This window comes from Pongo abelii, chromosome X (genome assembly GCF_028885655.2).
Source record: "Pongo abelii isolate AG06213 chromosome X, NHGRI_mPonAbe1-v2.0_pri, whole genome shotgun sequence".
Classification (NCBI taxonomy): domain Eukaryota; kingdom Metazoa; phylum Chordata; class Mammalia; order Primates; family Hominidae; genus Pongo; species Pongo abelii.
This window is the reverse complement of record NC_072008.2, coordinates 30,488,274-30,560,362: the sequence shown is the minus strand read 5'-3', so window position 1 is coordinate 30,560,362 and position 72,089 is coordinate 30,488,274. Positions and strand designations below refer to the sequence as shown.

The 72,089-nt window shown below is 39.0% G+C and overlaps 1 protein-coding gene across 1 annotated transcript; it reads left to right on the top strand.

Moving 5' to 3' along the window:
- The first annotated feature begins 47,540 nt into the window (after nt 1-47,540).
- On the top strand, nt 47,541-52,742 carry NR0B1 (nuclear receptor subfamily 0 group B member 1). Its single transcript, XM_002831498.4, has 2 exons — nt 47,541-48,735; nt 52,125-52,742. Exons 1-2 carry the CDS (start codon nt 47,568-47,570, stop codon nt 52,367-52,369), a joined length of 1,413 nt encoding a protein of 470 aa, XP_002831544.1. The 5' UTR covers nt 47,541-47,567; the 3' UTR covers nt 52,370-52,742.
- Nucleotides 52,743-72,089: the final 19,347 nt, after the last annotated feature.

Below are 72,089 nucleotides of genomic sequence, written 5' to 3'. Positions count from 1 at the left end.
AGCTCCGGTCTACAGCTCCCAGCGCGAGCCACGCAGAGGCAGAGACGGGTGATTTCTGCATTTCCATCTGAGGTACCGTGTTCATCTCACTAGGGAGTGCCAGAGAGTGGGCGCAGGTCAGTGGGTGAGTGCACCGTGCGCCAGCCGAAGCAGGGGCGAGGCATTGCCTCACTCGGGAAGCGCAAGGGGTCAGGGAGTTCCCCTTCCAGGGGTGACAGACGGCACCTGGAAAATCGGGCCACTCCCACCCGAATACTGTGCTTTTCCGACGGGCTTAGGAAACGGTGCCCCAAGAGAGTATAGCCCGCACCTGGCTCAGAGGGTCCTACGCCCACGGAGTCTCGCTGATTGCTAGCACAGCAGTCTGAGATCAAACAGCAAGTCGGCAGCGAGGCTGGGGGAGGGGCGCCCGCCATTGCCCAGGCTCGCTGAGGTAAACAAAGCAGCCTGGAAGCTTGAACTGGGTGGAGCCCACCACAGCTCAAGGAGGCCTGCCTGCCTCTGTAGGCTCCACCTCTGGGGGCAGGGCACAGACAAACAAAAAGACAGCAGTAACCTCTGCAGACTTAAATGTCCCTGTCTGACAGCTGTGAGGAGAGCAGTGGTTCTCCCAGCACGCAGCTGGAGATCTGAGAACGGGCTGACTGCCTCCTCAAGTGGGTCCCTGACCCCTGACCCCCGAGCAGCCTAACTGGGAGGCACCCCCCAGCAGGGGCAGACTGACACCTCACACGGCCGGCCAGGTACTCCAACAGACCTGCAGCTGAGGGTTCTGTCTGTTAGAAGGAAAACTAACAGAAAGGACATCCACACCAAAAACCCATCTGTACATCACCATCATCAAAGACCAAAAGTAGATAAAACCACAAAGATGGGGAAAAAACAGAGCAGAAAAACTGGAAACTCTAAAAACCAGAGTACCTCTCCTCCTCCAAAGGAACGCAGTTCCTCACCAGCAACGGAACAAAGCTGGACGGAGAATGACTTTGACGAGCTGAGAGAAGAAGGCTTCAGACGATCAAATTACTCCGAGCTACGGGAGGATATTCAAACCAAAGGCAAAGAAGTTGAAAACTTTGAAAAAAATTTAGAAGAATGTATAACTAGAATAACCAATACAGAGAAGTGCTTAAAGGAGCTGATGGAGCTGAAAACCAAGGCTCGAGAACTACGTGAAGAATGCAGAAGCCTCAGGAGCCGATGCGATCAAATGGAAGAAAGGGTATCAGCCCTGGAAGATGAAATGAATGAAATGAAGCGAGAAGGGAAGTTTAGAGAAAAAAGAATAAAAGAAACGAGCAAAGCCTCCAAGAAATGTGGGACTATGTGAAAAGACCAAATCTACGTCTGACTGGTGTAGCTGAAAGTGATGGAGAGAATGGAAACAAGTTGGAAAACACTCTGCAGGATATTATCCAGGAGAACTTCCCCAATCTAGCAAGGCAGGCCAACATTCAGATTCAGGAAATACAGAGAACGCCACAAAGATACTCTTTGAGAAGAGCAACTCCAAGACACATAATTGTCAGATTCACCAAAGTTGAAATGAAGGAAAAAATGTTAAGGGCAGCCAGAGAGAAAGGACGGGTTACCATCAAAGGGAAGCCCATCAGACTAACAGCGGATCTCTTGGCAGAAACCCTACAAGCCAGAAGAGAGTGGGGGCCAATATTTAACATTCTTAAAGAAAAGAATTTTCAACCCAGAATTTCATATCCTGCCAAACTAAGCTTCATAAGTGAAGGAGAAATAAAATACTTTACAGACAAGCAAATGCTGAGAGATTTTGTCACCACCAGGCCTGCCCTAAAAGAGCTCTTGAAGGAAGCGCTAAACATGGAAAGGCACAACCGGTACCAGCCACTGCAAAATCATACCGAAATGTAAAGACCATTGAGACTAGGAAGAGACCGCATCAACTAACGAGCAAAATATCCAGCTAACATCATAATGACAGGATCAAATTCACACATAACAATATTAACTTTAAATGTAAATGGACTAAATGCTCCAATTAAAAGACACAGACTGGCAAATTGGATAAAGACTCAAGACCCATCAGTGTGCTGTATTCAGGAAACCCATCTCACGTGCAGAGACACACATAGGCTCAAAATAAAAGGATGGAGGAAGATCTACCAAGCAAATGGAAAACAAAAAAAGGCAGGGGTTGCAATCCTAGTCTCTGATCAAACAGACTTTAAACCAACAAAGATCAAAAGAGACAAAGAAGGCCATTACATAATGGTAAAGGGATTAATTCAACAAGAAGAGCTAACTATCCTAAATATATATGCACCCAACACAGGAGCACCCAGATTCATAAAGCAAGTCCTGAGTGACCTACAAAGAGACTTAGACTCCCACACATTAATAATGGGAGACTTTAACACCCCACTGTCAACATTAGACAGATCAACGAGACAGAAAGTCAATAAGGATACCCAGGAATTGAACTCAGCTCTGCACCAAGCGGACCTAATAGACATCTACAGAACTCTCCACCCCAAATCAACAGAATATACATTTTTTTCAGCACCACACCACACCTATTCCAAAATTGACCATATCCTTGGAAGTAAAGCTCTCCTCAATAAATGTAAAAGAACAGAAATTGTAACAAACTGTCTCTCAGATCACAGTGCAATCAAGCTAGAACTCAGGACTAAGAATCTCACTCAAAACCGCTCAACTACGTGGAAACTGAACAACCTGCTCCTGAATGACTACTGGGTACATAACGAAATGAAGGCAGAAATAAAGATGTTCTTTGAAACCAACGAGAACCAAGACACAACATACCAGAATCTCTGGGATGCATTCAAAGCAGTGTGTAGAGGGAAATTTATAGCACTAAATGCCCACAAGAGAAAGCAGGAAAGATCCAAAATTGACACCCTAACATCACAATTAAAAGAACTAGAAAAGCAAGAGCAAACACATTCAAAAGCTAGCAGAAGGCAAGAAATAACTAAAATCAGAGCAGAACTGAAGGAAATAGAGACACAAAAAACCCTTCAAAAAATAAATGAATCCAGGAGCTGGTTTTTTGAAAGGATCAACAAAATTGATAGACCGCTAGCAAGATTAATAAAGAAAAAAAGAGAGAAGAATCAAATAGATGCAATAAAAAATGATAAAGGGGATATCACCACCGATCCCACAGAAATACAAACTACCATCAGAGAATATTACAAACACCTCTATGCAAATAAACTAGAAAATCTAGAAGAAATGGATAAATTCCTCAACACATACACCCTCCCAAGACTAAACCAGGAAGAAGTTGAATCTCTGAATAGACCAATAACAGGAGCTGAAATTGTGGCAATAATCAATAGCTTACCAACCAAAAAAAGTCCAGGACCAGATGGGTTCACAGCCGAATTCTACCAGAGGTACAAGGAGGAGCTGGTACCATTCCTTCTGAAACTATTCCAATCAATAGAAAAAGAGGGAATCCTCCCTAACTCATTTTATGAGGCCAGCATCATCCTGATACCAAAGCCTGGCAGAGACACAACCAAAAAAGAGAATTTTAGACCAATATCCTTGATGAACATTGATGCAAAAATCCTCAATAAAATACTGGCAAACAGAATCCAGCAGCACATCAAAAAGCTTATCCACCATGATCAAGTGGGCTTCATCCCTGGGATGCAAGGCTGGTTCAATATACGCAAATCAATAAATGTAATCCAGCATATAAACAGAACCAAAGACAAAAACCACATGATTATCTCGATAGCTGCAGAAAAGGCCTTTGACAAAATTCAACAACCCTTCATGCTAAAAACTCTCAATAAATTAGGAATTGATGGGACGTATCTCAAAATAATAAGAGCTATTTATGACAAACCCACAGCCAATATCATACTGAATGGGCAAAAACTGGAAGCATTCCCTTTGAAAACTGGCACAAGACAGGGATGCCCTCTCTCGCCACTTCTATTCAACATAGTGTTGGAAGTTCTGGCCAGGGCAATTAGGCAGGAGAAGGAAATCAAGGGTATTCAATTAGGAAAAGAGGAAGTCAAATTGTCCCTGTTTGCAGATGACATGATAGTATATCTAGAAAACCCCATTGTCTCAGCCCAAAATCTCCTTAAGCTGATAAGCAACTTCAGCAAAGTCTCAGGATACAAAATCAATGTGCAAAAATCACAAGCATTCTTATACATCAATAACAGACAAACAGAGAGCCAAATCATGAGTGAACTCCCATTCACAATTGCTTCAAAGAGAATAAAATACCTAGGAATCCAACTTACAAGGGATGTGAAAGACCTCTTCAAGGAGAACTACAAACCACTGCTCAAGGAAATAAAAGAGGATACAAACAAATGGAAGAACATTCCATGCTCATGGGTAGGAAGAATCAATATCATGAAAATGGCCATCCTTCCCAAGGTAATTTACAGATTCAATGCCATCCCCATCAAGCTACCAATGACTTTCTTCACAGAATTGGAAAAAACTACTTTAAAGTTCATATGGAACCAAAAAAGAGCCCGCATCGCCAAGTCAATCCTAAGCCAAAAGAACAAAGCTGGAGGCATCACGCTACCTGACTTCAAACTATACTACAAGGCTACAGTAACCAAAACAGCATGGTACTGGTACCAAAACAGAGATATAGATCAATGGAACAGAACAGAGCCGTCAGAAATAATGCCACATATCTACAACCATCTGATCTTTGACAAACCTGAGAAAAACAAGAAATGGGGAAAGGATTCCCTATTTAATAAATGGTGCTGGGAAAACTGGCTAGCCATAGGTAGAAAGCTGAAACTGGATCCCTTCCTTACACCTTATACAAAAATCAATTCAAGATGGATTAAAGACTTAAATGTTAGACCTAAAACCATAAAAACCCTAGAAGAAAACCTAGGCAATACCATTCAGGACATAGGCATGGGCAAGGACTTCATGTCTAAAACACCAAAAGCAATGGCAACAAAAGCCAAAATTGACAAATGGGATCTAATTAAACTAAAGAGCTTCTGCACAGCAAAGGAAACTACCATCAGAGTGAACAGGCAACCTACAAAATGGGAGAAAATTTTCGCAACCTACTCATCTGACAAAGGGCTAATATCCAGAATCTACAATGAACTCCAACAAATTTACAAGAAAAAAACAAACAACCCCATCAAAAAGTGGGCGAAGGACATGAACAGACGCTTCTCAAAGCAAGACATTTATGCAGCCAAAAAACACATGAAAAAATGCTCACCATCACTGGCCATCAGAGAAATGCAAATCAAAACCACAATGAGATACCATCTCACACCAGTTAGAATGGCGATCATTAAAAAGTCAGGAAACAACAGGTGCTGGAGAGGTTGTGGAGAAATAGGAACACTTTTACACTGTTGGTGGGACTGTAAACTAGTTCAACCCTTGTGGAAGTCAGTGTGGCGATTCCTCAGGGATCTAGAACTAGAAATTCCATTCGACCCAGCCATCCCATTACTGGGTATATACCCAAAGGACTATAAATCATGCTGCTATAAAGACACATGCACACGTATGTTTATTGCGGCATTATTCACAATAGCAAAGACTTGGAACCAACCCAAATGTCCAACAATGATAGCCTGGATTAAGAAAATGTGGCACATATACACCATGGAATACTATGCAGCCATAAAAAATGATGAGTTCATGTCCTTTGTAGGGACATGGATGAAATTGGAAATCATCATTCTCAGTAAACTATCGCAAGAACAAAAAACCAAACACCGCATATTCTCACTCATAGGTGGGAATTGAACAATGAGAACACATGGACACAGGAAGGGGAACATCACACTTCGGGGACTGTTGTGGGTTGGGGGGAGGGGGGAGGGATAGCATTGGGAGATATACCTAAAGTATAATAATAATAATAATAATAATAATAATAACAATAATAATAAAAGAAAAAAATTAAAAAAATAAATAAATAAAAAATAAAGTCCTCACAAAGCCTTGAAAAAAAAAAAAAAAAAAAAGAAAAGAAAAGAAATTCCAACCCAGAATTTCATATCTGGCCAAACTAAGCTTCATAAGCAAAGGAGAAATAAGATCCTTTTCTAACAAGCAAATGCTGAGAATTTGTTACCACCAGACATGCCTTAGAAGAGCTCCTAAAGGAAGCACTAAATATGGAAAAGAAAGACCATTTCTAGCCACTACAAAAACACACTGAAATACACAAATCGGTGACAGTGTAAAGCAATCACATATGTAAGCTGGCATAATACTTAGCTAACATCATGATGCCAGGATCAAATCCACACATATCAATACTAACCTTAAATGTTAATGGGCTAAATGCCCTAACTTAAAGACACAGAGTGGCAAGCTGGATAAAGAACCAAGACCCATTGGTATACTATCTTCAGAAGACCCATCTCACATGCAATGACACACATTAGCTCAAAATAAAGAGCTAGAGGAAAATACACCAAGCAAATGGAAAACAAAATGCAGGGGCTGCAATCCTAGTTTCTGACAAAACAGATTTTAAACCAACAAAGAAGGGAATTACATAATGATAAAGGGTTCAATTCAACAAGAAGAGCTAACTACCCTAAGTATATATGCACCCAACACAGGAGCACCCAGATTCGTAAAGCAAGTTTTTAGAGACCATCAAAGAGACTTAGACTCCCACACAATAATAATGGGAGATTTTAACACCCCACTGACAATATTAGACAGACCCTCGAGATAGAAAATTAACAAAGATAATCAGGACCTGAACTCAGCTCTGGATCAAATGGACCTGACAGATATCCACAGAACTTTCCACCCAAAAACTACAGAATATACATTCTTCTCATCGTTATTAATGTTAATAAAATTCTCTATTCATAAAATAGACCAACAGCTAGATTAATAATGAAGAAAAGAGAGAAGACTCAAATAAACACAATAAGAGATGACAAGGGAGATATTACCATTTACCCCACAGAAATACAAACTACCATCAGAGAATATTATAAACACCTCTATGCACATAAACTAGAAAATCTAGAAGAAATGGCTAAATTCCTGGAGACATACACCCTCCCAAGACTGGACCAGGAAGAAATTGAATTCCTGAACAGACCAATAATGAGTTCTGAAATTGAGGCAGTAATAAATAGCCTACAAGCCAAAAAAATGCCCAGGAATAGATTAGATTCAAAGCTGAATTCTGCCAGGTGTACAAAGAAGAGCTGGTAACATTTGTACTGAAACTATTCCAAGAAATTGAAAAGGAGGAACTCCTCCCCAACTCATTCTATGAGGCCAGCATCATCCTGATACCAAAACCTGTCAGTGATACAACAGAAAAAGAAAACTTCAGGCCAATATTCTTGATGAAACCGATACAAAAATCTTCAACAAAATACTGGCAAAGTGAATCCCGCAGGACATCAAAAAGCTCATCCACCACGATCAAGTAGGCTTCATCCCTGGGATGGAAGGTTGGTTCAACATACACAAATCAATAAATGTGACTCATCACATAAACAGAGCTAAAAATAAAAACCACATAATTATCTCAATAGATGAAGAAAAGCCTCTCAAAAAAATTCAACATCCATTCATGTTAAAAACTCTCAATAAACTAGGTATTGAAGGAACATACTTCAAAATTATTAATGAGTCGTATATGACAAACCCACAGCCAACATCATACTGAACGGACAAAAGCTGGATGCACTCCCCTTGAAAACCAGCACAAGACAAGGATGCCTTCTCTTACTACTCCTATTCAACATAGCATTGGAAGTTCTGGCCAGGGCAATTAGGCAAGAGAAAGAAACAAAGGGCATCCAAATAGGAAGAGAGGAAGTCAAACTATCTCTGTTGGCAGATGACATGATCCTATATCTAGAAAACCCCATAGTCTCAGCCCAAAAGCTTCTTAAGCTGATAAACAACTTCAAGCAAAGTCTCAGGATACAAAATCATTGTGCAACAATCACTAGCTTTCCTATATACCAACAACAGTCAAGTCAAGAGCCAAATCAGAAACAAACTTCCATTCAAAACTGCCACAAAAAGAATAAAATACCTAGGAATACAGCTAACTAAGGAGGTCAACTACAAGAAACTGCAAGGAGAGCTACAAGTGATCTAAGAAATCAGAGATGACACAAACAAATGGAAAAACATTCCATGCTCATGGATAGCAAAAATCAATATTCTTAAAATGGCCATACTGCCAAAGTAATTTATAGATTCAATGTCATTCCCATTAAACTACCATTGACATTCTTCACAGAACCAGATAAAACTATTTTAAATTTATATGGAACCAAAAAAGAGCCTGAATAGCCAAAGCAATCCCAAGCAAAAAGAACAAAGCTGGAAGTATCACGCTACCTGACTTCAAACTATACTACAGGACTACAGTAAACAAAATAGCATGGCACTGGTACAAAAACAGGCACATAGACCAATGAAACAGAATAGAGAACCCAGAAATAAGACCACACACCTACAACTATCTAATCTTCAACAAACCTGACAAAAACAAGCAATGGGGAAAGGATTCCCTATTCAATAAATGGTGCTGGGATAGCTGGCTAGCCATATGCAGAACATTGAAACTGGACCTGTTCCTTACACCATATACAACAATTTACTCAAGATAGATTAAAGACTTAAATATAAAACCCAAACCTATAAAAACTCTGGAAGACGACATAGGCAATACCATTCATGATATAGGCATGGGCAAAGACTTCATGACAAAGATGCCAAAAGCAATAGCAACAAAAGCAAAAATTGGCAAATGAGATCTAATTAAACTAAAGGGCTTCTTCACAGCAAAAGAAACTATCAACAGTAATCAGACAACCTACACAATGGGAGAACATTTTTGCAAACTATGCATCTGACAAAGGTCTAATATCCAGCATCTATAAGGAACTTAAAAAGATTTAGAAGAAAAAAACCGAACAACCCCTTAAAAAAGTGGGCAAAGGACACAAACAGACACTTTTCAAAAGAAGATACACATGTGGACAACAATCATATGAAGTAAAGCTCAACATCACTTATCATTAGAAAAATGCAGATCAAAACCACAGTGAGATACCATCTCACATCAGTCAGAATGGCTGTTACTAAAAAGTCAAAAATAACAGACGCTGGTGAGGTGGTGGAGAAAAAAAAGCTTATACACTGTCGGTGGGAGTGTAAATTAGTTCAGCCATTGTGGAAGACAATGTGGCAATTCCTCAAAGACCTAAAGACAGAAATACCATTAGACCCAGCACTCCCAGTACTGGGTATACAACCAAAGGAATATAAATCATTCTATTACAAAGACATATGTTTGTGTTATGCTCATTGCAGCACTATTCACAATAGCAAAGACATGGAATCAACCCAAATGCCCATCCATTATAGACTGAATAAAGAAAATGTGGTACATATACATTGTGGAATACTATGTACCCATAAAAAAGAATGAGATCATGTCATTTGCAGAGACATGGACGGATCCGGAGGCCATTATCCTTAGCAAACTCACGCAGGAACAGAAAACCCAAACCGCATGTTCTCACTTATAAGTGGGAGCTAAATGATGGGAACATATGGACATACAGAGGGGAACAACACACACTGGGGTCTTTTGGAGGGTGGAGGATGGGAGGAGGGAGAGGATCAGGAAAAATAACTAATGGGTACTAGGCTTAATACCTGAGTGATGAAATAATCTGTACAACAAACCCCCACAACACAAGTATACCTAGGTAACAAACCTACACTTGTACTGCTAAACTTAAATATAAGTTAAAAAAAATAAAAAAAAATAAACTGGGACACTTTAATAGGAAAATGGAATACTTAAAACAATTTCTCTATGTTTTATTTTGTAAATTATTTTATGAGTTCATGTCCTTTGTAGGGACATGGATGAAATTGGAAATCATCATTCTCAGTAAACTATCGCAAGGACAAAAAACCAAACACCACATGTTCTCACTCATAGATGGGAATTGAACAATGAGAACACATGGACACAGGAAGGGGAACATCACACTCTGGGGACTGTTGTGGGGTGAGGGGAGGGGGGAGGGATAGCATTAGGAGATATACCTAATGCTAAATGACGAGTTAATGGGTGCAGCACACCAGCATGGCACATGTATACGTATGTAACTAACCTGCACATTGTGCACATGTACCCTAAAACTTAAAGTATAATAAAAAAAAGAGAAACACACACACACAAAAAAATTTAAAACAGAAAAAAAATTATTTTAAAGTTAAATTAACTTTTGGTTTGGTGTACAAGTCTGTGAAATTTAACATATGCATAAATTTATGTTACCGGCATCACAAACAGTATACAGAACACCGCAGTAAACTCCCTAATGCTACGCCTTTATAGTCACATTATTGTATTTACTACAGATATCCCTCACAACCACTGATCTGTTCATCACTGTGGTTTTTGTTTTGTGGCAATGCCATATAAATGGAATCATGCAGTATGTTACCTTGATATTGCCTTTTATGCTTAGCATAATTCCCTTGTGATTCATCCAAATCATTGTGCATATCACCAGTTAGCTCTTTTATTAAGTTGAGTAGTATTCCATTGAATGAATATACCACTGTTTGTTTTTTCAGTCACCCGCTGAAGGACGTTTAGGTAGTTTCTAGTGTTCGGCAATCATGAGTAAAGCTGTAATGAAGTCATGTACAGGTTTTTGTGTGAATGTAGGTTTTTATTTCTTTAGGGCAGGGATCAGCAAACTACATGCAGCACTCAGGCCAAATCTGGCTTACGGCCTGTTTTCATAAATAATATTTTATTGAAATACAGCCACAACCATTCATTTGTGTATGTCTATGGCTGCTTTGACACTGTAACAACAGAACAGTACTTGTGACAGAGACCGTATAGCCTACAAAGCTTAAAATATTGACTATCCACCTCTTTACAGAAAAAAGATTGCCAGTCACTGCTCTGGGGTAAATACCTAGGATAGGAATTGCTGGGTGATATGGTAAATGTATGTTGATTTTTTAAAATAAATTATTAAAACATTTTCCAGAGTGGCTCTACAAGTTTGCATTCTCACCAGAAATGTGTGAGAATACTTGTTGCTTTGTGTCCTCACCAGCACTTGATATTGACAGTATTTTTTATTTTAGTCATTCTAATAGTTGTGTAGTAGTAACTCATTATGGTTGTAATTTGCATTTCCCTAAGGACTATGACATTTAACATTGTTTCATGTGCATATTTGCCATTCTTACATCCTCTTTGGTGAAGTGTCTGCTGAAGTCCTTTGCCCATTTTTAAGTTGGGTTATTTATTTTCCTATTGTTGAATTTTGAGAGTTCTTTATATCTTCTGGTAAATGTCACTTGTCAAACATGAGATTTGTGAATATTTTCTCCCAGTCTGCTAATTGTCTTTTTTCTTTTAATAATGTCTTTAACAGAACAAAAGTTATTAATTTTTGTAAACTTATATTTCCTTTTATGAATTGTGTGTTTTATGTCCTAAGAATTCTTCATCTAAATTCAGGTTACAAAGATGATTTCTTATGTTTTCTTCTAAAAGTTTTATAATTTTATGTTTATATTTAAATCTACTATCCACTTTGAGATAAGCCTTGTATAAAGTGAGAAGTAGGTTGGAATTAAGTTTTTTGCATATGAATGATCAATTGTTCCATACCATTGATCTTTTGTTGAAAAGTCTAACCTTCTCCATGGATTTCTTTTGCACTTTTGTCAAAAATTAAATGCCCAATTTGTTTGTTTGGGGGAACTCTATTCTGTCTATTGATCTATGTGTTTATACCTCCTCCAGTACCACACTTTGTTGATTACTGAAACTATAGAGTAAGTCTTAATATTGATTAAAGTGATTCTTCCCATTTTATTCTTTCTTTTCAAAATTGTTTTAGCTATTCTACTTTGTTTTCCCTATCATATAAGTTTTATAATTAGGTTGTCTATATGTACCAAAAATATTGCTGGAATTTCAACTGGTATTGTTTTAAAACTATTGAACAATGTGGGGAGAATGAACACCCTTAATATGTTGATTCTTCAAGTCCATAAACACAGTATGCATCTCCATTTCTTTAGATCTTCTCTGATTTCTTTCTCAGCATTTTGTAGTTTGCAAGATACAGATCATGTAAGTGTTTTGTTAGGTTTATATAATGGTTATAAGGACATTCAGATTATCTAGTTCACACTGGGTGGGTTTTGGTGGTTTGTAGTGTTTAGGGAATTTATCCATTTCATCAAAGTTATTGAATGTATATGTATAGAGTTGTTTATAATATTCTCTAATTTTTCATGTCTATGGGGTCTTTAGTGATAGACCCTCTTCATTTCTAATACTGGTAATTTGTGTTTTCTGTCTTTTTTTTCTTCATCAGACTTGCTAGGAATTTATGTTATTGATTTTTTTCAAAAGCAAGGTTTTGGTTTTATTGATTTTCTCTCTTGTTTTGTATTAAATTTTATTGATTGCTGCTCTTATATTTGTATTACTTTCATTCTGTATGCTTTGGTTTAATTTTATTTTCCTTTTCTAATTTCTTTTCCTTCTTTTTTTTTTTTTTTGAGACAGAGTCTTGCCCTGTTGAGCAGGCTTGATTTCAGTGGCATAATCATAGCTCACTCCAGCCTCAAACTCCTGGTCTCCAGCCATTCTCCCACTTCAGCCTCCTGAGTAGCTTGGACTACAGGTGCGCACTACCATGACATGCTAATTTTTTTTCTTTTTCTTTTAGTAGAAACGAGGTCTTGCTATGTTGCCCAGGCTGGTCTCAAACTCCTGAGCTCAAGCGGTCTTCCCACCTTGACCTCCCAAAGTGCTAGGATTATAGGCGTGAACCACTGTGCCTGGCCTCTACTTTCTTAAGATGGAAATTTAGATTATTCCTTTCAGAACTTTTTTCTAATGTAAACATTTAATGCTATAAATTTCCCTTTAATATTATTTTAGCTGCATTCTACATTTTGATATGTTATATTTTCATTTTTGTTCAGCTCAAAATATTTCTAATTTTCCTTGACACTTACTTTTGGACCCATGGTGAAGTGTGTTGTTTCATTTCCAAACATTTAGAAATTTTCTTGTTATTTGTTATTGATTTCTAGTTTAATTCCATTATGATCACAGAACATGCTTTGGATAATTTTCATTCTTTTAATTTTTTAATGCTTGATTTTTTAACTGGTTTAAAAATGTTTATCGATACATAATAGTTGTACATATTTATGAGGTACATGTGAATTTTGATACAAGCATACAATGTGTAATGATTAAATCAGGATAATTCAGATATCCCTCACTTCCAGTGTTTATCATTTCTTTTTTTTTTATTTTGTCATATTTTCTTCCAGCTTTATTGAGGTGTAATTGACAAAGTTATATATATTTAAAGTACACAACGCGATGGTTTGATACACGTATACATTCTGAAATGAATACCACATTTGGGGAATGAACCTGTCCATCACCTCACGTAGTTACCCTTGGGGGCAAGTTGACAGTGATGCGGACAGTTAAGATCTGCTCTCTGTAAATTTCAAGTATATAGTATGATACTATTAACTATAGTCACCGTGCTGTATATTAGATTCTTAGAACTTTGTCTTACGTTTTGTCATTATTTTATAGTTTAGTATTTTAAAAACTTACTCTGATAATAAAATGTAACACATGTTTATTATTCTTAAAACATCAAATATAAGATAAAAAGGTTTGACCACTTAAAAATATTAAGCTTCTGTCCATTCCCAAATACCAAAATATTTCTAACAAGATCAATACCCCAACCAAACAGATAATTCATAAGACCAAAACTAGAAATGGCCAGTAAACAAGAAAAAAATACTAAGCCTCACTGATAAGTGAAGATTTACAAAACAGGAGGAGAGTACATATTAGCCTTATTAGCTGAAGATTTATTTTTATTTTCTCCTTTCTTTTTAACCCAGTGTTTCTGAGAGTATTATAGAACAAGTCCACTCAAATACTGTTGATCCTAGTATAAATTGATACTGTCTTTCTGAAGTATCATCTGGCAGTAATCTCATGACCCTCAAAAATACTTAATACCTTTGTAATAAGTATAAAGCAGTTTATGAAACTGTATATGTAGTATAGTCTCAATTCTGTTTTTAAGTAACTTTTTTCAAGATTGTCTGTGATAAGTTTTACAAAGGTTCTTGTCAAACAAATTATAGTTTCCCATAAAAGTATTTTATAAGCAGTTGTGGCAAACATACTTCAAAAAGTATATGCCTGGCATTCTTGCAAGTACTTTATGTGAATTCACTTGCTTTTTGAGACGGAGTCTCGCTCTGTCGCCAGGCTGGAGTGCAATGGCGTGATCTCGGCTCACTGCAACCTCCGCCTCCTGGGTTCAAGCGATTCCCCTCCCTCAGCCTCCCAAGTAGCTGGGACTACAGGCGCGTGCCACCACGCCCGGCTAATTTTTTGTATTTTAGTAGAGACAGGGTTTCACCATGTTGGCCAGGATGGTCTCGATCTCCTGACCTCGTGATCTGCCCGCCGCCTCGGCCTCCCAAAGTGCTGGGATTACAGGCGTGAGCCACTGCGCCTGGCCTATCATTTCTTTATGTTAGGAACATTTCAATTCCACTCTTCTAGCTATTTAAAAATATATAATGAATTATAGTTAACTATAGTTGCCCTATTGTGCCACCAAACACTAGATCTTATTCCTTCTATCCAACTGTATTTTTCTACCCGTTAACCAACCCCTTTACGTCGTCCCTGCTTTCCCACTATCCTTGCCAGCCTCTGGTAACCATTGTTCCGGTCTCTGTTTCCATGAGATCAGTTTTCTTAGCTCGCACATGTGAATGAGAACATTCAATATTTGTCTTTCTATGACTGATTTATTTCACCTAACGTAGTGTCCTCCAGTTCCAACCATGTTGCTGCAAATGACAAGATTTCATTCTTTTGTGTGGCTAAATAAGATTCTATTGTGTATATGTACCACATTTTCTTTATCCATTCATCCTCTGACGGGCACTTAGGTTGATTCCATGTTTTGGCTATCATGAATAGTGCTGCAATAAACATGGAAGTGCAGATATCTCTTTGGTATACTAATTTCTTTTCTTTTGATATATAGCAGCAGCAGAATTGCTTTGAGGAACCTCCATACTGTTCTCCATAGTAGCTGTACTAATTTACATTCTTATCAACAGTGCATGAGGGTTCCCCTTTCTCTACATCCTTGCCAGCATCCATTACTGCTTGTCTTTTGGATAATAGCCATTTTAACTGGGGTGAGATGATGTCTCCTTGTAGTTTGTATTTGCATTTCTCTGATGATCAGTGATATTGAGCAACTTTTCATGTACCTGTTTGCCATTTGTATGTCTTTTTTTGAAATATGTTTATTCAGATCTCTTGCTCAATTTTTAGTTGGATTATTATTATTTTTTACTATTCAGTTGTTTAAACTTCTTATATATTCTGGTTATCAATCCCTTGTCAGATTGGTAGCTCGCAAATATTTTCTCCCATTTCGTGGGTTACTGTTCATTTTGTTATTTTCTTTTGCTGTGCAGAAGCCTTTTTACTTGATGTGACCCCATTTGTCTATTTCTGCTGTTGCCTGTGCTTTTGAGGTCTCACACATTTAGAATTGTTAGGTTTCCTTGGCAAATTAACTATTTTATCAATATGTAGTGCCTATCTTTATCCCTGGGAAGTTTCTTAGGTCCAAAGTCTACTTTTTCTAATATTAATATAGTCTCTCCTACCTTATTTTAATTAATGTTTACATGGTATAGAACTTTCTATCCTTTTTATTTTAAGCCACCTATGCCAGTATATTTGAAATGAATTTCTTATAGAGAGCATGGAGCTGGATCAGGTCTTTTATGGTACATTCTGACAATTTCTGCCTTTTAGTTGGTATTTTTAGAACATGTAAATATAATGTAATTATTGATATATATCTACCATTTTATTGTTTTTAATTTGCTTGCATGTTCCCTCTTTTTTTGTCCCTCCATTTCTTCTTTCCTCATTTCCTTTAGGTTATTTAAACTTTTTTGGTATTCTATTTTAACTATTTATAATTTCAACTATATATCTATGTATTTTATTATTGCTGTTTGTTGTAGAGATTTCAAAATACACAGTTTTCACGATCTATTTAGAGTAAATATTTATCACTTCAACTGGCACATATGTGCCTTACCACCACATAGATGTCCTCATCTTCATTTTTAATTGTGTTATATATTACTTCTATGTACATTGAAACCCCCTTCAGACACTGTTAATTTTTTTGCTTCTAACCAACAAACATATTTTAAAGAATCCAAGAGGAGAGGAAAAATATATTATATTTCCCAGGTACTTACCATTTCTGATTTTCTTCCTTCATTCCTGATGTTCCAGGTTTCCTTCTGGTATCATATAACTTTCATCTGAAGAACTTCCTTTAGAAAGTCTTTCAGATCAGGTCTTCTGGCTCCAAATTCTCTAGTTGTCCTTCATCTGAGAATGTCTTTACTCACCTTTATTCTGGAAGGATATTGTCTCTGGATATAGAATTCTGGATTGAAAGTTGTTCTCTTCCAGTGCTTTAAAATTGTTCTACCTCTTTTTTTCTAGCCACCATGGCTTCTGAAGAGGAATCCATTGTCAATTAAATCATCGTTCTCTTACAGGTAATGCATTATTTTTTATGGCTGCTTTCAAGATTTTTCTTTGTCTTTTTTTTTTTGAGACGGAGTCTCGCTCTGTCGCCCAGGCTGGAGTGCAGTGGCACGATCTCGGCTCACTGCAAGCTCCGCCTCCCGGGTTCACGCCATTCTCCTGCGTCAGCCTCCCGAGTAGCTGGGACTACAGGCGCCCACCACTGTCCCCGGCTAATTTTTTGTATTTTTAGTAGAGACGGAGTTTCACCGTGGTCTCGATCTCCTCGCCTCGGCCTCCCAAAGTGCTGGGATTACAGGCGTGAGCCACCGCGCCCGGCCTGTCTTTTGTTTTTTAGCAGTTGGATTACAATGTGTTGGCACTTGAATTCTTTTGGTTATTACTAATTGGGGTTCATTTATTTTCTAGAATTTGTAGGTCTTTTGTAGAACTTGGGAAGTTTTCAGCCATATTTATTCAAATATTTTTTCAGCACCACACTCTTTCCATTTTCCTTCTAGCACTCCAATGACATGAATGTTAGACGTTTTATTGTAGTCTCACAGGTACACTTGTGGCACTGTTTATTTTTATTCAATCTATTTTTCTTGTCTGTTGCTCAGGCTTGACAATTTATATTGATCTATCTTCAAGTTTACCAATTCTTTCTTTTGTCACTTTCACTCGGCTATTAAGTACATTCAGAGAGGTTTTCAAAAATTTTCAGTTCTGCATTTTTAAGTTCTAAAATATTCAGTTTCTTTTTTATATATTCTATTTATTTGCCGATACTGTTTATTTTGTGTTTGAGGAGTCTTCATGATTGCTGTTTCTAGCATTCTTATTATAGCTGCTTTAAAGTATCTCTCAGAAAATTCCAATATCTTTATCATCTTATTTTTGGTAACTGTTGACTTTTCCTATGTAAGTTGAGATTTTTGAGATTCTTAATATGCTGAGTAATTTTGGATTGTTTCTTGGACATTTTGAACATTACATTATGAAACTATGTTTAAATTCTATAAATGATATTCATATTTTCATTTTAGCATCTACTTTAAATAGTTAAGACATTTTAGTGATAGTACGTACTTCACTTGGTCATATTGAGGTAGCAAGTTTCAACTCACCTTCTGTGGCCTGTGGTGCCACTATCATTACAGTTGCAGGATATTTGGAACTGTCCCTCATGTGCACCACCCAGCGGTCTGTTTGGAATCTAGGTGGAGGTCTACCTGTTAGCTCAGTCCTTAATGTCTTTGGTAGGTAAGATCCAATCTATGCATGCACAGGTTCAGGGTGAACTCAGGAGTTTATACATGGCTTTGTTGGGTTTCTTTCTCAATCTCCTTTCTCTCTGCTATTACTCTGGTACTTTCTGGTTCCCTGGGTCTCCAGAAAGGAGGCAGTTTTAATAATTTTACAAGGAGAACAGGCATAAACTGGGGCCATCCCAGCAAATTTGGTAATATTGTTATGATATTAACAAAGAACACAGAATGAGAATGGGAAGCAGCAGAGCTACTCTATGGCTATTAGGAAGAAAAGACTTTCAGGTGTAAATCAGCCAACTAAAGTAGTTGCCCTTGTTGTCTTCACGGAGTCAAAACATTAATGTGTTCTCTAGTGAGAGAAATTTTCTTTTGGGCAACTTGTGAGGTTCCCGCTGGTGGGGATGCTGAATCGAGGAAGGAGGATGGGACACCTGTTTCTGTCACTCATCTCACGAAACGAGAAACATACCTCATTTCTAAAGTATGAGGTACTGGAGAAGGTAAGAGACAAGAAGGGACTGAGCTGTGTAACATTTTTCTCATGTGGGAAAAGATTAAGTTTCCTGGAAATTCTGCAAAGAGGACAGAACAATTATGGAAAGATAGAGGTAAGGTTAATAAAAATGTCCATCAAGACTCTTCCTTTTTAATGTAATCCTAGGGAAAGTGAGTCAGATGAAGGGACAGACTCTTCTGCCCCGGCACTGTCATGATTTGTGAGCATTAACCCCACTCTTCAGTAAACTATCCATATATGTCTCCATCCTAAACCAGTGTGAAGAGCACTGGGGTGGGGCAAGGGGCTGCCTCTTGGGGAATGTGTAGGATGGGTGTTCTTGCAGTAACGACATTTAAGTACTTCCCAGTCCCATAATAATGACAAAAACAGATTTTGTAAACCTGCTGTTTTCCTGTGACTGAAAGCTCACAAAATATCAAAGATGCTCAATTTAAATTTTTATTGCTCATACCCAGGGCTGGTGATGTTTGAAATGTTTGAACTAGTGATAAAATGAATAAGTATATTCTTCATAGTCCATTATGAAAATTATCTTATTATCAAAAATTATCTTGTTTGCTTTCACTTCAGTAAAATCATTAATTATGTTACTTTAAGGAAGATTTTCACATAAACTGTGTCTATTGACAGAATTAAGTTGGTTATGTCCAACATAGCCACATTAAAAAAGTAAACAGAAACAATTGAAATTAATGTTAATAATGTACTTATTTAAAACCCAATATATCGGAATATTTCAATTCCATCATGTAACAAATAAAAATATAAATGAGCTATTAAACACTGTTTTTTTCATATTAAGTGTTCACAATCCAATGTATATTTTCATTTATTGCACATCTCAGTTTGGAAGGGCTACATGTCAAGTGCTCAATAACGTGTATGGCTGGTGGCCACCATACTGGGCAGCAAAGATCTAAAGAATTAACAGATAAACTTATTTTCAAAGTGCACAAATTTGGGATGTATTGTCATTAAAATATCAGTTTAAATAAATATAAAATCAAAAGTTTTAATTGTGTTTCAAGAAGTTTTTTTCTTCAAAATGTCCAAAATAATATTTTTAGGTTAAAATACAAACACAAATTTTAATTAGTGTCAAAATTTTAAGCCAAGCTTATTCAAATAAAACCGACATCTTATGTAATTTTTAAAAATTGTAATCAAATCTTATGAAATATAATCATAAAAAAACTCTTTGTAATTCTAGCATTCAGTGTTCATTTAGTCATCATTCCAAAAAATGATTCGTACTTTATGCATGTTACATTTGTATCTACGTAAATACAAATTTAAGAATAACATGAATTGATTAATATTGAAAAATGTTCGCCTGGGGCCATGTGCCAATTTGCTAATTTGTGAATATCTCCAGATATATAACTGGAAAAAAATAAAAGTGAAGAATAAAATAATAGGCACTACTGGAAAATAATATTTTGTAATGCTAACATCTATTTCATTCAGGCTGAGGGAAGAGATATAGCCAGTAAATTATTTTTTTCTTGCTTAAGTGCTTCTGCCACTCAAATCTTTCTGCAGTCTGAAGTAGGACTCAACTTCGTCTCTAACGATGGCAGTGGGACAACCCATAAAGGATTTAGAGAGCATAGGCAAGAGATGATGGGAGATATTTCTCTGGGATCTGGATGGCATTAGTTGTGAAAGCGGATATTTACAACACCTGCTGTGGCTGTGCCAGAACTACTGAGTGCTACATCTCTAGGGAAAGAGGCACACATGTGTTGTTTAGTTGTGGGGTGTGCGTGTATGCGTGTGTGTGTGTGTGTGTGTGTGTGTGTATGTGTGTGATATGTGTGGCTCAAGGCAAACATTCTGTGTTGCTTGGGTCTAAAGGCAGTACTGTTCTCAAGCCATCTGGCAAGATGAAGTAGTTAGCTTATGAAGCTATGGCCAGCTAGGAAACATAATTTTTTATATTTGCTTTCACTCTCTGCCTCACTACCCTTTTCTCTCACTGTCGATTCTTGAAATTGCATGCCTCAATAAAGTAACAGCAATAAGCATTAGTCTTATGATTTCTTTTCTATGGAACCCAAACTGAAATAGGGTACTCCTCAAAGACTACTAGAAATAGTTGCATGATCATATTAGCAAGTTTTTTTTTCCAGCTGCCTGGGAAGAATTTTTTGGACCCAATAACTGGAATGAATTTAAACACCTACATTGGTCACATCTTATTTTTTGAAAATGAAGCCAACTCTTAGTGCTGTTGCCCAGTCCTTACTGCCAATGTCTATATTTTTCAGTTGACATTTACTGAGGGCTTACTATGAATCAGTCATCATGTGCTAAGTAATTTGCTTGCATTATCTTATTTAATACAGATAACAACCTTATGAGATAGACACTATTATCTCTGCCTTATAAATGACAATATTTAGGCTTGGCTAGGTTAACCAATTTGTCCAAGGTCACTTGTTTAAGGTCACTGAGCTGGTAAACAAGAGAAGTATGTATAAAACCCTACTTCTGAATCCGGAGTCTACACTCATAATCACTGTGCCATACTACCTCTCTGGGAAAGTTTTCTCACTTTCTTTAGCACTTGGATCATAGTAACTATCCCACTTCTATCACTACCCTTTTCACCAATCATTTGATATCATGGATCCTTGCTCTACCTTATCTCCAAATAGCTATAGTTGACTCTGGAATTGTCACAAATTGAGACTTACCATCACCCAGAACGACTCCTCATCCAAGATTGGAAACTCTGAATTTCCCCTTCTGACTACAGTCCACTCTCTTTTTACCTTTATTTTACCCATGCTTCTATCAAATGTATACTTTTCTCTGTCACTGGAACTCAACCCATCCTATTAAGAAACATCTCTTTTGGTTTTACTTGCTTCCCCTTCAATTGGGCCCGCCTTGCAAATTGGATGTCACCACCACACTATTTCTCTGCTCTTGCCTTTGAGCTTCTAAAGGCTGTGGAGGAGGAAAACACAAATGTCTCATTAACTGTTCCCTGAGGGCTTTTGAATCATTCTTTTGTTTTCAAAACGCTTTTTAAAATTTTTACAATGATCAAGTAGTGTGTTAAATGTTGGAAATTTAGAAATGAAAAAAATGAATTCTGCCTTCAAGTAGCTAACAAATAAATAGCAAACTACAGTTTATTTAGTTGTGTCTCAGTCTTCTCTTAATAGCTGTGACTCAGTATGGTTCAGAACAATTTGAGTTGAAGAGAATGACTGTCATTACAATTGGTCCAGAAAGTGCTCCCATTTATAACTAAGCCCAAACAGAGACACTTCATCCTTTCACCATGGGTCATGTCAGCCTTATTTTCTTAACTCTTCCTTAATTAGTATCTTGAAAAATAACTTTCTTCCCAATACACATGCTCCTGCTATACTACCCCAAGCCTGAGGATTTCCCTCAGTAGGTGATATCCAAATATTAACTGCACTAGGATAGAATATGGAGGGATAACTAGACTTAGTGAGCAAGTTAGAAAAGAGAAGTATGTAAAAGAGAGAGGAAAAATGTTCAGAGAGGAAGAATATGATATAGGAGAATATAGAAACCTGGAAGTCAAAAATATTTCATAAAGAGGGGATGCCAATTGGATTTTCAAGTAGGAAAGCATTGGAGATCTCTTCGAAGTAGTTTCAGTAGAGTGCTAGAGGTGGCAAAGTCTTGAAAAGTAACAGGTTGAAATTGAGATGTTTATGATATATGCAGAGGAAGTTAAATATGCAGATCTAGAATTTAGACCAAAGATTTGTGTTGGATTTAAAGATCTTGAAATCAACAATATGTAATAATTAACTAAAGGAAATATATAAAGTTTAGAAGAGTGTCAAGATCGGGATTCTTGTGGAAAAGGATGCTTAGGGTGAGAGGAGAGGGAATGAAGCTTGTAAAGAGACTGACAGAGAGTGACTAGACAGGAGAGAATGATGTCACTCCACATAGTGGAGAAGAGGTTTCAAAGGGAAAATAAGTGAAATTGTTAAATGTTGTGGAAAGGACAAGTCAGGCAAGGAGCAAAAACATTTTAGTTTTAGCAACTGGAAGGTTACTGGGGACCTCTGCAATAACAGTTTCAGGAAAGAAGACTTGTCATAAACCAGACTGTAATATGTTGGAAAAGTGAATTAATTGAATATAGACTACTCTTTTTTATAATTTCAACTTTTATTTTAGATTCAGGGGGTGCATGTGCTGGTTTGTTACATGGGTGTACTGCATGATGCTGAGGTTTAGGATACGGATCCCATCACCCAGGTCGTAAGCATAGTACCAAGTAGGTAGTTTTTCAACTCTTGCCCCACCCCCTCCCCTCTTGTAGTTCATAGTGTCTGTTGTTTCCATTTTTACGTCCATGGGTACCCAATATTTAGCTCCCACTTATAAGTGAGAACATGCATTATTTGGTTTTCTGTTCCTGAATTAATTCACTTAGGATGGTGGCTTCTAGCTGCATCCATGTTGCTGAAAAGAACAGGATCTCGTTCTTTTTTATGACTGCATAGTATTCCATGGTGTATATGTAGCACATTTTCTTTATCCAATCCATGGTTAATGGGCACCCAGGTTGAGACTGTGTATTTGCTATTATGAATAGTGCTGCAATGAACATATGAGTGCATGTGGGTTTTTTTGGTTAAATGATTTATATTCCTTTGGGTACATACCCAGTAATGGGATTGCTTAGTTCTACTTTAAGTTCTTTGAGAAATCAATCAGCTTTTCACAGTGGCTGAACTAATTTACATTCCCACCAGCAGTGCATAAGTGTTCCCTTTTCTCTGCAGCCTTGCCAGCATCTGTTATTATTTGACTTTTTAATAGTAGCCATTCTGACTAGTGTGAGATGGTATCTTATTGTGGTTCTGATTTGCAGTTCTCTGATAATTAGGAATGTTGAGCATTTTTTTTCCTATGCTTGTTGGCTGCATGCATGTCTTCTTTTAAAAAGTGCTGCTCAGGCCGGGGGCAATGGCTCCCACCTGTAATCTCAGCACTTTGGGAGGCTGAGGTGGGCAGATTACGAGGTCAGGAGATCAAGACCATCGTGGCTAACATGGTGAAACCCCGTCTCTACAAAAAATTAGCCAGGCGTGGTGGTGGGCGCCTGTAACCCCAGCTACTCGGGAGACTGAGGTAGGAGAATCACTTGAACCCAGGAAGCGGAGGTTGCAGTGAGCCGAGATCATGCCACTGCACTCCAGCCTGGGTGACAGAGGGAGACTCCGTCTCAAAAAAAAAAAAAAAAAAAAAAAAAAAAAAGAAAGTGCTTGTTGATGTCCTTTGCCCATTTGTTAATGGGATTCTTTGTTTTGTGCTTGTTGATTTGGTTAAGTTCCTTATAGATTCTGGATATGACAACTTTGTCAGATGAGTAGCTTGCGAATATTTTCTCCCATTCTGTAGGTTGTCTGTTTACTCTGTTGATGGTATCTTCTACTGTGTCGAAACTCTGTAGTTTAATTAGGTCCCATTTATCAATTTTTGTTTTTGTTGCAGTTGCTTTTGGAGACATAGCCAAAAATTATTCGCCAAGGCCAATGTCAAAAAGGGCATTTCCTAGATTTTCTTCTAGGATTCTTATGGTTTGAGGTTTTATGTTTAAATCTTTACTCCACCCCGAGTTAATTTTTGTAGATAGTGAAAGAAAGGGGTCCAGTTTCACTCTGCATTTGGCTCACTAGCTATCCCAGCACCATTTATTGAATAGAGAGCACTTTCCCCATTGCTTTTTTTTTTCGTTGACTTTGTTGAAGATCAGATGGTTTTAGGTGTGTGGCTTTATCTCTGGGTTCTCCATTCTGTTCCATTGGTCTATGTGTCTGTTTCTATACCAGTACATGCTGTTTTGGTTACTGTAGACCTGTAGTATAGTTTGAAGTCAGGCAGTGTGATGCCTCCAGGTTTGTTCTTTTTGCTTAGGATTGCTTCAGCTATTCAGACTGTTTTTGGGTTTCATATGAGTACTCTATTTTTTTGTGGAGAAGGGAAAGAGAAACAGTAAAATTGCCTTGAGGAAAATATAGGGTCAAAGAAGAGATTTTTGTTTGACTGTTTTTTGTTTGTTTTAAAGATAAAATATACAAATAGCATTTTTGATCTCTAATTAATTAAAGGGAGAAGTTAATTAGTGAAGCAAAACCCCTGAGGAGAAAGTACAAAGAAAAACATCTCATATGTTGAAGCAAGAGGAAAGAGGTAAGGTTGACATAAATGCAGGAGAATTTTACATGTTTTTTGAGGAAGAAGAAGCATGAAGTTGTGGGAGGCTGTATCTCTTGGGTTCAGTATATTCTGTGGCTAGTAGAGATGGGCCAGGATATTCACAAGCTGGAAAAGATGCCCTACCTTGTCAGGTTGCTTTTTTGATAACAAGTATTCCACAAATTTTAATTTCACATCTCCAAAAATCTAAAACTAAAGCTTCTCCAGCTTTTGTAGAAAAGGGAACTATAATGGGTTCTTATTACATAATAGAAAGAAATATACCAGTTCGTGAGGAGAAACAAATCTTTTTCTTTAGTTGTGAACTGTGGAGGAATTTTAGCTGCAGTAGACTTAATTAGAGGCTGTCCTTTGGCTACAGATTGGACATAGAACTTTGATGAAGACATTCAGGCTGGCAGGCTATTGGCATCAGAGACACTAGGCAACAAAGCTTGAACCTTAGGATTAAAGTTCAGATGTTGGCTAAGGCTGCAGAAAATTGGATGAAAATAGAGGGTTTGGGTATTGGGAAAGTTATTAAGGCCACAGGGTGCAGTTACCACAGTGGTTGAATAAGAAAAATAATTGTTTCCAGGAGAAAGTAAAAACCCACTTACCAAGACAAAGCCAGAATTAGAACTGGTGAATTGATGTACAGTATTAAAGTGGAACTTATTAAATACTTTATTAATATAATCCAATGGTTCTAAATCATGGCTGCATATTGGAATCACCTTGGCAGCTTTAAAAACTATAGCATCTTGGATGCTACTCCTGAAGAGTCTGATTTAATTGGGCTGGAGAGAAGCCTGGATATCACAATTTTCACAAGCCCCCTCAGGTGATTCTAAATGGGTAACCAAAATTGAGAACTATATATTAAACCAGAACTGGAAATGAGACTGGAGGGAATCAGAAAAAAACTTAAATGTCCCTATACTTCTTAATTGACAGAAAAAATCTAATTGCATCATTTCTCTATACTCGCCCCCTACCCACCCATAAGCTGCATATTCTCTGCCTTTCTGTGAATTTTCAAATGTCTTAGGCTCAAAAAAAAATACAGTTATCTACTTCTAATATAAAGTTGCTATCTTCTTATTACTTCTCAACCCCCTTATTACTTCATGGTCCCACCAATTATCATTGAACTTGTTTTCTTGAAACCATTTCCAGAATGTTTTGTCTTTTTATTCTCACTGTGACCACTATACCCAAAACACAAGTTATTCAAAGCTTGATTACCATTGCATAAATTATGTTAACAGTTCTACATCTGGTTGTCCTGCTCGCTAGTGTTTACCCCATATCCTGGAAGGTATACTCAGAAGATAATATCCTATGCGCATCTTCTTAATACACCTGTCTTCATAACATTCAGCTTCTCACCTAGCTTCAAGACCTCCATTGCATACTGAAAATGATCAGTTTGACCACCAAGACCTCTGTAATAGACTCTGTTGATGCACTTTCTCATATGCTCTCAGTTCGTCTGAGTTCACCTGAAGTGCAGATGGAGTTCCCAGCCCAATGTCAGATTTTCATCCCAAGCAACCATGTTTCTCCTTATCTACCTGAGGGATTTCTCCAGCAACCTGAGAGCTTGACTAGCTGCCTTCAGTTGTAACCCAAAAGTGTGGTGGTATAGTAGCCCTTATTCCTCACCCCTCAATCAACAGGGAGTGAGACTTGGCAGATAAATACCTTAGCTTCCTCATCCTCTAGTGGAATAATTCTGTACTGTGTTCCACATGGTTTTCCAGGATTCCTAGAGGAATTGGGCTTCAGTTACCCACAATAAACTTTTGGTTTTTTTGCCCTTCTCCCTTCACTTTCTCACTTCCTTATTTACCCTTTCTGAGATTAATCTCCAGAGGAACTACCTGCATCCAAGTCTTTGTCTCAGGATCAACTCTGAGGGAAACCTAAATTAAAATTGACTTTCAGCATATCTGACACAAATTAACCTTAAAATCCACTCCACACCATACTGGATAACTTGAAATTTCCAGAGGATTTTCTCATCTCCATTAATTATTCACATCATCTTCTTCCTTAAAAAATCTTTCCTGCCCTTTAATGGAGTATCCCCTTCCTCAATACCCAGCTCACATGTAGCCTCCATGAAATCATGTCCAGTATTCCCAAGACCAAAGAGAGTTCTGGATTGTTTGCACTCTCATAGCTTTTTATATATTGATGTGTGTGTATATATATATATATATATTTATTATTGAACACACTACTGTGAAACCGATCTAATTGCTTACCAGTATGTATGTGTGTATAGATATGTGTGCGTGGATATATAGGTGTGTGTGAATATATATATATGTGGGTATATATATATATGTATATATAGGTATATATATGTATATATATGTATATATGCTGTTCAAACTGTGGATACAGGCTCAATTTAAAGTTTTTTTATTCTTTAAACAAGCAGGTTTTAAGGAAAATAGATTTTAAAAAATGAAACAAAACAAATACATACTATTATCTAATAGTCTGCAGATCATAGACATGGCTTTTCAAAAAGGGCAAACGTAGCAAAGGTTATTATTTTCAATAGACTTTGTTTTCAAGGATTTATGATAGGAAACTATGTTTTTATATAATAAATACTAAGTTGTTGGTTGGATAGTTATAACTATAACGTTAATATGCTAAGTAATAAGGATGAATACTATTATTATAATTCTACAGGTTGGTAGATACTTCTACATTTAATAAATTTTAGACAGATTGGTAAGAAATACGACGAAGACATAATTTTAAGACATTCAATAAAGGATAGTACATTATTTCACTAAATCTATGTGGAAACTCACCTTTCCTTTGAAGTAAAGAACATGGTTTTATCTAGAGAGATTGATTATCCCCTAACCTTTAGAAAAGCATTAAAATGACATACACACTTCCAGGTACAGTTAAGATCAACATTTCTCTCTTTCTCGTCTTATAATATATTCAGTCTTTTATATAGTGCTCTCAACATTCTTTTTCAAATAGGATTCAATCCAGCAAATATTTATTGAGGCTCATATATACAAGACCTTGTACTAAGCTGTGAGTGGGTACAAATGTGAGTAAAACAAGTTCCTTGCCCTCAAGGAGTTTGCAGACACCCTGAGCCAATTTATTTATGATCATGTTTCACATGAAACTAGCACTTTACTAGTGTGAAGGATTTTTTTAAAGCATGGCATAGCTGCTAGAGGCAAAGCTTGACTAACCCTGTTTTATGTCCTCTAAGAATCAATGATCAAGATAGAGAAAAGAAGATCCCAGAGACTTTTACTTCCTTGTCAATTTTTAAAAGAGAATTTAAATTTAACCAGAAGAGTAGAAGTTTCTTTGTTATTCTGCTTTTGTACTGAAGATTTAATGCCATTTCAAAACTAAACAAGCTCTTAATTATGTATGACATTAAACAGAGAGCTAGAATATATACACTAAAATAGTAAAACCCTGTCCGAGATTGAAAAAATAAAATGTCTTGGACTAAAACAGGAAAAAAAGCAGGTCTGTCATTAATCATACTGGGAGGACAGACACATAATATTAACTGCAAAATTAACAGGGCACACGTGTCCTCCCAAAGCTGTGTAATAGTTTTTAATGTCATGACAATCATCCTGTCCACCTTCTGCCTCCAATTGAGTGTTTTCTTACTAATGATGCTCCCAGGTACACTTTGCTGTTCCTATCTATTACTGGGGGGTACCCAATTGCTAAACTGTCCTTGACTCATGACAATACTCAACCCCTAACTAATCCCTGCTTCTTCTGATCTTACCTTAGAAAAACTAAAACCAGTCCAGAACTGATCCCCACTTCCCTGAGACTCTCCACAAAATCCTTCAGCAGGAGCCCAAATCTTACCAAAGACTCTTCCTTCCTTCTTATTGGGAGCAGCAACCCACAGTCTCTCTGGAATGTGCTCCTCTTACTTCATTGAGGCAATAGTTGTAATTTGGTCAGACTATAGGTTGCCTCTTGTAATCTTTGGCTCATTAGATTTTAACAGCACATATGTTCATGTAGAATAACAAATGCTTAAAGAATAACATACTCTTCATAGTTGACCTGGGAGGTAAAACACTTATCTTAATTATTCAAAAACTTTGTGTAATTTATCTCTTAACTTTATCTTTAGAGGTGATGGTTCTATCTCTTTCCTTCCTGCCTGCATGCCTGCCTTCCTGCAGTTTTTGGTGGTAAATACATGGATGATGGATCTGAAATTCAGAAATAATCAAATATTACTTGGAAACATTTTTGCTTTGTACCCCCCTTCTATCCTTGTAGATATTTGTTTAAAACTCTTTCTGAATTTCTGTTAGAAAGAGAAAACTCTTGATGTATGGTTTTAAATATACTGGAATGGTTACCACTGTTATGGCATAAGCAGACGACAGAAAGGTACATAATTTCTCTCAATGATAAAATATAATATGTGTCCTTGTGTATAGGGAGTATACTATTGCCCATTTATTGCTATCTACAATTATTTTCTCACTCATGTTTCAAAATAGAAAATTCTAACCATTAAACATTTAATTACTTCTACTCCATATACTATATTTTCTCAAAAAACAATTTGAGATGACTATCATTAGCTTAAACTATTTGGATTGTCCAGTCGCCTGTGACTGAGGTCAGACATCAGAGGTATATTTAAAACAATCTCTGTCGATCTGAATACCTACACTATAGGCACCTCCTGTTTTCCCTTTAAATCATCCCTACTTGAATTCTCATGTCACTTATGGAATTCTTTGACTTAAAATGATATCTCCATCAGCCTGTCTGGGCGCTGCTTTGAATTTGCCACTTCACGCTACTGTCTGATTTTTCTGAATTTATCATCATCCAACAAAAAGCCTTAACTAACTCTGTTCCCCATATATTGATATATATGGATAAGTAATATATAACACTAAATATATAATATATACATATATAATAAACATATGTAATCTTTTCTTCATTCATTCATCTATCGATGGGCATTTAGGTTGTTTTCATGTTTTGGCTAATAGGAATAATCTCACTCTATGAGGCCAATATTACCCTGATACTAAAGCCAGGTGGTGACATCACAAGAAAAAAACTACAGACCAATATCCCTTATGAATGTAGATGCAAAAATGCTTGACAAAGTACTAGCAAAATGAATTCAGTAGCATATTAGAAGAATTATACACCATGCCCAAGTGGAATTTATCCCAGGAATGCAAAGGTGGCTTAGCAGATGAAAACCAGCTAATGCAACAACTATATTAATAGAATGAAGGAAACAAGGCACATGATCAACTCAATTGATGCAGAAGCAGGATTTGACAAAATCCAGCAACCTGTCATGATAAAACAACCGGCAAACTAGGAATGGAAGTTATCTACCTTAATCTGATAAAGGGCATTTATGAAAATCTCACAACTAGCATACTCAATGGTAAAAGATTAAAAGCTTTTACTGTAAGATCAAAGAAAAGACAACGATATCTGCTCTAACCACTTCTACTCAATAGTGTATGGAAGTCCTACACAGGGCAATTAGACAATTAAAAAAAAGGTGTCCAAATTGGAAAGAGAGAAGTAAACTAAAACTTAAAGAGTCACACGTAAAAACACAATTTGTGCTAATAAACAAGTTTAACAAAGTTGCAGGGTAGAAAATTAACATGCAATAAACAGTTGTATTTCTTTTTTGAGGTGGAGTCTTGCTCCATCACCCAGGCTGGAATGCAGTGGCACAATCTGGGCTCACTGCAATGGCAAGTTCTGCCTCCTGGGTTCAAGTGATTCTCCTGCCTCAGCCTCCCAAGTAGCTGGGATTACAAGCGCACACCACCATGCCCAGCTAACTTTTGTATTTTTAGTAGTGACAGGGTTTCATCATGTTGGCCAGGCTGGCCTCGAACTCCTGACCTCAAGCGATCCACCGCCCCCCTTGGCCTCTCAGAGTGCTGGGATTACAGGTGTGAGCCACCGCACACACTCTAAACAGCTGTATTTCTATACACTGGCAATGAACAATACAAACATGAAATTAGGAAAACACTTTCATTTACAACAGCATCAAAAAGAATCAAATCAAAAGTGAGAACTATAAAACTCTTTGAAGAAAACATGTAAATCTTTGTGACTGTGTATTAGGCAGTGGCTTCTCAAATATGACAACAAAAGCACGAGCAACAACAACAACAAAAATAGATACATTGGACTTTATCAAAATAAAAAAAACTTTTGTGCATCAAAGAACCTATCAAGAAAGTGAAAAGACAACACACAGAGTGGTAGAAAATATTCACAACTCATATATCCGATAAGAGACTGGTCCAAAATACATAAAGAAGTTGTACTGCTCAAAAATAACAATAAAAAACAAGCAACCCGATTAAAAATTGAGCAAACGACTCAAATAGACATTCCTCCACAGAAGATATGCAAATGGTCAACAAACACATGAGAGATGTTCAACATCGTTAAGCATTTGGGAGATGTAAGTCAAAACTAGAAAAAAATGCCATTTTGCATTCACTAGGATGCTATAATTAAAAACAAAACAGAAAATAAGTATTGGTAAGGATGCAGAGAAATTGTAAGACTCAAACTGCTGGTAGGAATGTAAAATGTTTCACGTACTGTGGAAAATAATTTGGAAGTTCCTAAAAAAAATTAAGCACAGAATTACCATACGATCCAGTAATTCTACTCCTGGGTATATAGTCAAGAGAAATGAAGTCATATGTCTTCACAAAAACTTGTACACAAATATTTATAGCAGCACTATTCATAATAGCCAAAAAGTAGAAACAATCCATGCGCCCATCAACTAATTAATGGATGAACAAGATGTGGTATATTCACACAATAGAATATTAATTTGGCCATAAAAAGGAATGAACTGCTGATACACCCTACAACATAAATTAACCTTGTAAACATTATGCTAATTGAAATAAGCTAGACACTAAAGGCCACACATTGTATAATTGCATTTATATGAGATGTGCAAAATAGGCACATCCATAGACATAGAAAGCAGATTAGTGGTTTCAAGGGTTGATGGAAGGAGAAATGTGGATGATTCCTTGATGTGTAGTAGGAGGTTTCTTTTTGGAAAAATGACAATGTTCTGGAATTAGGTAGTGTTGATGGGTGCACAGCACTGTGAATGTACTATGCCACTGAATAATACATAAAAATGTTTAAATGCTAAATTTTGTGTTATGTGAATCAATAAAAGAGATCCTCTTGGAATAATCTTTGATAAATTGTGAATTTTTAGACCCCAAGAGAATTACTCTCATACGTCGGTGACTAGATTGAGAGCTCTAGGTAAAAAACACTTATTTCAAAACGTAGTAGGCCGGGCACGGTGTCTCATGCCTGCAGTCCCAGGACTTTAGGAGGCCGAGGCAGGCGGATCACCTGAGGTCAGGAGTTTGAGACCAGCCTGGCCAACATGGTGAAACCCCGTCTCTACTAAGCATACAAAAAAAAAATTAGCTGGGCATGGTGTCGAACACCTGTAATCCCAGCTACTCGGTAGGCTGAGGCAGGAGAATCACTTGAACCCAGGAGGAGGAGGTTGCAATGAGCCAAGATCGGGTCATTGCACTCCAGCCTGGGCAACAAGAGCAAAATTCCATCTCAAAATGTAGTAAACATATAACTTACATTTCTTTGATCAAGCCACACATCAGAAAATCATAGAAATGCTTGAGCATTTGGAATAAGGGCTATAGGATGGGTGGTGGGTGACAAGTGCAGGGAAGAGGAAGATAGCCAAGACTTAGAAAAGGCATATATCATTTTACATATTGGATAAAATTACTTATTTATTTTTAGATTTCAGAACGTATTCTGTACCAGAGATGTTTGTCTACTCAAAAATCTATTTTATCTTTCTTTTCTAGTAGTAGAATCCCTGAGTTTACCAGAGCACATGGCTGTGTGGAAGTAAGATTATGCTTCCCAGTCTTTCTTTCAGCCAGGTGTGTCTTTGTGACTACGTTCTGTTCAATGATGTGTAAAGAAAATGGTGGCATGAGCTTTCTAGTAACCATGTTCAGGGACATTTTACCACTTATTCCCATCTCATTCATCCTCCTGCTGGCTGGAATGTGGATTGGATTGTTGAAGCTAACACTATCATCTTGACTATAAGGTGGTGGGCTAATAATGATTGTAGAAAAGGAATATAGGAGGATGTTCGTGACGGGTCCTTGATGAATCTGGAGATGCCTGGCAGACATGGAGTTTCCATCCTGACTAAATATGGTTGAGATGGAAGTGAACTTCTATGTTGTTCAAGACGCTATTATTTTGGAATGAATGACTGATTACCATGGACAAACCTAAGCGTATCCAGCTGGGACTTTAATAAGAAACATGGGAGAGAGATTGAAATGAGTTGAACATTCCGAAAGTTTTAATAAAATCTTTAAAGCGAATACATAGTTCAGTGAAGATATACCCAAGGAATTAACATTACTCAGGTGCCTGATATTCAGTAATTAACATGAGAAGGACAGGGAAAGTATCAAATTCTATATTTAAACATAAGACACTATTTGATTGCTTTGTTAAGTACACATTCTCACTGAAGTTAATGAGAATTCTAAATTGTGTTAAACAATATTATGATGGTAGAGCATTCTATTAGAAAGAAATCCACTTTACTCAGATTGGATTTATTGCCTTTCAAAATGTATGTGGGGCTATTGTCAACATAAAGAAACCCTCAAGGTACCAGGATATCAGTATTAAGATAAAGCACATAAAGAATTACCTGAAAACAAATCATATGCCTAAAGAATGTGCTCCTCAGTCTGATTGGTAGAAATGTGAAAAACGTGACCCATTTTATAATTCTGCTTGCTGGGTTGTTTGTTGCAGAATACTTACCACAAAATTTTCTTCTATGTCTGTAAACATAAGGAAAAGAGGAACTGAGTTTCTTTTCAAATAACTACCAATGAACACTCATAAATTAGATACAGAAAATGTAGGTTAGCTCATTATCTCCATCAAAAGCCGTGGCATTTTTGAGTTGATCCATTTGTTCCCTCTCACAGTGTGTCCCTGTGACATTCAGCTTGAACATGCTAAGATTTTTGCCCCCTGAAGGCTTTTGCCCCCTGAAGGCTTTTGCCCATCTGTACCTTCTACCTAAAATGCTCATCTATTCCTGTTAAATCCCATGGATTCTTCAAGGGCCTGACTTAAGAATAACTTTCAGAGAAATTATTTCCGGATACTCCTAAAGTGAGTGAGACAATCCATAGCAAATGCTTAGCCCATTACCTGGAATATACCATATTCTTCATAAAAATCTGTTAAAAGAATAGATTTAATGTTCAATAATGCACAAAAAGTCAAATATGCAGGACACATTGAAAAATACACTTTTTGAATGGTCTTAAGGTTTTTGGACATCTAATATGCTTAGTGTCTTGGTTATTTCTGTAAAGATTGAAATAAAGTATTTAGGAATAAAACCTATATTTAATTATCTTATTTAAGTTAACTGCTCATGTTTAGGCAAAAATGCCTCGTCTAATTTACCTTCAGAATGATTGCCATAATAATTGTATGTTATCAGTTCATGTTTCAAAGGAGCATCACACTATTTGTAGGAGGAACATGGCATATGAGGATGTTCATGGAACATTTAGAGCACAAGAAAGAGCAGGTTTCATGGTAATTAAACACATTCAAATTGTCACGTATTAACATATAAATATACTCTGGGATGAATGTGTCCATGATAGTGCTGCGTTAAATATGAAAGATAGATATTTGACAAAAAAAATCATTTTCTTCCTTTTTTTGGGTAGCATTTGTTAAGCAGAGTTTAACCTTCTTAGACCAAGATTTTACTTGATAAATGCTGACAAGGACAAAAAGTTTCTGAAACCACATAATTGGCTTGTTAATTGGCTGGATAATGGAAAGTAGAATCAGGACTTCACTTTTTTTTTGTATTAGCCAGGAAAATGCTATCAATCCTGATTCTAAAATCTGATGTTGTAATACATCTAATCTTCAACACTAACTCTGTTATCTTAACTCTATATTTATATTCCTTATGTGAATGAGAAGAAGCAGTTGAACTTGCTTTGATGTCTCTGTGGAAGTGGTTTAGTGGTCACATGAGGGTTGAAATTGGGAATTACAGTTTTAATAGTGGAAGAGTGGTGGATGAGGTTGAAACATGTATTGTGCATCTGCAATCAGTGAAACTGTGTATAAGGAGTTTGTTTGCTGATGACTCATACAGTTAAAGGACTCATACAGTTAAAGGCCAGTCCTGACCTGAGGTCAGGAGTTCAAGACCAGCCTGGCCAACATGGTGAAACCCCGTCTCTACTAAAAATACAAAAAATAGCCAGGCGTGGTGGCATGCGCCTGTAGTCCCAGCTATTTAGGAGGCTGAGGCAGGAGAATCACTTGAACTCCGGAGGCAGAGGTTGCAGTGAGCCGAGGTCACGCCACTACGCTCCAGCCTGGGCAACAAAAGCGAGATTCTGTCTCAAAAAAAAAAAAAAAGTATAGACTAGTCCTGATGAAAGGTGATGTTATTTTCATGTACTATCTAAAATAGTGCTGCCACGGGGCAATAGAGCAGAGTTTTCAATTCACTTGGCCCTACAGTTGTGAAATTGTGTAATTTTGGGTGAGTTTTTAGATATAAGAAATTTTCATTATTTCAAATTTTATGTTTATAGTAGGACTTTATTAATATTTTAATGCTTAAATACCACACAAACACAATGCAAGTTTGCATAAAATGCAATTTCATTGCATGAAGAACAGGTGAATTTCCTGTAGTGTAGGTGACCCTGTAGTACGTGGCATTATTTATTGGTTCCTCTCACTGTAGGGATATCTCTATGTCATTGACATCACACTTGGCTATGTAAGTTGAAGTGTCCATCTCTGTGGTAAAATTATATATCATGGCCCTGCGTAAATTGTATATCATGGCACTGTTGAATAAGCGGGTAGTTTAGCAGACCATCCTATTAAAGCAGCAGCCATGCAACTTGCTTTAGCCAATGAAATATTAGTAGAAGTGGTATGTATCAATTCCAAGCATAAAATGTTCAGTGTCATGGATCATCTGATCACTTTTCTTTCTGTCACAAAACCAGCCATATTCCAGGTGAAAACTGTTCTATCAACCTAGGTCTTGGAGTAAAGACAGCATGAAACAGAGCCGCATCATACCTATGATACAAGCAAGAAACACACTTTTGCTGTTGTAGGCTACTGAGATTTAAGGGGTTGTTATACAGCATAACTTAGGCCAAACTGACTGATGTAGACCCTAAGTTGAAGAATATGCTGATTATGGAAATGAATAAGACATGATTTGCATCAGCAAGAACCCCATTTTATAATAGGGAAAGATACACCAAAATAATTACAAAACAACATGTCAAAAGTGAATAGGATATATGGAAAGTACAATGATCACACCAAAAAAAAATAGAGATAAACCCTAATTGAGGGAGTTTGGGGAATGCCTTGTGTAGGAGATGCTTCCTACACAAAGCACTCCCCAAACTCCCTCAATTAGGGTTTGAGGGATTTGAATTTGAATTTGAAATGCTATGTAATTGCTGAAAGATTTCTTTTTAAAAAGAGAGCATTCCAGAAACAAGAAATACCATCTTCAAAAGTATAGAGACATAAAAGAAAATTAGTTTTTAAGGGAATAGCAATAAGCACGACATGTTTTGGAAATGTTAAATGTCTGTAGGGGCATCTATAATATGGAGAGAAGGTTGGGAGATAAATACAGAAAGACTGTTAGGTAACAAAGAGTCTTATGTTCCGTGATAGAGAGGTAGTGAAGATGCAGGTAGATCAGAGTTCCCATTTTGTCTCTGCCATTAAATATTCTCCTCTTGAAAACAACCTTTTATTCATCTGTACAATGGGATCAACAAAACCTATCTCATATATCCTGTTTGAGGAATAAAAGAAATATCTAATACTCAACAAATCTTAGTTTCCTTCATACCCTTTATGCTAAGGAGGTAATGTTTCATGAAATGGAATGTATTTGGAGTGTTTCCTTTTAAGAAAAGGAATAAGATTAGAACCATACTTTAGAAAGATCACTTGGGCATCATGTAGGTAGTGGGATGATGAGAGAGAGACAGGAATACCAGTTAGGAGTTCAGTGTTATAAAACAATCAAGAGATGATGAGGCTTCAGGCTAAGGCAGTTATAATACTTGGCCTTTCCCCTTTCTTTGTATGACTTTGTTAGGGGACACACATATATAGCAATGCCCTCAATAGGGCAGGAGAGACAAGAGTACCACTTGTGGTTTCCAGGAGCCTCAGTTTTCCAAAGGTGAATTCGATGCTGACTCCTTGTTTACCACACTAGTCTATGTACTGAAACTTTGCTATCAAGGGCCCTGTGTTTTTGTACTTTCCAGGGTCTAGCTTACTAGGCCTCACCTCTTGTTTCATTTCTTATCCTTCTCCACCACCACTTCTGTTCCATCCCCTTATCATTCTGTTAACCTGATAAACTGATCAGTGTAGAGGTGATTATGCACAAAATACTTCCATTAATTACCGTTCTTATGTTTGCTTCCATCTGTGCTTTCTGAAGACTGCATTGTCCCAAAATATAACTTCTTCATCACATTATTATTATTATTTCACAATGATGATGATGTTGGGTTCTATTTTTAAGAGCAATTATTCTCAAACTTAGCTGCTCATTAGAATTACCTGGAAGACAGGCGGGGCGGGGGGGTGTTTCAAACTCTCTCTACTCATGTCACATCCCATGCTAATTAAATCAGAACCTCAGTAATTTTTTAAACTCTCAAGATGATAGCAAAGTGCAGCCAAATTTGAGAAGCAGAGCTTTACAGAGTGATTCTCAAGCTTTAATGTGAATACGAATCATCTGGGGATCTTGTTCAAATGCAGATTCTGATCCCATAGGTGTGGGGGTTTGGGGTGAGGCCTGAGCTTCTGCATTCCTAACAAGCTCCCAGGTGATGGCGATGCTGCTGATCTGAGGAACCCAAGTTGTGTAGCCAGGACTTAGTGCACCATTAGTGTCTCTGTCATAAAACTATTTTAGGATATTTTAAATGAAATAATTTTACTATTATTTGTGATTGTCAAGGAATATTTCTCTTCTCCCTCCTTGTTCCCAGGGCTACATTTGGAATTTTGCCTAAGTATGTATCCCTTGTTTGGCCGTCTCTATTACATTATAAGTAATTGATCGAGTGCTAATGAAAAACCAAGTGTGCTTTGTCTTAATAAAATATAGCTGAGATTTGCACATAGTGAAGCAATGCATTATACAATGTACTATTTTAAGAGAACTTAAAGGCCTTGATATGTGAAAAGCTATGCTGTAGTGATCATTAATCAAGAAATTTTCAAAGGATACTTAGGAAATAAATGAATAATCATAATTAAGAAGTTAAATGAAATTTTAAGAAATGCCAAACAAAGCAAACTCATTTAGAATGATCTTTCCTGTCTTAAAAGGAGGTATTTATTATAAGACTAAAGTTCATCTGCAGAGTAAAGGATGCCAACAACACACAAGTTACCTCTTTCTTACATACAGCTCTAGATACAGGAGAAATAGCAAACTATATTTGATTTACATTGCTTCTAGTTTAGGTGGATTTTAATAGAATTTTTACCAAAAGTTTCATTTTTTGTTCGTATGTGTCCTCTCTTACATGTGGAATGCTCATTTCAAATGCTGCTGAATGGTTATTGAACCGATGTTTAGAATCTGGTCCATGATGGTGCCTTTTTACTTCTGTTCATCAGAACTCCAGCAGGGAAGAATTTCCCTTTACCAGTCTGTAAACCAAATTCTACCACCTTGAACCTTGTAGACTCTGGTCAACTTTTGGTTAAGTCTCTGCACCTAATACTGCACAATTTCTAAACACACACACACACACACACACACACTCCCAAGAGTTTCATGTTTGACAAACTGTCAGCCAGAAATATGTGGCTCAAGGTAACAGAGGGAACATATAGGTTTACTTTTTCCCACAGAATCCTATTGGAATGACAAAGTAAATGATACAGACAGGATAAATCTGTTACAACTTTGAGAAAGAAATAATCTCTGGACAGAGATTTGGATACATTTTTGGAAGATAGAAGGGAGCTATAGTTACATTGATGGATAAACCAGGACAGAGGAACACATGACCCAGAAAACATACCCAAAAAATGCACGCTTTTTTTTTTTTTGTAAGTAACAAGCTCCTGAGAAGGTTGGCATTGTCTACCAATGTCTTTCTACCTGAGACTCCTAAACCAGAGAGGGAAGCCATGGAGAGTGAGCAGGAGTGGGTTGCCAGATAGTTGTTCAGGTTATTAATTAAGGAATTGTCCATGGAAACCTTTGCCCAGTAAACAGGAAAATAAAAAGAATTTCCAGAAGGCACTCAGGTACAGCAAATGTAGAGAATAACCGGACCGCATTATTCATCACCTCCCATGTTCCAGGCACTACTCCCCATGCTAGAACTATAGCAGCAAATACCTCAGTCTCTCCTCTCATTGAATGTATATTCTCCTGGGAGAGGCCAACAATAAATAACCCAAAATAAACATATATGTATACTGATAAGGATCAAGAAGAAAAATAAAGCAGACAGCAAGGATAGAGTGGTGTGGTGCTATTTTAGACAGCGGGGCCAGGGAGGACCTCTCTGAGGTCATGACATCTGAGCAAAGGCCTAATGTAAGTGAAAACAATGAGTCATGTGATGACCTGCAGTCGGCCCAACAGTCCAGATGAGGGAGGTTGCAGGTTTGAGGCATATCAAGGAAGCCATGGGGCTAGAGCCACATAGTAAATGTGGGATGGAGTTGGAGAGAGATTCAGGGCCAGATCCTGTAAGATTTTAAAGTCTAGGGCCTACAAGGCTACACTTTTCTATGTGTGACAGGAAGGTATCGGAGGCTGTGAGCAGTGAACACTCATAATCTCACTTATCTGTAAGCATCAGTCTTTATTTGGAAAACTAGCTATAGGCAGAAAAGGAGAAGATGCATGGGACCAGTGGGAAGGTTATTGCAGGAGTTGAGGTTAAACAAGATGGTGACTCGGGCCAAAGTGGTGTGATGGTGCTCTTGGGAAAGTGTTGAATCTGAGATACATTTTGAAGGTAGAGTTGATAAAATTTGCTACTAAGTTAGTTGGGTGGGTTGCAGGATATGAATCAAGGATAATTCACATTAGAATGAGAGATCATAAGTCTCCAAGAAACATATCCTGGTCATGTAGTTCAAGTACCTGAATCCAGTCATGCCTCAAGCCTCAAGACGAGGCTTCTATAAAGGTTCTGATTTTGCTTAAACCCCTTTGAAACAGATTGAAAAATTTTAAGAACCTGTGGACAATGTCAAAGTATTTAGAAATACCCAACTGATACAAGTAATGCCACGACCTCTAATTTTGCAAAAGCTATGGCTCTGTAATGAAATTGTGTTGTTTTACTGGTCAACAATGTTTTCTTTTTTTCACTGTCTATGAAAGAGTGGCTGGTAACACTGTTGAATAAAAGCTCAGTCAGGATAAATTATTATCCAGTGCTGGGGGAATGTTCTTTCCTGCTTCCCTCATTCAGGCCTTGCTTATCTAAAGAATTGAACAACTTGGACCATAATGGTAACATGCTTTTCAAAGATGAACAAGCTCAGTGGAGAAATCCTGGGGTTGTTACTGCATCACCTCAACCAGTCTCCATATCAAGTGGGATTCATCTCGTGGCAGTGAATCAAGGATGATTGGCCATGAGCTTTTAGATAGCTCTGATTTTCTTCCTTGTATCTTTTTTGTCCATACCTCTGATTCCAAGTATAGGTGGGTAGACCGTTCCATGCGGGCTGGGACCTTTTTTCATGTCACTATATTTTGCAACGGTAGGATACCAGTGGAGACTTGGTGGCAACCTTCAACCTTGGAGGATGGAAACTAATGGATAAATGCTGTTGCCACCTCCCTGGGGCAGACAATTCTGGTTGGCATTCTGTATGTTTCCTTGGAGGTCCTGGTGGAATTACCCCTGTTGCTCAGAGCAGTGAGGATAGTAATGTACCTTAATACTGGCTTTTCCTCCTTCCCAATTTCACTTTCCTGCATTCACCACTACTTCCTGGAATCATCTCTCAAGGAAGCGTACACAGTCCTTGTCTCATTCCCTGCTTCAGAGAACAAAGCCAGCTTCTTTTCATTTACCCAGCCATACTGATCATGGTAAAAACATCAGTTCGGAAATAAAGGTTCTGATTTTCTTCATCACCAGTGTTTCGCTTTGCTGCAAATAAATTCACCTACATCTATTCAGAACATTTTTTTTCTTCATACACTTGTCATTGTGGGCTCAGAGAAAGCAATTAGGCTTATGACACTACTGATGTTAAACGCATTTAACTCCAGACTTGAATGTCTTATTATTGACAGTTTATTGACTGTGATGATCCCTTATTTCAAACCCATTGGGCTTGTATATCTACAGAGAATTTCAAATGCACAAATTTGAGTGAATTGGGAAGTATTTCACTTCATAAAGTCTGATGCCGCCAACTTAAGAAATTGAGATCTTATGGAGGTAAAGAGTAGAATGATAGGTACCAGAGGCTGGGAGGGTTGCGCAGGAAGGGGGCAATGAAGAGAGATTAGTTAATAGGTAAAAATATACAGTTAGATAGAAGGGACAAATTCTAGTGTTCAATAGCAGAGTAGGGTGACTAGAGTTAACAAAAGTGTACTGTGTATTTCAAAACAGCTAGGAGAGAGGAATTGAGATGTTCCCAACACATAGATATGATAAATGATTGAGGTGATGGATACCCTAAGTACACTGATTTGATCATTACACACTCTCTGCAAGGAACAAAACATCACATGTACCCCACAAATATGTATAAATATTACATATCAATTAAAAAAAGAAAAAAAAGAATTTGCCATCCAGCTCTAATAACTCACAGTTGTGAGGTACTTAAAAAAAAAAAATATATATATATATATAAAACATTATTTCATACATTTGGCCTGTGAAATAAACATAAAAAATTTACTCCCATTTTAGAGAGAGTCAAACTATTAGGTTGGTGCAAAAGTAATTGCGGTTTTTGCAATTGAAGGTAATGGCAAAAGCCGCAATTACTTTTGCACCAACCTAATAGAAGTCAGAGTGGTTAAGACAGATAATTTGGCAAAAGGGACCTTAAGTCTAGCCACCAGGGCTGGCAAAATTGCTAAAAACCACACAGTCAGGGAAAGGAGTGAAGGCTGAGCAATCTCGTGAAGTTAAAAGATACACAGATGTAGAAGAAAGTTTTCACTCACTGTTTCACTCAGCAGGTGTTTGTTGAGCACCTTCAATATGCCAGGTAATGTACAATGGACTCTAGATATAAGGACTGTGAGGAGTTGCCGGCTGTGGTGGCTTACACCTGTAATCTCAGCACTTTGGGAGGCCGAGGGAGGCGGATAACTTGAGGTCAGGAGTTTGAGACCAGACTGGCCAACATGGTGAAACCCCATCTCTACTAAAAGTACAAAAAATAGCTGGGCGTGGTGGCGGGCACCTATAATCCCAGCTACTTGGGAGGCTGAGGCAGGAGAATCACTTGAACCCAGGGGGGCAGAGTTTGCAGTGAGCTGAGATTGCACTGCACCACTGCACTCCAGCCTGGGTGATAGAGCGAAACTCCGTCTCAAAAACAAAACAAAACAAACAAACAAAAACAAGGATTGTGAGGAGTAAGTTGCTAAGAAAAGTTGGAGGAGAAAAGAAGGCAATTTTTAGGAGGACGATATTAGAACAATTCCAGACCCAAAGCAGGGAGTTTCTAACTAAAATTATCATTGTTATTGGGGAACAAGTTATGTGCACCAATAGAGAAATGCTTTTCAAACTGACCAATCAAATCAATGGGGCCATAATTTTTAAACCTGCCAGTCAGTTAAATTTATTAATTAGATAGTATCATCAACATCTGCTATGGAGGTAGATTTAGAATTGGCAGACTCAGAAAAACAAATGGAATTAAATTTTTCCTTGAACAAAGTGGTTGTTTGACTGATTTGGAAAGTTTATTTTAGAACATTTCAGGATTACAGTAACTATTAGAGTCACAATTCCAGATCAGCAACTCTGTGACCCCTAATGCAGCTGATTAACTTCATTGTAGTTCATCGGAAGAAATAAAGACTAATGATTTGATCTTCTTTAGGGGTTTCATGAATCACCTAAAGCCTATTAATTCTTTCATAAATATAGCTTTAGACATTCTGGGTCTTAGAAAGGAAAGGTAAAAGGCGATCTCTTGGTTTTATCAGCTAGGGTTTATCTACAATAGTGTTTACCTGACATTTACTTTAAAAAACAAGGAAAACACTATTGTTACTCCCTGTCACCTGTCACTGAAGGATCTGAATTCGAAGGTATTGTAGCTCTTTTAAGCCCAGGTTAAAGATTCGTATCATGTTTCAGATCGTCATGGCTTCCCAGGTCAAGAGCAGCTTGCTGTGAAAAGGTCAATTTTACAATTTTACCCAGCTTTATCCCTACCTGTACTTCACTCCTACATCCTTTAGTAAAAACTGCGTTACTTTGAAGTTGAAGGTTGCATTCAGGCAGGCAGAGCAGCTTTACTCCCACCCTGAGTTGGAGCAGATAATGGATTCCACAGAACAGGTGTCCAACTGGCCAAGGTCATCGCACAATGAGTCAGTGTAAATATCCAAATTGCAGTTGTGGACAAACTCAGCACATGACAGGTGCAGTTGATAAGTGTCCTTTTGTCTAGGTGTCACAGTGGTCTGAGGACACGGAACAAATCAAATGAAAAAGGCTGTGCCTGCTTTAGAAGGTTATGTCTTCACTAATCCTGTAGCAACCAGCAGGCTGGCATTAATCTGCGCAAATCTCTGCTCTGGTGTGTTTGGACGATTTTGTTTTTCAGGAGCTTTTTGTTCAGGGGAAAAAAATGGAAAGTGGAAAGATGAAGTCAGTTTTCTCGTGACGTTTTCAAGGATGAATACTTGTGAAGGACAAGCACGCAATCTCTTCTTAGAAAAAGTCAATCCAGAGAACCTAGAAGGTCCTTCAGAGTGGCAAATAGAAGATCGCAACTTGAAGGAAAACACAAGTAAGAAAATCGGAAGACTCAACCCCTGAGAAAGATGAGAAACTATAACTAATATGTTACAAATTCATGGTTCTCAGCACTGCACTTAAGTTTCAACCTCAGACAATGCCTAAAGTTCAAAGGCATCAGATATGTGTGAGGTGGGAATGATTGCTCACAGAAAATGGATTTAAGTTTCTAGAATTAAAAAAAATCTAGTTGATGAGATGAAACAAATTTAGAAAGATACAGGACCAAGGTGCATGTATTAAAACTAGTTTTTAGCACTGCTTATTTCCTAGATGAAAAGGCTAACATAATGTTAAATACTTTGCTCAAAGTTAAATCATTAGAAAGTAAATGAGTGTAAATTTGTTTATTTATATCCCAATGTAATGGAAGAGTCAGCAAACATTTCTGAAAATGGCCATGTCAAAAAAAAATAACTCTCTTACAGACTTAGAACAGAGTGTACACACTAATATTGGTTCATAGAATTTTGTCCCCACTGCAGAAATGAGAAGGGTGAAGTTAAATGACTTGTTTAATGTTATTTTGTTAGAGTGGAAGAACCCAAATTCAAGGCCAGGTCTTTTGACTGTTAACCCACTTTTCCTGTTACTTTACCACAGTCCTTGTAGCACTCTGAGTAGCAAAACAGGCCTCCAGAAAATGCTGAGTCTAACAAGGCCTACTACATTGTCCTCCTTCCAGGGTCAGCGCAGCGATAGCTGGGTGGGAGTGCTCGGCCTGCACATTGGCAGTAGGAGCCGTAGCCTTCTCTCTCCCTCAAGGTACAGTTTGCCAACAAATGTATTTTTTGAGCACCTACTATGTGTCAGAAATCATTCTAATTGCTGGGATACCATACAGAGTGACAGATTCCTTGCCCTCAAAGGACTTTTATATTAGTGGAGGAGACACAATCAGTAAGCATCGAACAACTAAATAAATCATATCAGGTGTTGGGAAGAAAATGAAATCGTGACTAGCTCTGGCAACATAAGGTAGGGACTAAGGTCGGCTGGGTTTTTCAGCTAGGCTGGTTGGTGGGTTCATTAAGCCACTGATCTCAGTGCCTGTGTGGCACTTGAGGGATGAGGCTGTGTGGCAAGTGAAGACTGCCACAATACTGCTAAAGCAGTAACGACGATACCCCAAACAGTAGCTTGAATACTGGAAATGGCAAATAATGAAATAGCCCATGAGACAATATTGCCAATACATAATATTGTGTGAACCAGGTGACCCATCCAGTGTTTAGAGTCTGGGCCAAGAAATGTGGACATACCAAAAAAGTAGGATAAAATCTTCTGGGTGGAAATTGTGTGTGTGTGAGGCTTGCCTAGGAGAGACAGAACTGTGGCAGTGCTGGTACAGGAACACCTCCTAACTCTGAAGTTATTCTGCATTGTCCTAAAATGGTTGATACATCCACCACTTGCCACGTAACAAACATTATTATAAACACTTTACACAAATTAACTCATGTATAAAGATTACCTCACAGACACTGTTGTGCATGTTTGACAAATGAAGAAACTGAGGCACAAACAGCTTAAGTAACTTTCCTGTGATAGGCTGAATAGTGTCCAAAGATGTCCATGTCCTAACCTTTAGAACCTGTGCATTTGTTAACTTATAGAATGAAAAGGCCTTTGCATATGTGATCAAATTAAGAATTTTTGGATAGAGATATTATCTTGGATTATCTGAGTGGGTCCACTATAGTCACAAAGATTCTTATAAGAATCAGAGAAGGAGATGGAAGCAGAGGCCAGAGTTATGTGATCAGATATTAAGGAGCTTAGGCAGCTTCAAGAAGCTAGAATAAGCAAGAAAATAGATTCTGTCCTAGAGCTTCCAGAAGAAATGTCACCTTGACTTTAGCTCAGTGAAACTGATTTCAGACTTCTGGCTTCCAGAATTATAACATAAAACATTTGTGTTGTTTGTGTTGACTTAAGCCACTGCATTTGTAGCAAGCAAAGCAGCGACAAGGAAACTAATACATTGCCCAAGGTTATGATGCTACAAAGTGGCAGGGCCAGGATTAAAACTGAGGCAATCTAGTGCTAGTTCCAGGGATTTAACCACTGTGCTCTTTAGGGCCTCTCACAGGCAGAATGAAATTTCACGCTGCAAGCAAAATGGGGGTCTCCTAGGTTTTCCTCTTATGCTGAGAATCCCTGGTCCTGGAGAAGAAGAAAATGAGAAAGAAAGAGAGACAGAGAAGGAGTGAGAGAGGGAGGGAGGGAAGAAGGAAGGAAGGAAGGAAGGAAGGAAGGAAGGAAGGAAGGAAGGAAGGAAGGAAAAGAAACAGCAAAAAAAGAAAGAGGGAGGATGGGAGGGAGGGAAAAAGTAAAAATGATTCTATACCAGCTGGTATATACCAATATCCTTCCCTGCCCCATGTCTTCACAGCTGTGTGGCAAGTGAAGACTAACGGATCCAGGCTTCCTGACGCTTCTATTTATCATTATTCACTTAGGAAGGGTGGGAAAAGAAATACTAATTACACACTTACCAATGGAATACTTTTAGAAGGATCAAAATTTCTCACTGCAGCCATGAAAAAGAATGAGAGCTGGCGGCCATTATCCTTAGCAAAGTAAGGCAGGAACAGAAAACCAAATATCACATGTTCTCACTTGCAAGTGGGAGCTAAATAAAGAGATCACATGGACACTAGGAGGGGAACGACAGACACAGGAACCTACTTGAAGGTGGAGGGTGGGAAGAGGGAGAGCATGAGAAAAAATGCCTTTTGGATACTATTACCTGGGTGATGAAATAATCTGTACACCAAACCCCCACGACAAGCAATTCACTTATATAACAAACCCGCACATGTACTTTTAGGTTCAGACCTAAAAGTTAAAAGAAAAAAAAAATATACTAAAATGAAAACAATTCTCACTGTAACAATATTATTCCCTCGTGATTATTATATTCCTGAGTTTTAGGCACTTTTACATCCTGCTCGCTGCCCCCAGCTCTCTTAACACAGCATCCAGGACATAGTGGGCGCTTATAAATACTGATGGAATTAAACTGAGCGCTTATGATAGCATATTTAGACCAGTGCTTTTCAAACGTCTAGGTGCATGTGAATCCCTGGGGACACCATTAAAATGCAGATTCAGAGTTAGAAAGTCTGGTTGGAGCCTGAGATTGGGCATTTGCACCGAGTTCCCATATGATGCTTGTCTATGTTCTGTATTTTTCAAGGTCTCAGAAAATGAGACCTCCCTATCCATGTACAAATATAAGTCACACAAACTGTGATAATTTAATGAAAGTTTACAAAGAGCATAGAAGTAGATGTTTCCTCTTTTCCCCTGCCCTCCCAATAAAGGGAACAAATTAGATGGGAGGGTTCAATGGAAAGAGTTGCAACAGCATCCAGGCGCTCGCTCTCCTCCGGTCTTCCTGAGACAGGGAAAGGTGTAATGAGAGGAAGGAGGAAAGTGTCCAGGAGCTCCCACGCTGCTGTTCCTCTTCCATTTCCAGCTTTTAAAGAGCACCCGCCCCTTCGAACCATCGAGGTCATGGGCGAACACACCGGAGCGCAGCACTGCGCCCCCCCGCCCCGCCCGCCTCCGCGCCTTTGCCCAGACCGAGGCAGCCGACGCGCCTGCGTGCGCGCTAGGTATAAATAGGTCCCAGGAGGCAGCCACTGGGCAGAACTGGGCTGCGGGCGCCGCGGGCCATGGCGGGCGAGAACCACCAGTGGCAGGGCAGCATCCTCTACAACATGCTTATGAGTGCGAAGCAAACGCGCGCTGCTCCTGAGGCTCCAGAGACGCGGCTGGTGGATCAGTGCTGGGGCTGTTCGTGCGGCGATGAGCCCGGGGTGGGCAGAGAGGGGCTGCTGGGTGGGCGGAACGTGGCGCTCCTGTACCGTTGCTGCTTTTGCGGTAAAGACCACCCACGGCAGGGCAGCATCCTCTACAGCATGCTGACGAGCGCAAAGCAAACGTACGCGACACCGAAGGCGCCCGAGGCGACGCTGGGTCCGTGCTGGGGCTGTTCCTGCGGCTCTGATCCCGGGGTGGGCAGAGCGGGGCTTCCGGGTGGGCGGCCCGTGGCACTCCTGTACCGCTGCTGCTTTTGTGGTGAAGACCACCCGCGGCAGGGCAGCATCCTCTACAGCTTGCTCACTAGCGCAAAGCAAACGCACGTGGCTCCGGCAGCGCCCGAGGCACGGCCAGGGGGCGCGTGGTGGGACCGCTCCTACTTCGCGCAGAGGCCAGGGGGTAGAGAGGCGCTACCAGGCGGGCGGGCCACGGCGCTTCTGTACCGCTGCTGCTTTTGCGGTGAAGACCACCCGCAGCAGGGCAGCACCCTCTACTGCATGCCCACGAGCACAAATCAAGCGCAGGCGGCTCCGGAGGAGCGGCCGAGGGCCCCCTGGTGGGACGCCTCCTCTGGTGCGCTGCGACCGGTGGCGCTCAAGAATCCACAGGTGGTCTGCGAGGCAGCCTCAGCGGGCCTGTTGAAGACGCTGCGCTTCGTCAAGTACTTGCCCTGCTTCCAGGTGCTGCCCCTGGACCAGCAGCTGGTGCTGGTGCGCAACTGCTGGGCGTCCCTGCTCATGCTTGAGCTGGCCCAGGACCGCTTGCAGTTCGAGACTGTGGAAGTCTCGGAGCCCAGCATGCTGCAGAAGATCCTCACCACCAGGCGGCGGGAGACCGGGGGCAACGAGCCACTGCCCGTGTCCACGCTGCGGTCCCATTTGGCACCGCCGGCGGAGGCCAGGAAGGTGCCCTCCGCCTCCCAGGTCCAAGCCATCAAGTGCTTTCTTTCCAAATGCTGGAGTCTGAACATCAGTACCAAGGAGTACGCCTACCTCAAGGGGACCGTGCTCTTTAACCCGGGTAAGGGTACTGGCCTTGGGCCCCGGCTTTTCCCAGCTCACAAAAGCATCGGGCAGTGCCTATCTAGGGGCGCGGGCAGTAACGAGTTTTCAGTGATCAGGAGAGTGTCGGGGCAAAGGTGAAGAAATCGTGACTAACTCAGCAGAGTTGGGATGGGGGGCTCCAGGAATCACTTCTGCTGGGTGGGCTGCTGTCAGAAACTCAGCCAAGAGGAGGGGAGTTGTTTGTTTAGGTTTGTACTTGGCTCTCTACACATTTCTTACTATAGAAAAGTTTGTGCCTTCATGGGAAATGGTTATTCTTTCTTCTCTAGCTTTCTTTTAAGTCCAGAGCATATCTTTTTCTAAAAAAAGGTTTTGCTCACTGAAGATTCTGCAACATCGATTTCTGAAACCCCATTCTGAAACTAACTAGAACCTTTTTTGGGGGGAGGAAATCTATTAAGGCTAGCAAAAAAGGAAACATTTGTTAAAGGGTCCCATAGAGAGACTATTCCCTAGGGACACACAGGACACTAGATGTAGTGTTTCATGGGCCTGCCTCTGAATGGTTATTTGTATGGTCCTAAGCATCTGGACTATCCCTTCCTCCAAATCTCTGTGAATAATATCAGGTTGGCAAAGGGATAGGGAAAAAAGACACATTAGGGACTGAGAGCAGGAGCACTGTATTTTAGAATTCAAAGAGACTTTAGAGACCTGCTAGTCAACCCCCTTTGCTCTGTGGCCTTCCCCCACCCCATTTTACTGAGTAGGTAGATGTGTCCCAAGGTCCCAAGTGACCTTACTCCAAAGTAAATGGTTGGTGTGTTGTGGCACCTGAGGGTCCTATCTTCTGGGCCCAGTGGGATATTGGCTGCACCAAACTTTCAGGTTGTCTGTTGGGTGCTGGACACACTGTCCCACAGAGTGCAACCAAATCACTGGGGGAACATCTCCCTGGACAGCCAGGCACCTTGTCTTGGGTGTTTCTCACTATTAGAATCATCTTCAACCAGCGTCCTTTCAAAATGATTGAAGTGGGAACAAAATTTTCCAGGCAACTTGAGTTGGGATAGTTTTTATGATGCTCCTTTTGTATCTTTTTTCCCTGGTGCTGGAATCTCTGATTAAGTCCCTGCCCCCTGCCTAGCATTTTTGAGGGTGCATAGATCAGTATTTGGTGGGATAATAATTCGTTCAAACCTCACGTTTCATGACGTAGAGACCTCAGCTCACCCCAGTGTCTGTTATATGTTACCTTTTTGCTTATACCATTGTTTTCCAAACTTCCCTGTGCATAAGAAGTACTTGTGTGTGTGTAGTTGGGGGTGGGAGGGAGTAGATAAAAGTCTTTCTAGGTTCCTGCCTTATATATTCTGATTCAGTAGCTCTGGCCCAGGGTCTGCAATTCATAATAGGTGTTGCAGATGATTCTTAAGATTATTTGGAAAACAGTCTTCTTATTCCTTCAGCCAGTGTTATTAATCATCCACTATGTTCCTCGTCCTGTTGGGATATAAAGGTGAGAGGGGCTCAGCTTCCAGAAATTTACATTCCATTAGTTTCAGTATCAATAGTTTCCCTTGACTCTGTTTTATATACTTTTAACACACACACACACACACACACACTTCTTCCTTATTCTTGATTGACTTTTCCTAATCCTCTCTCAATATGAGTTTAACCAGCTAAGCTGAGTGTGTTTGAAACGCAAATGTACCTATATTTGGGAGAAAGGTAATGCCTATTAAGAGTGTGGCCTCTCTTTGCTGTTTATCCTTTGTATATCCCATATATAAATTTAAATATATATATATATATATAGGTTCAAACTTAAGGAGATATAAAACTGTGGAGTCCATTTGCATTTTCTCCTCCCTGACTTTATTTTGAAGGCCAGTTTGTGTGTCTCTGTGTGGGGGGGAACCACTTGGGTGGGGAGAAGGTGGAGGGGTATATTGTGAACACAGAGAAAAGTAATGTGGCATATACAAGATGAAGTTTTCACAAGCCATGAATCTAGACCTAGAGAAGCTTCAGATTTCTGGTGGAGTTTCACGCAAGCCTCTTCCTACTTTCATCGATGGAATTCAAACACAACAAAATTGGGTCTTAAGCCTGGAACTCAAGCTGTAGATAGTAGGGGATGATAATGTGTGGACTAGGGTAATCAGAACTGGAATATGGATTAAAATTGTTCCTTTATTTTTGTTCTTATTTTATTTATGAGATTTGATATTCGCCCATAATAGGAGTGCCTCTCGCTTATTACCATTATTATTTTTTTAAAGAACACTGGTTCTGCTGCTCTGTGATGATTGGCATGGTGCTTTTAAAATACTTTTCTGTTGAATTTTTTAGGAAAAGGGAAGGAAAATGATTGCAATCATCATTAACATCATTTAAACCAAGTGGTCAACTGCTAATTACTTGAATACAAGTTAAAGAACTTCACAATGATATTATTATCATGGAAGATCAAAGGGCCTTCAAAAGCAGCCTCCTCTTATTACTTTCCTTATAAAAACTTACATGCACTTAAACTTTCCTGCATTGTATTTCATTCACTTTTACTTAGGTATCACACTATACTGCAAAAGGTCATGTGTTTTCTATTACAAAAGTTATTCTTGAATCATGGTACAATCCGTGATGTTTTCATGTTTCCTTTTTAAACTTTTAATGACTATAAGAATGTTCAAAAACTTCTTACTTTAGTATTTTTGAAAAGAGCCTTTTTGAACACTCATTAGAATCGTTCTTTTTTTTTTTTTTTTTTTTTCCAAAATCTTCCCCAATACAGAAATCATGGTACAATGAGCTAAGTGGCCAGTGTTAACTTTCAAATTATTCAGGCCTCTAGACTAATATTGGCCTGCAGGCAAATAGGTAAAATGAAACTGTGTGTCGAAGTTTGTGGCTGTGAAGTTTACCACCATTGGCTGAACGATCAGTGTAATGATGGAAAGTTCAAAGAAGAATGGTAAAAACATTTGTCTCATGGCAACACTTCTTGTTTATCATGGCTTGTTTCTCATAGGTAAAGTGCCCACCTCTTGAAATATCATGAACTTCTTCATATTTGCATAGAAAGTGAACCGGAGTGATGATTCATTAAACTGTATTCTACTGTCATATTAAATTGTGTGCGTTTGTTGGCTCATGGCCAGTGTATTTGCAAACGTGTGCATACAAACATAGTAAATATTAAGTAAGAATGATCACATGATGTTTCATTCTTGGACATGTTGCTTCTGAAAACTTAGACTGGTTTGGCATTTTACCCTTTTAACCGGGGAGCTTTGGGTCTTGTTTAATTAGGATGAAACAGAAATGGCTATTTTTGAAAAGCTAGCAAAGGACTCTGTGGTGAGCTGTTTTATAACCAAGAGATTTTTCTCCCTCCAGACGTGCCGGGCCTGCAGTGCGTGAAGTACATTCAGGGACTCCAGTGGGGAACTCAGCAAATACTCAGTGAACACACCAGGATGACGCACCAAGGGCCCCATGACAGATTCATCGAACTCAATAGTACCCTTTTCCTGCTGAGATTCATCAATGCCAATGTCATTGCTGAACTGTTCTTCAGGCCCATCATTGGCACAGTCAGCATGGATGATATGATGCTGGAAATGCTCTGTACAAAGTTATAAAGGCATGTGGGCCACACAAGTGCAGTAGTGCAGTTCACCATGAGGGAAGAATAAAGAGCTGTGGGAAAAAGAGTGTAAAATATTTTAAAATAAACTTTCTTAATATTTTTACATGCAGAGTATTTTTGTATTCAATTAAAGAAATACTTTTATTCCAGACAGTTACAAATTTCTCTGTTCCGTAGTTAAAGAAGACATTTGCCAACAGGTAACATAGCTCTGTACATCTTTTAAAAAAAAAATAGCAGGGTGCTAGTATAATAAGCTATTTTCACAAGTGTAGCAATTTCATGGAACCTGCTCAAATCAAATTTGTACATATTGTTATAATAAATGTTAAGGTCTTAACCATTAACTTGATTGAAAAAAGCTTCAGCAGGGTTTAAGTAAGTCCTCAAAAGCTATTAAAACCTAGCCAACATAAGCAAAAACTATCTTTGGAAGTAACATCATGACATTGAATGTAATTATGTGCCAGTATCAGTGGGAGGTCACTTTGCTCTGTCTTCATTTCCACTTCCATCAGCTGTATGGAAGACTGCGTTTGCATCCAACTGGAGTCAAGAAGCAATCTGTAATTATAAAGATATGCAGAAGTGAAAGAGGAGATTTTCTGTTTTATTGGGGGATCTTTTTTGTACACAGTTATGGATTTAAAGATCCACAAGGAACATACGTTCTATAACGAGGGGTTATATTTCCAGAAAGCTCAACATCATTATAAAACCACAATTACACTTCATCTTTTAGATACATTATGTTTGTAACTGGTATATTAAACAACATGGCATGAAATCATAAAGCAAATTTATTGTTATCTCCTGCTGCCCCTTTAATTATAATCCATAGAACTAGTTTTTCTTTGTGTCCAGATAAAATCTAGGCTACTATATGTCTATTTGTTTATGGGCAATAAATTGCCTGTTATTAATGAGTGTATCTAGTCTAGGGTAATAACCCACTGCAGGAAGTCTTAAACTTTCTTTTGTGCAGACCCCTTTGGCAGTCTATTGAATCCTATGGACATTTTCTCAAAATCAGGCTCTCAGAGGAATGCAGTAGGGCCGAAGCAAGCGTCATGATAGTCACAGCACACACACACACACATAATCCCCGAGGGCTCATGTGGTCCCCTAGAAACAAAGAGTTAAAAATGTTAGGGCACCCCAGCAGGATATGCATTGGTTAGGCAGCCCCCAGTGCGGCCTCCCACAGAGGTGCCTCCTGCCCCAAGGTATCAGTCCAGTGAAAGTAATTCAGTTCAGCCCCTGGTTTTAGAGGGGCTGCCTGGGGCTGTCAGTCTCAAATAGTTCTGTCAGTGACACTACTTCATCTGCCTGGTGAGTGTAGATGGCATCTGGACATGTTCTGCGGGGACATGCAGTGGAAGCTGGCCCTCTGCTGCCAGCTCATAGTCACACTGTCACGTGCCATCTAGGCTCAGCCCTTGGTCTGAGTCCAAAGCGCCTGCAGCACTTGCAAAAGCAGCACAAGAGTTTTCTTCGAAAAGAGGGGAAAGCTTCCAGAAGCAGTTCCAAAAAGCAAAAATCATTAATGCCCTACTTCCTTCCCTGAGCCTTCCCAGGTGTCAGGGTTGTTTTTCTTGACTGTTACAAAATCAATGTGCCCCATTCAATAATCCTAACTTTACGTAATTTTTCCTAATCACTTCTCTTTTCACCCAGACCTTCTGGAAGGATTGTGTGTAAGAGGGACAGAAGCATTTTCACAGAGTAACGTTTTAATACAACTTAACCAGAAAGACACAGGAAGTGGTCAGGGCAAAATCCTGATTTTCAATATTTTTTCAAAATGGGTTTACATACCGCCCCCCCCCACCAAGCCTTTTTCCATGATCATTTATTTAGTGAACACCTAGCAAAAACCAATCCTTTTCTGAGGACAGCTGCATTGGATGATCAAACTGCCTTACTAAGTTGTGTACAACAGGAGAAAGGCAAGGGAAGTAAAGTCAGGCTATCAGTCCATTGTTGCAAACTGCAACTAACCTGGAAAGTGGAACAAAAGTCAACAGCCATGAGACATCCCTGAGAGTCTGATCTATCAGGGGTGGGCAGAGGGGTCACATACCCTGTGGTGTGCCCTTCCCTAAGTTGCAGCCTTCGGCTAGAATCACAAGTTAGGAATGCAATCAGGCTCTTGTGTCACGTATCAGAAATATCGAGTCCATCAGTAGCTCCATTTCTAATGGTCCCATCAGAGAACAAGCCTTTTTCTCTAGGGCATCTGCAGGTGACCCAGATGGTCAGCTAGCATCCATGATGTTTTATAGCTGTGACCGCACAGGGATGTCTTAAATTTGTGGCAGTTCCAGAGACTGAGTTCTGTTCATTGAGCCTGTGCCGACTTGCAGTTCAGCACGGCTCAGTGCTGAAATTGAAATAGCCTATAGCCGGCAGTATCAGGTTTCATTCAGGTCCAGGGAATTAGGCTGTTCCTAAGGACTTTTTACCCTGTTAGGCCAGATTGTTCAAATTGACCCGTGCAAAAATATGCACGTCAGGCTAGAAAATCATCAGCCTCTAAGGATCAGAAACCTGATTTCACCAGAGCTTATTGGCAAAAACAAACAAACAAAACCCCACAACTCCCTAACCCTCGAAACCTGCTTTGAAAACCCCAAAAGTGTGTCTTCATTTGGAGATTGGCTCCCTTTTCCAGAGGCTCCAGTAGGCAAAATTATGGCAAAAAAAAAAAAAAAAAAAAATCATCCATTACTGAGCCTTGTTTCCAATACCAAGAGTACAAATTCCAATCCACCCGCCTGTGGCGAAAAAGCAAGAGAGCTGTGTTTCATTAACACTTTTTCTTTGCAGCTTTTCCTGATTGAGATGACCCTTCTAGCATTTATGAAATTATAGGCACATAACATTGCACATCAGTTTTCATCATACATCCACATGCATGCATACATCCACATGCAATAGCCACAAATGCAAAGGTGTGAATTAAAATTCCTGTTTTTTTCTCATTACAAGTTTACTAAAATCCCTAGCAGTAAATATTCCATTTACAGGGTTCACATCACAGCTGCCAGGAGAACCCAGCTGGGATGGAAGAGAAAGGGAGGGGAGCAGCAGCAGCTAGGCTGAAGAAATAGCTACAGTGGGTTTCCCTCCCTTCCTTCCTCCCTCCCTCCCTCCCTCCCTTCTTCCTTTTCTCCCTCCTTTCCTCCCTTCCTCCCTTTCTCCCTTTCTTTTCTTTCTTTTCTTTCTTTCTTCTTTCTCTTTCTTTCTTTCTTTCTTTCCGTCCTTCCTTCCTTCTTTTCTCTCTCTCTCTTTTCTTCTTTCCTTCCTTCCTTCCTTCCCTCCCTCCCTTTCTTTCTTTCTTTCCTTACTTCCTCTGTCCCTCCTTCCTTCTTTCCTTTCTTTCTTTCTGTCTTTCTCTCTCTCTCTCTCTCTCCTCTGCTTTACCTAAATCCTTGCTCCAGCCCTGGAAACAGACTTAATTCTTTTTTTTCTCTCTACTTGGAGGAAAGAACAACTACAAACTACATTTTATGATATTTGGCACATCCAAAGCCCATTATACAGAATGTTTGGGCCCTTTCTCCTCCTGTGAGGGTGTTAGGGAGGGCGAGAGACTACAAAAAATAAAGCTATCATCACCTAGGCTATGCTACTATTTCCTACCCTCCCCCACCCCCCTTACTTCAGCAGAGCCAACTCTGTATGGTCAAAAGCACCTAGGGTATCCAGAGAGCCAACTCTCCTGGGATAAATCTATCATTTCCGATTTCCATAGGTAACTTTTTATCTCTGATCACAGACAGCTGCTCAGCTGCTGTTTCATATTACGGTTAATGCCATAGCCGCTCAGGTACCAGGGTTTCATAGTTCCCTGCCCCTCTCTCTTTCTTTTCCCCACATAATGCTGTAGCTAGATTTCAGTGAATTGAGGTCATTCTAGCAAATCCCACCACTGCCACCATTGTGTTGTTGTTCCCAAGACCACCCTCTCATTCAGATATTTGCTAAAAGGTCTCACAGCACTCCACAGGTACTTGTACTCACAGTACAAGTACGTATATACCCTTACGGCGATATAGTAAGGGTATATGGCTGGGTCATAGTGAGAAAAGACACAGGTAGAGGAATCCATATGCAGGCCACTTTATGGTCTCTTCCTCCCATGAGGGGTCACACAGGATATACTCTTTTCCCAGCAATAAAAACTCAGCAACATGTATGTGATTATTTCTGCTCAGGGAAACCCTTTTTAGATTCCATCCTTAGGGCTTTTATTGAGAGCTGGTCACATAGGTACCCTCTACTAGCATGTTTCAAAATTCCAAACACACAAAAAGGAAGTAGGTGCTCAGTGTGAACTATGTTGTTTGCACAAACTGTCCAGGCACAGTGATTCGCCCCTATGAGTTAGGGAAGGTTGAGAACACTCTCAAAATTGAAGTTCCCAGATGCCAGCCAAAAACTAAGCTTCCGAGCAGGCCATTCTAAGGATAGCAGTCTCAGACCTACTATGTTAACTCTTTTCTGTGGAGGTACTGCCAATACTACTGTGTTGTGTTACCTACATTCATAATTAAAGGAGAGGCTACATTTCAGTTAGAAGCCCATGAAAATATACGTGTAACTATTTTTTTCCCATTCAAGTTCATCAAACCCCTGATTTCTATCCACTGGCTTCTCAAAGCCAGGGGTTCATTGATTACTGACTCAGTTCCTCTGAAAGTTAATAGCTAAATTTTTCCCAGTCTGAGACATTCCCACTTTAACTGCCTGTAGTGGGACAGAGGGGACTTCTAATCTCTCCTCACTTTGTACTTCTAGTCCTACTTCCATGTCTTGTTACTTACATTTGCAGATACCCACAGGGTTGGAAGGTATCAAGGAGAAAGAGGCAAGAGGGGCAGAAGAGTTCTTACCTCACTGATGCTGATCTTATAGTTTTCTCTGGTCTGGCCATGACAAATGTTTAAAGTTGTCTCTTCTTATGGGTGCTTTCAGAGATTATTTGGAGATCTTCCTCTACACTCCTTCACCCTAGATCTCTTGGGATCTCTCTCCAGAAACTCCTATACCACTAGCTTTCATCTCCTTCCTCAATCCCCAGACATCTGCCTCTCTCTCTCTCCCTCTCTCTCTTTTCTACTGAGTCTTAGCTTTTCTAGGCAAGTCTTTTGAATAAGATGTAAGATAAACCTGTGACAGCATGGATGTACGCTCTATCTCTTTCTCTCTGTCTCTCTCTTCCCCCTTCTTGAAAAAAGTGCTTGTTTTTGCTTTGCCAAGTATTGAGAGTGTAGGCTGCTCAACCCGCCACATATTCTGTGTTCTCCCATTCTGTGTTCTGCCTAGCCTGTTTGTTGCCCTTTAGATTTCCAGGTGAGAGTCGGACACTAATTCATTATGTCCCCCAAACTGCATAGGACACACATTAGCTTTTTAAAGTCCCTCTGCAGAGTTCAGTTGAAAGGGGAAATACCTCCACCACTCCACCTTGTGTGCCCTTAGCGCACAAATGGCTTTCTCAAACATTCCTCTCCCGTTTCAACTTTGAATCATTTTATTCACTTGATGAGGGATTAAGAATCATGTAAACTTGATGGTTCTTGCATCGTGATTTCAAACCTCTATTGGCATCTTGTTTTCTTTGTGCCTTTAGAAGAAACTTGCAACAGGCTCTTATTTTTAACATGCAGTTACTAATGTGCATTCATTAATGTCCTTTTCCTAAATGGTTGAACCTGTTATTGTTATGTAAGCTCAATGAGGGTCTTCATTTGGCATACATGATGGTGTCAATCTTTGCCTTAATAGTATTCAATTTGACCCTCACCTTCTTCTCTTTAATTTTTCTGTATATTTTCTCTTATAAAATAATAAGACAAAAGTACAACAAACTATAAATATTTTACCAGCAAAGCTATGGGCAAATGAGGATGGCAAAACTTTGAAAATGCAACTGTTGGCTGGCAGGCAGCACGGTCATGAGAAACCTCCAAATGTTTTCTCATCAGGTGATAAGTGAAAGTCTATATTCAGCACAGGACAGGCAGTTCTGGGATCCCAGGAGTATAATTCTTAAAGGTGTTAATACTATCTGTAAAGGTTAGTTTGATTTACAACATTCTTCTTTTAAATTGTTAGTACCAACAGAAAGGTTCACACATTAGTCAGAATTACTAAATTAGATATTCTTCCTTCTTTCCTTTCAAATAATACTGGTCACCAAGAAGAGGTGAACTGAAGAAATGGGAGTTTGTCTCTACAGAGAGGGGAGAGAACTTTTGGATTATCCTTGTCAGGGAATTTTGATCCGGACATATGAGGTTGGTGGAACGATGGCGGTGGGGTTGCAAGTAAGAGGGCCTGATAATGGGTAGAAGAAGATCTTCAGAGAGAAGCCACGAGAACTTAAAGCCTTACTTAGAAATTCTGTCTGGGCCAGGTGCAGTGGCTCACGCCTGTAATCCCAGCACTTTGGGAGGCCGAGGAGGGTGGATCACCTGAGGTCAGGAGTTCGAGACTAGCCTGACCAACATGGTGAAACCCTGTCTCTACTGAAAATACAAAATTTAGCCAGGCATGGTGGCTCATGCCTGTAATCCCAGATACTAGGGAGGCTGAGGCAGGAGAATCACTTGAATCTGGGAAGTGGAGGTTGCAGTGAGCCAAGATCGTGCCAGTCTGGGCAACAGAGCAAGACTCCATTTCAAAAAAAAAAAAAAAAGAAAGAAAAAGAAATTCTGTCTGGATGTCTGCAGTTGCCTCACTTTTGCTGCCCTTTTTCTATGATTTGTTGATGGTGCCTCCCATAGCATTACAATTTCTTTTCATGTTAACTCATTTTCATCTTGCACTTAGATGATGTATGTGAAATATAGCCACTAAAATGAAGGTGAGTGAGATAGTGCTCTGAAGCCATTTAAATATTCTTTAAAATTGTACACTTAGGCATTGTCACAATCAGTCAATAAGTTGCATGTATGAGCGAAAGACACTACCAGTTAGTCTTTTAAAGTAATAATATCTGAGAGTTGACCATATGTTTGTCTATGTAGTTATATAGACTTCTTACTGATCAATAGTGCTGAATTAGACTCGTTTTTTCCATTATAGTCATAGTCATGGACTTCTGTATGAATAAACAGTGATGTCCAACCATGAACCTGATGTTTTAGGTCAGAAAGTCTCCTCCATGAAAACATATGTTCAGTTTTGGAGTAGAAGACGTATGTGGTCTGGCTCTCTGTCTCCACCCAAATCTCATCTTGAATTATAACTAGAATTGTAATCCCCACGTGTTGGGGGAGGGACCTCGTGGGAGATGATTGAATCATGGGGGTTGTCCCCCCATGCTGTTCTTGTGAGTGAGTTCTCATGAGATCCAATGGTTTTAGAAGAAGCTCTTCCTCCTTTCTCTGCAGTTCTCTCTCCTGCTGCCTCTTGAAGAAGGATGTGTTTGCTTCCCCTTCCGCTATGATTGTAAGTTTTCTGAGGCCTCCCCAGCATGCAGAACTGTGAGTCAATTAAACCTCTTTCCTTTATAAATTACCCAGTCTCAGGTATTTCTTTATAGCAATATGAAAACAGACTAATACAAAGACCAAGAGTTCCCACAGATATTTTAAGAATATTTGAAGTGATTAGAAAAAGATGCAGGTGGTCTACAGAAAACAAAATATAAAAAGAAGTAGAACAAAATGGAAGGTAGCAACTAGCAGAGGGTGGGGGATGAAATAGTTGGAAAGGGAAAAAAATTTGTTGTAATATAAAATAAGTGGCCAGGCACGGTGGCTCACACCTTAATCCCAACACTTTGGGAGGCTGAGGCAGACGGATCACTTGAGGTCAGGAGTTCGAGACCAGCCTGGCCAACATAGTGAAACCCCATCTCTACTAATAATGCAAAAATTAGCCAGGCGTGGTGGCAGGCACCCATAGTTCCAGCTACTCGGGAGTCTGAGGCAGGAGAATCACTTGAATCCAGGAGGCGGAGGTTGCAGTGAGCTGAGATCACGGCACTGCACTCCAGCCTAGGTGACAGAGCAAGACCCTGTCTCAAATAAAATAAAATAAAATAAAATAAAATGAAGTAAAGGTGTCTGATTTACCTAAAATAGTCTACATTATTACATTGTTTTACTCCTAATACATAGATCTAAAAACCCATGGTGTATTCAAGTAAAAAATCATGGTGTATTTCAAATTAAAAAGCTAATGTTTATTGTGCTAAGCACTGTTTTGAGTGGTTTTCATGGAGTATATCTTTTAATCTTCATCCTAGCTCTACAAGTTAAATATTGTCTTCCCAGATGAGAAAATCTGGGCTCAGCAATTGGGTATATTTCCCATCAGTAGCATAAGGCATGGCTAGAGTTTGAAAGTAGTCTTGTGTGATAAGAGCCTCTGAGTTCCTACCATACCACGCCCTGTGTTCCAACTGAACTGCAAAAGTTAAATAGGAGTAAGTACATTTGTGACACTTTGTAGAATACATCTAATGTACTTCATTTTTAAATCTAGGTATCTAAGACTACTTTTGTTTTTCAACTGTGGATAAATGTGGTATTGCTATTATATAGTTACAATGAAGATATTTTCCAAATCAGAAACTGGAGCGAAAGGTTTTACAAAGAGAGTTTCAGTTTTGTACACATATGAACAATCTTATGAAGATATAAAATGTAAAATACATTTAGTTATATATTGAACAAATTACCTTCAATCAAAAGAAAAATAAAGTCACATGAAATAAAGTCCAGTTTGAGAATACTAAACATATGGTTCTGTATAACATAACTTCTATTCTTTATAGCCAAATCTTTTTGTAGTTGCTCTCAGGTCTAGTTTTCACCCTCACTAATTTAGTCACAATCCTTGTTTAGCTAAGGACTTTGAAGCCATTTCATGCTTCAGTGCAGAAAGGTAATTAATGTTCGAATTTTGACCTTTAAAAACACACGTAGAGGATTTAATAACATTGATGTAATTACAATGCTTTAAGTGGTTATTTCTTTTCTTACCTCCACAAAGTAATTGTAATAGAGGCTGATGCTACTATTGTCATTGCTGTTTAAATCATAAACAAGGGAATTGCCAATGTGGAAATGTATCCTAATTCAAATTAGGCATAACATGTAGAATATTAAAATACAAGAAACCTTGCTTCCTTTACTTCCTTTGTTTCTGACACAAAATAAAAATGATTACTTTCAATTAGCTAAAAACCTACCCGCACATATATCTAGTTAAATACTATGAATTATTTATCCAGAAGACTCACAGGAGACATTTAAACAGTAGATAAATGATAAATCCTTTCCAATCTACTGGATGAGTAATTTAATCTGTGGTTCCATAGCTAACTTGAGAATGATAGTTTTCACTGGCCATACCAAAAACAAAACAAAACAAAAAACCCCCAAAAGCCACACAACGAAATAAAATCCTCTGGTTTGTAGACAGCTTCATTATCTAGTTTTATAATTATAAGCACAGTATTATTGGGTTTCCATGCACCAGTTGTGAACTGGCTCCCCATACAGCCTGCAGACATGTATCTATGAATGGGATCACTTTTAGGAGGTCAGGCTTGGTGCCTCTGCTTCACTGTGATTCATCCCACTCCTTATTGTCTTATATCTATACTGTTTTACTCATTTGGGTAATCTTCTGGGCTTTTAGGATCATGCAAGTTTATTAGCCTTGATTTAGAGGATAAAAGAAAACGTATATTGGCCATTACATTAAAAAAAAAAAACTTGAGCACCTAAGATAGGTTAATCATACATATGAGTGTGCCAATTGCTTATTTCTTGACTCTCAGCCCTATATCTTTCTTTTATTATTTGCCTTTCTTTGTGATACCAGACGGACACTCTGTAAACATTTCTGCTTTGCCAGTTGGCATAATGCTTCAACTAAAGTAAGAGCTTGAGTGAAACTGCAAGGCAATAGCAGCAGGAAGGCACTTTCCCTTCAGGTTTTTGTTCTCTTTTCTTATAAAGCAGCACCTGAGCCTACTGGCCCTCATGAATCAGCTCCAGCCAGCCACACTCTCACATCATATTCTCCCTACTTGCGGGCCCACCAGCTATGATCTGTGCCCTCTGGCAAGTGTCTTTGCTCCTGGAAGCCGCCTGTTCCTGCTCTCTTTAAAGAGATCTGAACCTCAGTCTTGAGGGGATCCTCTGCTAAGTTATTGTTCTTACATTGTCAACTCTCTTCAGCCTAGATATTGTGGCTGTTTGTTTTAAAACCTGCTATCTCTGGACCCCTTAGAGTTTTCTTTTACACCTTTTAGTACTTATGTATGTTTATTGGTGATTAATTCTTTATCTTCGTCTTCTCTATTCAAATTACTAGTGTTATTTCTGTGTTCTAACTAAATTCTGGCTGATACAGTGAGCAATTATAGAGAAGTTTATTCTAGATAAGATGCACCAAAATTTCTTATGAACAAGGCTAATGAAGTTGTATTAGCCCATTTTCACACTGTTGATAAAGACAAACCCGAGTTGGGGGGCAATTTACAAAATAAAGAGGTTTAATTGGACTTACATTTCCACGTGGCTGGGGAAGCCTCACAATCATGGTGGATGGCAAGGAAAAGCAAGTCACATCTTACATAGATGGCAGCAAGCAGAGAGAGAGTGAGTAAGATGCAAAAGCGGAAACCCCTTATAAAGCCATCAGATCTCATGAGACTTATTCACTACCATGAGAACAATATGGGAGAACTGCCCCCATGATTCAATTATCTCCCACCAGGTCACTCCCACAACATATGGGAATTATGGGAGTAAAATTCAAGATGAAATTTGAGTGGAGACACAGAGCCAAACCATATCATTCCACCCCTGGCCCCTGCCAAATCTTATGTCTTCACATTTCAAAACCAATCATGCCTTCCCAATAGTCTCCCAAAGTCTTAACTCATTTCAGCATTAACTCAAAAATCCACAGACCAAAGTCTCATCTGAGACAAGGCAAACCCCTTCTGCTTATGAGCCTGTAAAATCGAAAGCAAACTAATTATTTCCTAGATACAATGGGGGTACAGACATAGGGTAAATACAACCATTCCAAATGGGAGAAATTGGCCAAAACAAAGGGGCTACAGGGCCTGTGCAAGTCCAAAATTCAAATGGGCAGTCAAATTTTAAAGCTCTAAAGTGATCTCCTTTTACTCCAGGTCTCACATCCAGGTCATGCTGATGCAAGAGGTGGGTTCTCATGGTCTTGGGCAGCTCTGCCCCTGTGACTTTGCAGGGTACAGCCTCTGTCCCAGCTGCTTTCACAGGCTGGCGTTGAGTGTCTGAGGTTTTTCCATATGCAAGGTGCAAGCTGTTGGTGGATGTACCATTCTGGGGTCTGGAGGATGGTGGCCTTCTTCTTACAGCTCCACTAGGTGGTGCTCCAGTAGGGACTCTGTGTGGGGGCTGCAACCCCACATTTCCCTTCTGCAGTGCCCTAGCAGAGGTTCTCCATGAGAGCCCTGCCCCTGTAGCAAACTTCTGTCTGGGAATCCAGGCACTTCCATACATCTTCTGAAATCTAGGTGGAGGTTCCCAAACCTCAATTCTTGACTTTTTTGCACCTGCAGGCTCAACACCACATGGAAGCTGCTGTGGCCTCGGGCTTGCACCATCTGAAGCCACGGCCCAAGTTCTACATCGGCCCCCTTTCAGCCATGGCTGGAGCAACTGGGGCACAGGGCAGCAAGCCTATAAGCTGCACACAGCTCGGGGACCCTGGGCCTGGCCCTGGCCCACAAAACAACTTTTTCCTCCTAGGCCTCCTGGCCTGTGATGGGAGGGGCTGCTGTGAAGACCTCTGACATGCCCTGGAGACATTTTCCCCATTGTCTTGGGGATTACAATTTGGCTCCTAGTTACTTATGCAAATTTCTGCAGCTGGCTTGAATTTCTCTGCAGAAAATGGGATTTTCTTTTCTATTGCATTGTCAGGCTTCAAATTTTTCAAACTTTGGTGCTCTGTTTCCCTTTTAAAACTGAATGCTTTTAACAGAACCCAAGCCACCTCTTGAATGCTTTGCTGCTTAGAAATTTATTCCACCAGATACCCTAAATGATCTCTCTCAAGTTCAAAGTTCCACAAATCTCTAGGGTGGGGCAAAATGCCACCAGTCTCTTTGCTAAAACATAACAAGAGTCACCTTTGCTCCAGTTCCCAACAAGTTGCTCATCTCCATCTGAGACCACCTCAGCCTGGATCTTACTGTCCATATCATTATCAGCATTTTGGATAAGCAAAGCCATTCAACAAGTTTCCGGGAAGTTTCAAACTTTCCCACACTTTCCTATTTTCTGAGCCCTCCAAACTGTTCCAACCTCTGCCTGTTACCCATTTCCAAAGTTGCTTCCACATTTTCAGGTGTCTTCTCAGCAGCACCCCACTCTACTGGTACCAATTTACTGTATTAGTCCGTTTTCATGGTGCTGATAAAGACATATCCAAGACTGGACAATTTACAAAATAAACAGGTTTAATTGGACTTACAGTTCCATGTGGCTGGTAAAGCTTCACAATCATGGCAGATGCAAGGAGGAGCAAGTCACGTCTTACATAGATGGCAGCAGGCAAAGAGAGAGTGAGGAAGATGCAAAAGCAGAAACCCCTGATAAAACCATCATTTCTCAAGAGACTTATTCACTACCATGAGAATAGTATGGGGGAAACAGCCCCCATGATTCAATTATCTCCCACCAGGACCTTCCCACAATACATGGGAATTATGGGAGTACAATTCAAGATGAGATTTGGGTAGGGACACAAAGCCAAACCATATCAGAAGTATTCTAGGAAATAGAAATTGAAGCAGGATCTATGATATGCCAGGTTGCACTTCTATGTACATAAATTAAGTTTTACTTTTTAAAAATCTTATTTGATATCAGTAAACTTTAATGAATGGTAAAAGCAATGGCTGAATTTCTGCTAGGAAGAAGCTGAAAACAGGGCTATTAATTTTCAGCCTATGATATCTGAAACTATATTGAATAATGATTTGAATTAAAATCAGTCACTAAGAATACACACACACAGGTGCATAGAAAACCAAAGGGGCCTTTTCCTTGTTCATCAATTAATTCACATGACAACAAAAGGCCAGTAAGTTACAGTTGGGTAGATTGGGTGTCCTTTGTCCTCAAAATATTTTTTCTTTTTGTATATGGGTAAGGATTTGTAGATCAATAATCATTTTGATTTCAGCATGCAATTACATTCTCTTTGCTTGAGTTCCTTTGAGTTATGTACAAAGCTTCCTGTTCTGAAGCCACTGTGTATTTGCTTTTCTGCTCTGGTTTCATTGCATCCTGATGGCAAGTTAAATTATGAAAAACGTTAGTCTTTAATTCCGTCAAGATGTTGATGTCAGAGAAAGGTAAAGTTACAAATTAGATGGTACTAGGAAACTTGAGTCATGGTGTACTGGAAGGACTCCTATAAATTTGTTTTTTTTCTTTTTTGATTTGATGGAAATTAAAGATGCAAGTAAGGCAGCCTGGTAAACTCGTCTGCTGATAGTTCGCATGAAGGCTTTTAGTTAGAAAACTTCATAGTACCAAAAATATAAACAAATTTTAACAAGTGATAAAACCGAATCCCAGATTGTTAATCATTTATACCAGACATTAACCTCCTCAAAATGTATCCTAATACATTTTGGTAGGGATTGTGCAAGTTCAGGCTAGAGCTTCTAGGTCAGCAAGTAATTAACACAAGTAACATTCAATTCAATCCAAATAAGGATTGAATTGAAATCCTTTGTACATTGTCCCTACAATGTACAAAATAATGGGCCATCAAGGAGCTTAAGATCTGATGGGTGTAGAGATGTTTCACTCCGAAGTGCTCCACATAGTGATGCTTTACACCTAAACAAGAATCCTCAGCTATTGCATTTTGACTTTGGTTTTGGCTAGATATAAATTGTTTCTCCTTTTTAATTTCTTATTCTTTATTTTTCCCCCAGTAGTGAACCTCCAATTTTTACCAGCTTCTTACTATCGCCAGGGAAAAAGTGAAGCAGGCGGTTGAATAAATCTGAAAAAACTGCTGAAATGACTATTTGTTTGAAAATCTTTGGGTAATTGTTTTATACCTGTTTTGTTTTACCAGCAGGTGCACCTTGTTAACAGTTTACTGGCAAATCTGTAAAAGACACAAATCTTAGTGCCGGGCCATTTAGATTGAATACTTTTGACCATGGTGTGTTGATAGCTTTTTCACTATCATCAGTTCCTTTCCATAGAGGACACTTATTTATTTAACAAACACCTCCTTAGCATGTATCAATATACCCAAGGCTAGACTACTTGCTCCAATCTGAAAGGGCAAAATCCTAGAAGAGGCCTTTCATTGGTTAATATATCTCTCCCTCAAAACATAGATGTGAAAAAGGTGAAGTAAATTTGTCTCTCTGCTGCTGGCACCCTGCACTCGCCCCCTCACTTTATTGTGAAGATATTTTCATTTAACAATTTGAAATATAAATTGGAGGACTTCCAGTGGTTTTTTAGGGATTTTAGGATGTCTCTTCTCCAACCCTGGAAATGTACAACTCATCAAGTCATCAGAAAAAATTCTGCCTCATCTTTGGGATCTATAAACCCATTTATTAAAAAACAAGTCAAAACACACATCAATAAACATTTGCAACCATATGACATTTGTTGCAGTTGTCTTCATTTTAATGTTTTAAAAGAAAAGAAACTTTCTTTTCTAAACAAGAACTCTTTTTCTTTTGAATCTTTTCTCATAATGGAGGTGTTGTCTTCCCAAAATTCCATTTAATAGTTAAAAATTGTGTATACTTTTCTAGGCCATTTCAAATAATCTTTTCTCTAGGAAACTATTTTATCTGTCAAACCAAGATAATGTTTTCTTCTCCTCCACAATACTTTCTAAGTTTTGTTTTTTAAAGTTTTATAACATTGCAGGTACTATGAGTAGAAAAATACTTTCCTCTATAATTTTTGTTTGTTTGTTCACTAATGTATCAGGAAGATATTAATATCATATTGCTTTATTGTCATTAATAAAAAGAGAACAGGGAGAATAACTCAGATTATATGTCTTCAAAGATAAATACAATTTATCATTTGAATTACTCTGACAATCAGACCAAAGATAACTTTGTCACTGGAAAATCATGAAAGAAAAGTTAAAAAACATCAGAAATTTATAACCTGCCTCCATGTTTATGTTTGGAGCACCTGTCTCAGGAATCTTTCCCTCCTTAGAATGTGGAGTGTTTGGATGGGGTGTAAAGTAAGGAATCATTCCCCCTTACTCTTCAACACAATCTGCCATCTGCTCCTTTTCAGAATAGTGGCAGCTGCCAGGCACCCCAGTGAAATTGCTTTACAAGTTTCCTCAGAGTGCCACGGATAGGCAGAAGCTGAAAACAGTCAGAGGTGGGAAATCTTTGCTTCCTTTCAACAGGGTCCGCAGCCTCACCTGCTCAAGCCTGCAATCTCTCCGGGGTTAAGGCTTTCTCAGATGTCCTCCTTCCAGTCCAAGAAGACACCTTGGGCAATATGGGGCAGTTTTCCTCCACTCCAGGAGGCCCTGTGGTAATTCCCCTCAGCTCCCAGTCAAAGTCCAGTTACCTAAGAGAGGATCTCCACCTGCTAGGTCTGCCTTTTTATTTTTTTGAAATTTTGTGTTTTAATATTCAAGGTAAAATAAATTAAGTCTAAAAGAAATAAGAAGTAGAATAGAAAACTCTTGGTGTGGGGTTATACTAGGGAGGGAAGATGCCTTTGAAAAATAGCCCAAGAGTGCAACATGTCCTGATCCCAGGACTCCATAGAAACCTACCTCTCCTTCTTATCCCCGCTTCTGTGCCCCAGTGGCCACAGGGATGTCAGCCATTGGCATTCTACTTTCAAGTAAGCCCCCAGATCCTTTATAGTGCCTCCTTCCTGAGGGTTCCCAGACATGAGTCACACCTGTCCTCTTCAGAACTGCCTTCTAATATGGTCTCAGAGTCTTTGGAGTGAGGAGATATTAGCACTTCTCTGTTCTTTGTAGCTCTATTCACACTAGCCAAGATATAGAATCAACCTAAATGTTCATCAACAGATGAATGGATAAATAAAATGTGCATACATACAATGGAATATTATTCAACCTTAAAAAAGGACATGCTGAAATATGGGACAACATGGATGAACCTTAAGGATGTCAGGCTAATGAAATAAAATAGTCACAGAAAGACAAATACTGCATGATTCCACTTACATGAGAGTACCAACCAGTCACCTCTGTGGCCAATTCCAATGCCTTCCCTTCAAGTTCAACTGGCCTTAGCAGGGAACTGATCACTCTACAGCCCCTCATACAGTTACCAGAGAGAATTGCCAGAATTCTGACAAAGCAGGAGCAGATTTACCAAAGGGTCTTGCTAGCTGACTACCTTTGCTTTTTAACCTGGGACTTGGGCACTTCTGAATTCCAGAGGTCCCTGCTCTGAATCATTTCAGCATCAATTTTTACTTCCCAGAACGAAAAGCACAATGCCCTTGAAGATCTTGTGATAAGATTTAATCAGGTGCTTTTAAGACCAGATGTCTCAATTTTGAGTTTTGACAACATGATCTCTAGTGACATCTGTCTAGTCTAGCCCATCCCCTCTTCCACCCATCAGGCCTTTTTAGCAGAAACTCAAAAACTGACAGATCTGGGTATGGAGAGCAGGCAGGAATTGTAGACTTAAAGAGAAATGAAGCACCCCATTCCAGCTCTCTGCATTTCGCCAAGATCTTCAATCACAGAAAGTCAATTCCAGGTCTATGTTTACCTCACTTTCTTTTCTCCAAGGATGGAGATTTACATCAAGCAAGAGTTGAACTAATGAGGAACAGAAGGAAACTCTTAGCCTGTTATGATGTTGAGGAGGAGGGTTGGGGGAATTAAGTAAATGGCAATTTAGGAAAACATCTTCTGTGAAAAAAAAAATTATGGTTGGATCAAAAGTGTGTATGATTAGGCCAGCCAGCATCGATTTCCTCTTCTTAAAAGCACTCAACAATTTTTGGAGGAATTACCTCTTCCACATTGAATGCAGTCTGGTGAGCTCTGAACAAAGGCTCTGCCTCCTTCAACCAATGGGTGAGCACCTAACCCAGTTTGAACCAGTGTAAATCTCAGGCAGAGGAATAAAGACTGACAATCATAGAAATTTTATTCCCTCTTGGGGCAGAAAATGAAAAGGAGGGATGTTCTGACTGCCCCAACTGCTGAATCCTGTTTTCCAGCCTGGAAGACAGTCTTGAGTCTGGCCCATTTCAAAACCCTAGCCTGTATTAGCTCCTGATAGTTTTCCACATAAATTCTGTTTAACCTCAGCAAAATGAGATTATTTCTGTTGCTTAAAACTAAAGAACTTTCATTATGTGATTATATAACTCAGAAAAATAAGCCATAGAATGAATATTGATATTGTAAGTACATTAGATCCTTCTTACCTGGTCCATGGTTTGCTTGATAATATAACAAGATTAGGCACCAAATACATCAACATTAAATATATAAGGGAATCTGTATATGTTTGTTCACTTCACAGAAAACAAACACAGCAATTGAAAGAGTTTTGGACATTTCAAAGAGAGCTGACAAGCAGTGCCCTTGGAATGGTTCTAAACCTCAGGCATCAAAAAACTGAACGATGAGAACATGAACTCTCCCCTTTCTCTTTTAGATAAGATTGCTTGCAGTAATAAACAATAGGGTAATCAGGAATATAGTCAACCATATACACTCTGAATGGAAAGCCAGAACAACTTATTCCCATATAAAGTTGATACTACTGGAGAATTTGCAGCACTGTGAAAAGATAATTTCTTTGAAAATGTTTGCAGACGAGAAAAAATATAAAGTAACAATCTTGGAACAGATTTACTTATTTTGTATTTTATCATGAAGGTATTTGAATGCCAACGTGCTTTCCAATACGTGGCCCAAAGGCTTTATGACTGAAGTTTCTTCAAGAAAGGCAAGGGTCAAAAAAAAAAAAACAACAAAAAACCCAAAACATAAATTAACCATGTTAAAAATATGGTGGCATCACAACAGAAACTCATAAAATGAAAATCAACTGTAATAAATATTTCCCTTAAAAATTCCTGAGGGAAGACACCCCCATTGGAGATCATCATGGTGTTTCCTGTTGTAACTATAATGAGTCCAACGCTAGTTTGTCCCCCAATATTGGACCATATTACTCTTTATTAGATGTGCACAAGATTAAATAACTTGCTTATGTTTGACAAAAAAGAAAGCTTTGCTATAACCACACTTATTGAGGCAAGAAGCTCCCAACTGTCAGTCAGGCAGAGCTACTTGAAAGAGAGACTGTTAGAAAGAAGATTCACCACTTCATGCTGACTCTTAGGCTTAAGATAGCTGAGGTTTTCTATACGTTGAAATTATTGATTCCCTGTCTGTTATTTTGGCAAGCCAACTTCTCAAAAGTTGAATATATGATTGATATGACTCCACTGTAGACTAGTGAATGATTCTTTGGGCAGATCTCAACTCAACTGAAGCCTACTTCAGTCATGCTTTCCTTTGGCTTATAACTCCATCTTGCGGTTTACCCTATTGGCTAGAGAAAGTTATATAGATTGACTGCCATCCAGGTAGTTGATGAAACAATAATAGCCACCAGTGTTGGCATCATGAAAGCCTCTTCAGGAGCTTTATCAAATTTAATCCTGAAAGGTGGGTATTATTATCTTCATTTTACAGACTTTCATAAAAAGGAAGGTTCAGAGAAGTTACGTAACCTGTTTTAGGTCACACAGCCAGTAAAAGACAGATCTGACATAAACCTACCCTCCAAAACTCGTGTTCTTTATTCTTTACCTCATTACCTATTTAAAAAGAATAGTCAATAATTTCATTTTAGAGCTAGGAGTCTATTCAGATTCAGTAAACTGTAATAAATAATAGAATAGGCTTTAGACCCACACAGCTTGAGCTTCATTCCTACTTCATCTTCTTACTCAGGAGTAACCAAGGGAAAGATAGGTAATCTCACCTCTCTGTGACTCAGTTTCCTCATCTGCAAAATGGGGATAATAATGGAACCTACTTCATAGAGATATTATAAGGATTAAATGTGTAGAAGCACAGAAAGCTTTTGGAACCATGTTTGACACACAAGTGCTCCGTTGCTCTATAAATATTAGCTATTAATATTTATTATGTGATTGATGGTGATGTAATTCTCCTTGACAGTTTTATTAAGTCAAGGATTCTGTGGGCACTGGTTTCGAAACTACATGGGGTTACTTTCTTGAGACCTCTCATTGATCAGTTAGCATTAATTATGTGGCTCCTGTGAGTGTCTAATATCAAATTAGGTAGATACAAGATAAAAAGCAATGGAAGATAATTACACTGTCCATAAGGAATTTCTAGCTGGAGTCAAGTCTTAAATGAAAAGGGTGCAGCAAAATGGCAGAAGCTAAAGGGTTGATTGGGAGTCCACCAGGAAGCCTTGCACTCTGGAAATGATTTGGCAGTTTCATCATTGCCCAGCCTCCGTCCCTCTTTATTGTAGGCCCAGAAATCCAAACTCCCCAGTGCCTCTTCTTGTTACCTATTTCTGTCTAACAACTTAACTGAAAACTTAGTGTCTTCAACCAACACTATACACATATTTTCTGTTATAGTTTCTGTGCTCCAGGAATTGGGGG

Bases quoted from the DNA above. Each gene is read 5' to 3' on its own strand.
- NR0B1 (XM_002831498.4), top strand. From the start codon at position 47,568: ATGGCGGGCGAGAACCACCAGTGGCAGGGCAGCATCCTCTACAACATG. The intron at 48,736-52,124 runs GTAAGGGTACTG...TTCTCCCTCCAG, and splicing joins GACCGTGCTCTTTAACCCGG to ACGTGCCGGGCCTGCAGTGC.